At 39.1% G+C, this 71,028-nt stretch overlaps 6 protein-coding genes across 10 annotated transcripts in view; 2 read left to right on the top strand and 4 right to left on the bottom strand.

Moving 5' to 3' along the window:
• The window catches only part of LOC104212376 (E3 ubiquitin ligase BIG BROTHER-related-like), a 1,877-nt gene extending 468 nt beyond the window's left edge, over nt 1–1,409 (top strand). Inside the window, exons 3-7 of the mRNA XM_009761604.2 lie at nt 337–383; nt 469–513; nt 636–757; nt 899–1,007; nt 1,091–1,409. Of these exons, the coding sequence (XP_009759906.1) occupies nt 337–383; nt 469–513; nt 636–757; nt 899–1,007; nt 1,091–1,147 (380 nt within the window). The 3' untranslated portion in view covers nt 1,148–1,409. The remainder of the gene's footprint in view (nt 1–336; nt 384–468; nt 514–635; nt 758–898; nt 1,008–1,090) is intronic.
• A 14,947-nt stretch (nt 1,410–16,356) lies between these two features.
• LOC104230412 (oxysterol-binding protein-related protein 1B-like) lies at nt 16,357–21,848 on the bottom strand. 2 transcript variants are annotated; one of them, XM_009783212.2, is made up of 9 exons: nt 21,427–21,848; nt 20,168–20,384; nt 19,119–19,558; nt 18,881–19,036; nt 18,536–18,703; nt 18,321–18,461; nt 17,898–18,119; nt 17,532–17,648; nt 16,357–17,147 (listed from the first exon to the last, which is right to left on the bottom strand). In XM_009783212.2, the coding sequence occupies exons 1-9, from the start codon at nt 21,805–21,807 to the stop codon at nt 16,989–16,991; spliced, it is 2,001 nt and encodes a 666-aa protein (XP_009781514.1). In that variant the 5' UTR covers nt 21,808–21,848; the 3' UTR covers nt 16,357–16,988. The 2 variants fall into 2 exon arrangements, with proteins under 2 accessions (XP_009781514.1, XP_070005130.1); XM_070149029.1 differs by having other exon boundaries at nt 17,532–17,645.
• Nucleotides 21,849–23,270: 1,422 nt separating this feature from the next.
• On the top strand, nt 23,271–26,504 carry LOC104230411 (eukaryotic peptide chain release factor subunit 1-3). The gene is made up of 3 exons (XM_009783207.2): nt 23,271–23,400; nt 24,562–26,000; nt 26,128–26,504. Exon 2 carries the CDS (start codon nt 24,573–24,575, stop codon nt 25,884–25,886), a length of 1,314 nt encoding a protein of 437 aa, XP_009781509.1. The 5' UTR covers nt 23,271–23,400; nt 24,562–24,572; the 3' UTR covers nt 25,887–26,000; nt 26,128–26,504.
• Nucleotides 26,505–28,582: 2,078 nt separating this feature from the next.
• Nucleotides 28,583–30,225, bottom strand: LOC104230410 (disease resistance protein Roq1-like). Its single transcript, XM_009783206.2, has 2 exons — nt 29,957–30,225; nt 28,583–29,845 (listed from the first exon to the last, which is right to left on the bottom strand). Exons 1-2 carry the CDS (start codon nt 30,149–30,151, stop codon nt 29,261–29,263), a joined length of 780 nt encoding a protein of 259 aa, XP_009781508.2. The 5' UTR covers nt 30,152–30,225; the 3' UTR covers nt 28,583–29,260.
• Nucleotides 30,142–33,622, bottom strand: LOC104241318 (TMV resistance protein N-like). The gene is made up of 3 exons (XM_070147872.1): nt 33,085–33,622; nt 30,307–31,402; nt 30,142–30,231 (listed from the first exon to the last, which is right to left on the bottom strand). Exons 1-3 carry the CDS (start codon nt 33,579–33,581, stop codon nt 30,202–30,204), a joined length of 1,623 nt encoding a protein of 540 aa, XP_070003973.1. The 5' UTR covers nt 33,582–33,622; the 3' UTR covers nt 30,142–30,201.
• Nucleotides 33,623–34,279: 657 nt separating this feature from the next.
• LOC104241319 (disease resistance protein Roq1-like) lies at nt 34,280–41,364 on the bottom strand. 4 transcript variants are annotated; one of them, XM_009796263.2, is made up of 7 exons: nt 40,689–41,364; nt 39,381–39,877; nt 37,219–38,314; nt 37,009–37,089; nt 36,599–36,874; nt 35,455–36,501; nt 34,280–35,328 (listed from the first exon to the last, which is right to left on the bottom strand). In XM_009796263.2, exons 2-7 carry the CDS (start codon nt 39,866–39,868, stop codon nt 34,846–34,848), a joined length of 3,471 nt encoding a protein of 1,156 aa, XP_009794565.1. In that variant the 5' UTR covers nt 39,869–39,877; nt 40,689–41,364; the 3' UTR covers nt 34,280–34,845. The 4 variants fall into 4 exon arrangements, with proteins under 4 accessions (XP_009794565.1, XP_009794567.1, XP_009794566.1 ...); XM_009796265.2 differs by having other exon boundaries at nt 39,381–39,748; XM_009796264.2 differs by lacking the exon at nt 40,689–41,364 and having other exon boundaries at nt 37,219–37,355; nt 37,503–38,314; nt 39,381–40,027.
• Nucleotides 41,365–71,028: the final 29,664 nt, after the last annotated feature.

The raw sequence follows: 71,028 nt of genomic DNA, 5'->3' as shown, positions 1-71,028 counted from the left end.
TTGCTCGTTTTCACGTGAACATAAAAAGTTTTTATTTGTTGTCGTTGAAAATTGGCACAATAAAAACTTTTGAAGGCAAAAGAATAGGCTAAAAACATACAAATAACAAAAGTTTATCAAAATTCAGATGACAGATGAAAAGTCAAAACACTAATATCTTAAAACATAAAAAACTCAAAGTATAAGTCGAAGAAGCACCAGGGATAAAAGTCAAAACTATCTACAAAATCACAGTTTTTGATGATTCAAAATTTCAATCTAATCTTATATATTCCAGTTTCTATACCATAAATATTTATAGTTCTTTGTTTTCCTTTGGTTATTTTCTGTTTGCAGATTTCGAATTAGAGTTTTACGACGAAGAGTACGATGATGACAACGAGGTGTCTCTCTAGCACACACTAAAATTCATATATTTAATTTATATATATATATATTTAAAGCATAGTGAATTTTCTCCTTTTGTAGGATATGGAAGAAGATGATATTGATCCAGATGAATTATCCTACGAGGTATAAAAAATGGAGTACTCGTTATTTATTTATGTATAGCTCAAGAAATACATGACATTTACTAAAAAGTATATATATATATATATATATATATATATATATATATATATATATTGTTACAGGAATTAATTGCTTTAGGAGAATTTGTTGGAGTAGAGAACAGAGGATTATCTGAAGCAGAAATCAGCAAACACTTGCATTCATCTACATTTCAATCTAACAGTTCCAAGACCCTTATTGATCGGTAAGTACGCGAAAATCAGCCACTCATTTGAAGATATGAACTCATGACACCGTGGTTTACATTGTGACATCTTGACCGTTTGATCGCTCTCTTTAGAACAAATTATAACAACTTGAAAATGTGGATTTTTTGGACGAATAGATGTGTGGTGTGTCAACTGGAATACGAAGAAGGAGAGAATCTAGTGGCACTTCCATGTGATCATCCTTACCATTCAGATTGTATACAAAAATGGCTTCAGATAAAGAAGGTAATATAATTTGCTAATTGCTCTCATTTATTCTTCTTGCCTATATATCTAATTGATGTTAATTATTTTATTTTTCTTTGCAGATTTGCCCTATATGTAGTGATGAGGTCTCGTCCACTGATGTACCCACGAATGTATAGCTCTATGTCACTTGTTAGGGCGGAGCTAGGGTTAATGTTACGGGTTCGGTTGAACTCAGTAACTTTGGTCTAAATTCTGTATTTGTTGTAAGAAATTTATTGAATATGTACAAAATATTAATTTAGAATACATTAACTTAAAAGGACTAGAATCCCCGTAAGATTGGCTCTGCCGCTTTCTCTTGTATAAAATCAAAATTCTTGTACTTAAATCAGTCAAGATTCATTGATATTGCTATGGGAAATTGGGAACTGGATTAAACGCGCGACTTTCTCAACATCTATTTTACTAATTACAGAAATTCTATTTGAATTGAGGGATGTGACCTTCATGTTCTTTCTAGAACCCACAGCATGAACATTAAAAATATATAAGCAGTAGCATGAACTTTAGCGACACATTAAAAATATGAACATTTTATGAATACTATTCCTTTTAATATATATATAAAAGAATAACAATTTTTATCCACATTCACAGCAGAATTGGCTGGGCCATTGTTAATAGTGAATGGTTAATCAAGCTGGCACACTTAGAAGCAGTAGCCATGGACCCTTTATTCTCTGATCATATGCCATTGGCTATTGAAATTGAGCGACCCACGGGAAGAGGTACTAGACCCTTCAGATTTTTCAATCACTTAGCCCAACATCAAGATTTCCTAGACCTAGTTGCACAATGCTGGAATACATCAAATAACAAGATTGGAATGCAAGGTATATGGTTAAAGCTCCAACAGGTTAAGCAAGCAATGAAAGGGCTTAATACCAAAGAATTTCCCAAGGTTGATGAAAAGGTAAAGCAAGTTAGGCAACAATTGATGGACCTTCAAACAGAAATGAGAGATCCTATGCATCACCACTCTCTTTTTGAACAAGAAAGAGAGTTGAAACTGCGACTAAAGAAGTGGATATTAGTAGAGGAGAGCATACTCAAGCAAAAGTCTAGAGTCCAATGGCTCAAACTTGGGATGCCAACAATGCTTACTTCTTTGCAAGCATGAAGAACAAAATAATACAGAACAAGATAAGGAGATTAAAAACTGCTGAGGGGCACACTACTACAAATCACAAAGATATTGAGGTAGAAGTCACTCAGTTTTACCACAGGTTAATGTTTAGGATTTAAAGACACCTCTCATTTGCCTTCTCATCTGTTTAAGACATTTGTATCTTCTCTCTTTAGTATTATTTCACTTGTATTTTTGGAGTGAAATAAAATATTGGTTGTGTCCGAGGAGTAGGCAAAATTAGCCGAACCTCGTAAATTCTGGTGTTCCCTTTATTGTTGCTTTATTGTCTTATTTATTATTTGGTGGCTGTCATAATTTTTGGTATAGTAGTTGTGACTTATTCACACTATATACATTTGGCTTCCGCAACAATTGGTATCAGAGCCAAGGTACTGTCTTAGTATGCTCTGTGGTTGCAGCATAGTCTGATCTTCCACATCAGAAAAGATTTATCTTGGTAACTGTGTCAAGATTCTGTCTTAGTATGCTCTGTGGTTGCAGCTTAGTCTGATCTTCCACACCAGAAAGGAAATAATCTTGATTTGTGTCGTCAGCTATTAAATAATATTTGTGTCAAAGATGGGAGACAATAAACAAGAAGAATCTACATCAAGTGTCAACAATACGTCATCATTGGCATCTTCGCTTATGACAAGAATTGTGTCAAATGCGAAATTTGCGGTAGAAATATTTGACGGGTCCGGACATTTTGGGATGTGGCAAGGCGAGGTTCTAGATATCCTTTTTCAACAAGGGCTAGATCTTTCTATTGAAGAAAAGAGACCAGATGCTATTGGAGAAGAAGATTGGAGAATTATCAATCGTGTTGCTTGTGGTACCATTCGATTCTACCTTGCTAGAGAGCAGAAATATCCATACACAAAGGAAACTTCTGCAAGTAAATTATGGAAAGCACTGGAGGATAAATTTTTGAAGAAAAACAGTCAAAATAAATTGTACATGAAGAAGAGACTGTTTCACTTCACCTATGTTCCTGGTACCACGATGAATGAACATATCACCAGTTTCAATAAGTTGGTCACAGATTTGCAAAATATGGATACAACTTATGATGATGGTGACTTGGCCTTGATGTTGTTGGCGTCACTTCCTGATGAGTACGAGCACCTTGAAACTACTCTACTCCATGGAAATGACGAAGTTTCTCTCAGAGAAGTTTGTTCGGCTTTGTACAGCTATGAACAAAGAAAGCGAGAAAAACAGAAGGGCGGAGAAGGAGAAGCACTATTTGTGAGGGGTCGTCCTCAAAGTCAAACGAGGACAAAGAAGGGAAGATCCAAGTCAAGATCCAGACCCAGCAAAGATGAATGTGCCTTTTGTCGAGAAAAAGGGCACTGGAAGAAAGACTGTCCGAAGTTGAAGAATAAGGCCAAACATAACAATGGAAAGGCCATTATGGATTCAAATGTAGCTGATTGTGATGATTCAGACTTCTCATTAGTTACAACAGAGTCATCAACATCATCAGACATATGGTTGATGGACTCGGCTTGTAGCTATCATATGTGTCCCAACAGGGACTGGTTCGTGGAATTTCAAGAAGGAGAATATGGAGTCGTCCACACAGCGGATAACAGCCCTCTTACCTCATATGGCATTGGTTCAATACGATTAAGGAACCATGATGGAATGATCAGAACATTGATAGATGTTCGATATGTACCGGATTTGAAGAAGAATCTCATCTCTGTGGGAGCCCTAGAATCAAAAGGGTTCAAAATCATTGCAGAAAATGGAGTGATGAGAGTATGCTCCGGTGCACTAGTGGTAATGAAGGCTAATCGGAAGAATAATAATATGTACCGCTATCGTGGCAGTACAGTTATTGGGACAGCGACAGTGACATCCAGTGACGACAAAGAGGCAGAAGCAACCAAGCTATGGCACATGCGCTTGGGACATGCTGGAGGAAAATCCTTGAAAACTCTATCAGATCAAGGATTGTTAAAAGGAGTCAAGGCTTGCAACTTGGAGTTTTGTGAGCATTGTGTCAAAGGGAAACAGACAAGGGTTAAATTTGGTACAACGATCCATAATACTAAAGGCATTTTGGATTATGTACACTCTGATGTTTGGGGTCCTTCCAAAACACCTTCATTGGGTGGGAAGCACTATTTTGTAACCTTTGTTGATGATTTTTCCCGAAGAGTATGGGTGTATACAATGAAGAGCAAAGATGAAGTGTTGGGAATTTTTCTCAAATGGAAGACGATGGTGGAGAATCAAACAGGCAAGAGGATCAAGTGTATTCGCACAGACAATGGAGGTGAATACAAAAATGATCATTTCAATAAGGTCTGTGAAAATGATGGCATCGTCCGACACTTCACTGTTAGACATACACCACAACAGAATGGAGTGGCAGAACGTATGAACCGGACCTTGCTGGAGAAGGTACGGTGTATGTTGTCCAATGCTGGCTTGGGCAAAGAATTTTGGGCTGAGGCAGTTACATATGCATGCCACCTCATTAATCGTCTACCATCTGCTACTATTGATGGCAAGACTCCATTTGAAAAATGGTATGGAAAACCTGTTGTAGATTATAACTCTTTGCACGTGTTTAGCTCAACTGCATATTATCATGTGACGGAGTCAAAATTGGATCCAAGGGCAAAGAAGGCTATTTTTATGGGAATTACTTCTGGAGTCAAAGGATATCTCTTAAGGTGTCCTATGACAAAGAAATTAATATTCAGCAGGGATGTTACCTTTGATGAATCTGCTATGGTAAATAAGGTAACAGAAGATACCAAACAAAATAAAGGTGTTTCTAAGCAGGTGGAGTTTGAGGGAAAATTTATTTTTCCTACACAAGAAGCAGAGGAGGAAACAAATGAAGATTACCCTCTGGAAGGAGAGCCAGTAGAGGAGATTCCAACTCAGGAACCTCAACAACAACTTGAATCAATAGCAACCAGCAGGCCAAAAAGAACAATAACGAAACATGTTCGTCTCATAGAGACGGTTGCTTGTGCAACCTCAATTGTAGCTGATGATGTTCCTACTACTTATAAAGACGCTGTCCAAAGTTCAGAAGAAGATAAGTGGAGGATTGCCATGAATGATGAAATACAGTCCCTTCATCAGAATCATACATGGAGATTGGCCAATCTCCCGAAGGGAAAGAAAGCAATTGGGTGCAAATGGGTATTTGCAAAGAAAGAAGGATTTCCTAACCAATTAGATGTTCGCTACAAAGCAAGATTGGTGGCCAAAGGATATGCTCAAAAGGAGGGAATTGATTACAATGAAGTGTTTTCTCCAGTTGTAAAACATTCCTCCATTAGAATTATGTTGGCTTTGGTAGCACAATTGGATTTGGAACTAGTTCAGATGGATGTAAAAACTGCGTTTTTACATGGAAACTTGGAGGAGGAAATCTACATGACTCAGCCAGAAGGATTCAAAGTTGCTGGAAAAGAAAATATGGTGTGCAAACTTGAAAAATCGTTGTACGGATTGAAACAATCTTCTAGACAATGGTACAAGCGATTTGACGAATTTATGTTGCGGCAAAGGTACAAGAGAAGCAAATACGATCATTGTGTGTATTTGCGCAAGCTTAAAGATGGTTCCTTTGTATATCTTCTCCTATACGTTGATGATATGTTGATAGCTTCCAAGAATTCGGAAGAAATTGATAAATTGAAGAATCAACTGAAGAAGGAGTTCGAGATGAAGGATCTGGGTGAGGCAAAGAAAATTCTTGGCATGGAGATAATTAGAGATAGACGTTCAAAGAAACTCTGTTTATCTCAGAAAGAATATTTGAAGAGAGTACTACAACGTTTTGGCATAGATGACAAGACTAAGCCAGTTAGTACTCCACTTGCTTCCCATTTTAAGCTAAGTACTATTATGTCGCCAATGGATGAAGCTGAACGAGAGTATATGTCAAAGGTACCATACGCAAATGCTGTTGGTAGCTTGATGTATGCAATGGTTTGCACAAGGCCTGACATTTCACAAGCTGTTGGAGTTATTAGCAGATATATGCACAATCCAGGGAAGGAGCATTGACAAGCTGTGAAGTGGATTCTACGGTATATTCATAATACTGTAGATGTCGGGTTAGTTTTTGAGCAGGAAGACAATCAGTCTGTAGTTGGATATTGTGACTCAGATTTTGCGGGTGATCTGGACAAACGAAGATCAACTACTGGTTATGTGTTTACTTTTGCAAAGGCACCAGTTAGTTGGAAGTCTACTTTGCAGTCAACAGTTGCTTTGTCTACAACAGAGGCAGAGTACATGGCTATTACAGAGGCTGTGAAAGAGGCAGTTTGGCTTCAAGGATTGCTAAAGGAGCTTGGTGTTGAACAAAAAGGTATCACAATTTTTTGTGATAGTCAAAGTGCTATTCAATTAGCGAAGAACCAAGTTTATCATGCAAGGACGAAGCACATTGATGTTCGGTATCATTTCGTACGAGAAATCATAGAAGAAGGTGGAGTCACAGTGAAGAAAATTCATACTACGGAGAATCCTGCTGATATGCTGACAAAGGTGGTGACTGCGGTCAAGTTTCAACATTGTTTGAATTTGATCAACATTGTTGAAAACTGAAGATTGAAGATGAAGACACAATCAAAATTTGTTATTGAGAGAAAATTGAAGATGTGGAATTTTGCCAAGGTGGAGATTTGTTGAATTTGGCAAAATTTTTTGTCCCACATCGGTGGGAAAACAAAAGTTGGGGGGATTTTCCCCCTATAAAAGAAGGCTTAATGTTTAGGATTTAAACACACCTCTCATTTGCCTTCTCATCTGTTTAAGGCATTTGTATCTTCTCTCTTTAGTATTATTTCACTTGTATTTTTGGAGTGAAATAAAATATTGGTTGTGTCCGAGGAGTAGGCAAAATTAGCCGAACCTCGTAAATTCTGGTGTTTCCTTTATTGTTGCTTTATTGTCTTATTTATTATTTGGTGGCTGTCATAATTTTTGGTATAGTAGTTATGACTTATTCACACTATATACATTTGGCTTCCGCAACACTATCTACTTCTGTGGGGTTAAACATGTTCTAAAGCAACAAATACTCAACTTGCTGGGCTTTTCACATGGGGAATTGCTAGTTAGATATCTTGGTGTGCCCCTGAGTTCTAAAAGGCTGTCCAACACTCAATATGAAGAATAACCAGTTGGACTTCTAAATTTTATCTTATGCAGGGAGAGTGCTACTAATCAAAAGTGTCATTTTCTCTGTCCAAACATTCTAGTCACAGGTGTCCATGCTCCCCAAGAAGATCATAAAACTGATCACCTTGACTTGTAGGGAATTCTTATGGACTGGAGATAAGGAAGTGTCACGACCCTAAACCTAGACCCGGTCGTGATGACGCCTCTCATGAAGACAAGGCCAGCCGACACACACCCAATTCATTTTAAGCAATTAAAATAATACAAATTAAGTCTTTAACATAATAATAATCCCAAGATAAAGGTGAATAATACAATTTGCGGAATAGACATAGCCCGACATCGGGGCGTCACCAGTCATGAGCATCTACTAACCTATTAAAACAAGAAGAGTCTATATAGTCTATTACAGAACTAAGACAAGAGAAAATAAGATAGGGGGAGAAGCACTGGGATACGAACGCCGAGCAGCTACCTAGTGAATCTCCGAAACCGCCTGAGCTGGAAGGAATCAACACTCGCTAGCGGGACCTGAAGCGCCTGAATCTGCACATAGGGTGCAGGGAGTAAAGTGAGTACTCCAACTCAGTGAGTAATAAAAATAAATGAAGACTGGGCGATAAGAAATCACGTAAAAGCACATCAACATGCTATAAGGAAGCAGTGTAAAGACAGTAAAAGCAATGAAATAATGAAAACATATAAAGAAACCTTAGTTTAGAATAAGCTTCTTTAGAACACCTTTTTAACAGTTAAACATTTAAATGAAAAATATTTAAAACAGATAAACACATAAAATCCGCCCCTCGGGTACAACATCAACAGAAATTTTCCCCTCGGGCAATATCATGGAACAACACCAGCCCCTCGGGCTATATCTCATATCACAATGGGTACCCGCGCTCACTGGAGGTGTGCAGACTCCGGGAGGTCCCCCTTACAACCCAAGCGCAATATCAAGCTATCTCGTGGCATAATCAATAGGCTATCGACCTCATATCAAGCTACCTCGTGGCGTACAACTCAGTCCCTCGGCCTCATAATCATAATCAGTGTATTACTGTTGTGGCGTGCAGCCCGACCCAAAGTATCCTCACAACACAGGCCCTGGGCCTTACTCAGTCAGTATCTCATAAGCCACTCGAGCAATGATAAAACATGATGTTCAGCCTAAAATATCATTTAAAGTGTTAAAGCAGAGTAAACATGGCTGAGTTATGAAAACAGTATAATATAACATGACTAAGTACAGGTATAAAATCAAAATAATGAGGAAATATCAGTAAAAGTCCCCTAAGGGTTCAAATAGTTGTCAGGAGGCCTAAATACGGCATTCAGCCCAAAACATGATGATAGAAAACAATTTTCAATCAAATACGAAATAAAATAGTCATTCGGGATGGACTAAGTCTCGATCCCCAACAATGCACGACCCCACGCTCGTCACCTAGCGTGTGCGTCACCTCAACATAGCACAACGATGTGAACTCTGAGGTTTTATACCCTCAGGATAACATTTAAAATCATTACTAAGCTCAATCCGGTCCAAACTCTAGCCCGCGATGCCTTTGCCCCTCAAATCGGCCTCAACTCGCGTTGAAACTATCCAAAATCAGAATCACAACGTCAAAATATGCTAAGGGAACGAAGCCCATGCGAAAATAATCAATTTACAACGTAAATTCCGAAATTAACCAAAACCCGACCCCCAGGCCCACGTCTCGGAATTCGATAAAATTCACATCAATAGATTCCTTATCTCCCCACAAGTCCATACATATCAAAAGTCCCAAAATCCGACCATAAATGGCCCTTCAAATCCTCAAGTTAAGGTGTCCAATACCAAGCCTTAGTTTCTCATTTTTTAACTCTTAATTTCCTTATATTATAGCTCTAATCCATGAGATAATACCATAGAAACGAGTTTTAGGTTCAACAATCTTCCCTCCAGACGTTGTGCCTTGAATTCCTCTTCAAAATCTCCCAAAAAGCTCCAAAACCGACTTGAAATGGTGAAGAATAACTCAAAAATTGTGAAGGAGTGCTTTTATACCTTCTGGCCCAGGCATTTCGCACCTGCGGCCAATTTCTTGCTCCTGCGCAACCGCTTCTGCGGTCATCACTTAAGTGGCCAAAATCCGCATTTGCGATGCATTGCCCGCACCTGCGCTATCACAGGTGCGCTACCCTTACCGCTTCTGAGGTTCCAGCTGAGCCTCCTCTTGGCCGCATTTGCGGCTCCCTCAATGCTTCTGCGAGCCCGCACCTGCGGTCCCCTAGTCACAGGTGCGGTTATGACAGCAATGGAGCATCTTCAGCTGCCAAAACCAACTTCCAAACTTTCCGCCAACCATCCGAAATCACCCTGAGGCCCCCGGGACCTCAACCAATGGCACAAACACATCATATACCACTATCCAAACTTATGTCAATCTTCAAAATACCTCAAACAACATCGAATCAACCAAAACACATCGGATTCAAGCCTAAGGTTCCAAAAATCTTCCGAATTACGCTTTTGATCAAAAAGTCTATCAAACCACTTCCGAATTACCTGAAATTTTGCACACACATCCCAAATGCCACAACGAACCTACTACAATTTCCAGAATTCTATTCTGACCGCTATATCAAAATCTCACCTAACAACCAAAAAATGCAAAAATTTCAATTTCGCCAATTCAAGCCTAAATCCACTCCGGGCCTCCAAAACACATTCCGATCACGCTCCTAAGTCCCAAATCACCTCCCGAAACTATCCGAACCATCGGAACTCACATCCGATCCCTCTAACACATAAGTCAACATCCAGTTGACCTTTTCACTTTAAGCTTATCAAAAGAGACTAAATGTCTCAAACCTTACCAAAATCTTTCCGAACCCGAGCCAACCAACCCGATCACACATAGAACCGATAACCAAAGCAATAAGAAGCAGAAATGGGGGAAACAGATAGCAGAGAGATGTTGCACAACAATCTGCTCTGAGCTATAAGGGCACTTCCGAGAGAATAATATTCTTTCAATTAATCTAGTGAACCAAAATTACCCATGTCCATGAACCATGACCTCACAATTCACATTAATTCCTTTTCAGCTTCAGTACACTTCCATTACTTAGTTAAACTGTACCTTTCGATAAATATACAAGAAGCTTAAAAGAGTAATCTAAACTCTGTAGCTAAAGTCCCACAATTAAGCTTAGTAAAAATAATCCCACAGTTGAAACAAGGTAATTTACTACTCAAAGCTGATACCGGCAAAAGCTCCTCAACAACTAAGAAATCCAAACAATTTTCTCTCTTCTTCTTCAATGTTGGTGTTTGAAGCTTTTATAAATAGGAAAATCGATCATGGAGTCTTAGAATTTTGTCTACTATTATATTTTGCATTTGAAATATTGTATCTACTAGGAGGTGCAAGTTCGCAAATGAACTGAATAGGACTTGAAAACTTTTTTTTGCCTACATGTTGTCGAAGGAAAAAAAATCAGACATGTTTCAACGAGGAGTTTTATGGCATTATATTCTTTAATGTCATGGTGTCTCTGCTTTAAGTTTCATGTTGTGCATGATGAGTATATATTGTAGAATTCACTAATTGTATAAAAAAATATATATATCCTGATAGGTGGACTCCTTTGTAAGATTACTTAGGATTCCTTTTCCTGCCTTTCTTGCCTTTAAATCTGAATGTTACTTCAATACTTGGGATTTCTTCTTTTTCCTCCTCCATTTTTTTATACATGGTGCGACTTAGGATTACTGAGGACATGACCCTTGACAGGGAATTATGGAGGTCGAGCATTAAGGTTGTAGGTTAGGGGAGAGTTGTGAATATTTCTACAGCACAATAGAGTGAGACTAGCCAGTTAGGAGTTAGACTAAGAATGTTATTGGTCGTCTATTGATGCAGGGTTTTACCTTCTAGTTTTACTATATCAGCCATCTATTTCGTATTTCGTATTCTGTATTTCATATCTCTTATATATTGCTGTTATTTTTATTGTGCATTTTTATTGTACTAATATATCAGCTCCTATTGCTTTTTTGAGCCCAGGGTCTCCTGGAAACAGCCTCTCTACCCTTCGGGGTAGGGATAAGGTCTGCGTACATATTACCCTCCCCAGACCCCACTTGTGGGATTATACTGGGTCGTTGTTGTTGTTGTTGTTGTAATTTTGCTACTTCTTTACTGCAGGTGAAGGCATGAAGATTCGAGTTTTTCTTTTTTTGTTTTTTATTTTGAAATCCAAGTATGTAGAAACAGAATGCTCCTAAAGAGCTTCTTTGAACAAACTTTTATTCGTCTTTTGTTCTTCCTTTTGTGGACATTGTTTGGCTTCTACTAGATTTCGTGTCTTTTCCATTCTCATGACTTAAATTAACATTAATTTGAAGTTGCTTTGGATTGAATATACCCCTTACACAAAAAATAAACTCATAATTCTGAGCAAGTTGATTCTCTTCAATTCTTTACATGTGCATAGCGAATGATTTTCTGTGAAATTTCTTCTACGAAAATGTTCTTACTATGTTATCTAGTATTAGATTAATGAAACTTGTTATTACTCCCACCAGATAGCTTTCTGCATTAATTAGCACAAACACAAACTTGAAAACAAGAAGAAAGAACATTATAATCTTGAAAATTGAATGGAAATGCTTTTGAATTTATTTGCTTTGCATGAAAGTTTCTTAGGACTTAAGTTAACCCACAAATTCCTTCATCGTTCTTAATTCGTTTTTGCCTTCCTTTCTTCTCATTATAACACCCCATTTAATCCATTTTTTGGCCATTCAATTGCAAAAATTTATCAAAGATTATGGCTGATGAAGAACAAATGACACAAACGGCCCAAATTATACCTCTTAGCCAAACTGATGAGGTACTTCCTTTTTATTCTTTTTCTTTTCTTAAATACTATTCCCTTCGTTTTAATTTACGTGTCAGACTTTCTTTTTAATCTGTTTAAAAAAAATGCTATAATTAGTACAAACTTTTTAATTTCAACATTCCTTTTACTTTTAATGACACTTATTTGTAGAAATGACATGTTATGTTTAAGCAACCTCCACTTCCAACCAAGAGGTTGTGAGTTCGAGTCTCCCAAGAGCAAGGTGAGAAGTTCTTGGAGGGAAGGATGTCGGGGGTCTATTTGGAAACAGCTTCTCTACCCTAGGGTAGGGGTAAGGTCTACGTGCACACTACCCTCCTCAGACCCCACTAAGTGAGATTATACTGGATTGTTGTTGTTGTTGTACATGTCATGTTTAAAATTATAAGATTCAAAGAACATTTTTGGTATGTTATCATATTTAGTTAAGATTACAAGATTCAAAAGTGTTCTTTATATTTTAAATTTTGGTATATAGTCAAACTAAGATATAAAATGAGACGGGGGAATTACCTTTTTTATTCGCTTCTTAAATTGTTTGATATTTAATTAATATGCATGCATGGGAATGTGTGTATTCAGGATGGGGTTTGTATTATATTTGAAAATGAAAGTGAAAGTGAGAGTGAAGCTAAGGAAATTATTGTTTCTGGTGAAGAATTCCCAGAAAGTCAGATTCAAGGTATTTTTTTCCTTCTTTCATTTGGAGAAATAATTCAAGAAGCCCACCGAAATCCTATACAACTCCTATATTATTTCACAGACAAAAAAAAAATATAAAAAAAAAATCGAAGAAATGCTTGGAATTCCATATTAAGTCTAAACTATACACATTTTGCAGTCGTTGATGATTTACAAATTGAATCAAACCATAAAATGTTTTGCCTTTTAATATTTTCTTTTTTGCAGATTCCGGATTAGAGTTTTTCGACAATGAATATGACTATAACTACGAGGTTCCTCTCCAACGTACTAGAATTCACAAATTTCTATTTCACACATACACACATACACACACAAGTACACAAGTATGTATGTATGTATGTATGTATGTATGTATGTGTGTGTATATATATATATATATATTCAGTTTCAGAATTAGGACTAAAAACTGATATTTTACCTTTGATCATTGTTGAAGTTTGTAACCATCTCATCCAAAAAATTAATGGTTAAATAAATTACACTTTTAATTACTTAATTATGTCGTCAACATGCTCCATTACGTACAACCTTGATTCTTTTTTTTTTTTCATGAGCCAAGCACACTTAGAAATCCTTCTTAATAATAGGTGGTGTAAGACTCGTATATGGATCTCTGCCTGCCTCTGATATCATGTTGAAATGTGAGATCATCTCTTTCAAAAGTTTTGAGCATATATATATATATATATATATATATATATATATATCAACAATCATGCATAATGTAACTTCATTTGTACATAGGTTAAACTATCTAGCTAGATCTTAAAAGCTTACCATGATGTTAACGAGGAGCCCTGATCATTTCTTAACGTTATTAGGCTAAGTGTCATTTTTGACATAGTTCATGTTTTATACAAGGATGAGCTCTTCATCCTTCATGTTGTGTGATATTAAGGAGGTATATAGTCTTTGGCCCCCTCCCTTTCGTGTTAATTTTTTAAATTATCAGATTAAATAAGGTAGGGGTCAATGTTAAACTCGTTGCCACCACAGGTCAGTATAAAAAGGGTGATTTTCTCCTTTTGCAGGACATGGAGGAAGATGAGTACGACTATGACAAATGAGTACGACTATAACACCGAGGTTTCTCTCTAGCACACATACACGCACTAGAATTCATAGATTTCTATATATATATATATATATATATATATATATATATATATATATATAGTTTAATTAGAAGAGAAACAAGATCAAACTCATAAAATATAGGAGTACTATATGGCACTGCGCATTTTCTCCTTTTGTAGGAGATGGAGGGAGATGATGTTGATCCAGATGATCAATTATTCTACGAGGTATAAAGATGGAGCAATTTAATATTTAATATATGTGTATATTCAACAAATTACATGAAAGTTACTAAAAAGAGCATAGTTGTCTACTTGTCTCACAGGAATTATCTGAAGCAGAAATCAGAAAATAGTTGCATTCATTTTCATTTCAATCTAATAATTCCAAGACCCTTATTGATCGGTAAGTAATCGGTCACTCATAATCATTTTCACATTTTAAAAAATACTTTTTCCGTATTAATTTATGTGAGATTGTTTGATTAGGATGGATCGGAGTTATGTTTAAGAATGGAAGAAAGATTTTTATAACTTGTCGTATAAAATAACGTCATAGAAATTTCTGTTGTTATCTATCATCGATCATTATTATTAAAATTAGAAATTTAAAATTAAATTAGTTTTAAATATAGAAATATATTATTTTTTTCGAAATGGACTAAAAGGCCAAAAGAATATCACATATATTAAAATAGAGAAAGTAGTAAACTTGTCAATACTTCCCTTTTTTTTTCCTTTCCTTTTTTCACTTTGATTTGAGGATTTTACTTGGTTAAAAAGAAAAGTTATGACTTTTCACATTTTTTTTATTTATTCCTCTTTTATCTTTTAGTTTTTTCTTTTCTTTATTAGTGTGTTTATATATTTTCTTTCCAAAAGCTCCTTTTGTTCGATTTTATGCGATTAAATTTAATTGGACATCGAGTTTAAATGAATATAGATGTGTGGTGTGTCAAATGGAATATGAAGAAGGAGAGAAGTTAGTCGCACTTCCATGTGACATTCCTTCCATTCAGATTGTATAAATAAATGGCTTCAGATAAAGAAGGTAACTTGCTAAGTCAATATATATGATTTGGTGTAAACATCGGATGAATATATGTTTTTGTTGTTCTTGATGTACATAATGATCTGTTTCTCTTTGTAGATTTGCCCCATATGTTGTGATGAGGTCTCATCCACCAAATTCCTCAGGAATGATTAGCTCTAAACTTGTATCAAACCAAATTCTTGTACACCAATCAAGATTTATTGAATATATTCCAAGGGAAATAAGGAACTTTATATATCCATGGGGTTGTCTTTGTATATTTGTAATGTAGTAGGCCAATTTGTCTCTTTTTTAAGGTTTTAAAAAAATAACTTTATATGTGCACACTTTTCTAGTCTATTTAAAAATAATAATATTTTTTTATTCGGAAATAATTAATTTAAAATTTCTCATTTTACTCTTAATGGCATACGGCTATAGTCACAAAAATACCATAATATATTTAAAATTATAAATTTTAAAATTTTACCAACGTGGTCTAATCAACATCATAACATAAAATAAAACGAAAAATATAGTAATAAATTGTCGATCAATCCTCGTGTCGATCTTTGTTGATGCCATCTCAACTTGATAATATATGGAGGGAATGCGTATGAATTTTTTTACTCATATGTCATCCATTAGAACCAAAAGTGCACTACTTTTGAAAACTATAAGGCTATTAGTGTTCTAGTATATACTTAATGGACGGTTTCGAGTCTAAACCCAAACAGGCCAAACTTAAGGGTTTTGAACTTTTTCTTTACAATTACAAATTGCATTTAACAAAATACAATAGCGATGAATACGTCGCATTTCTTAATTGCGCTTTAAAAGTTGCATTTACCAAATACGCTTTATGAGTTGCGTTCTTCTTATTTAAAAGTCGCGTTCATCAAGTACGATTTATCGCATTCATATGTTAAGATTTATATTTTTTCTCTGAAATATATAAAGTATGTGTCTATATGTATCTGACTTATTTACTAGTCTGACTTTGTTTTTCTTGTGCCAGAAAGTCTATCGAAAATAACATTTCTACCTTCACAAATTAGGGGTAAGGCTGCATAAGCATTACCTTTTCTAGACCTCACTTGTAAAATTATACTGGGTCTATTATTATGGTTGTTACTGTTGTTGTGCTAATCTACTAGTATATGATTGTAGTAGGCTACTAGTATAAGGTTTTCAAAAAATTACTTTAGCAACACATTAGAAATATAAACATTTTATATGCACTCTTTGTTTTATTTTATTTAAAGAACACCATTTTTTTCACAAGATTCATCAAAACATAACCTTTGAGGAACAGTAAAGTTTGTAACACAGAAATAAAACTTGCACGTTCATATATCTTATGATCTAAAGTAAATCTTTTCAAGTTGTAGAACAAAACAATGCTTCCTTGAATTATCAAAGTAGATTTGGGGCATACACAATAGGGTGGACTTAGAAAACCTACAAGAAATATATAAGAAACTTTCTACAAAAGAAAATATAGTACAAGTAAAATAGACCCCGACCCTGGGGTAGAGAGGCTGTTTCCAAATAGACCCCCGACATTCTTCCCTTCAAGAACTTCTCACCTTGCTCTTGGGGAGACTCGAACTCACAACCTCTTAGTGGGATTATACTGGGTTGTTGTTGTTGTAGTACAAGTAAAAGGCAAAACAGCCTCTTTTTTGTCCATCTTTAACCTCCAACTCTATATCCGAGTACATTTTTCACAAGTCTATATTATACAACAACAACAATCTAGTATAATTCCACAAGTGGGGTATAGGGAAGGTAATATGTACGCAGACCTTACCCCTACCTTGAGGATAGAGAGGTTGTTTCCGATAGACCCTCGGCACAAGAAACAAGTCTATCCTATCTATTTATATTTCGTGGTTTTATCTTTCACATCCTATTCCAATTTACTTGGCCATTACTGCCAAAAAAGATGGTCAAATTTCATCTGAAACTTCACCAAAAATATATGGACATGATTCCCATTTACCAGTTTCTCTGGCTTCCCAATATCCTCCTTTATACTGATATGTATCACTACCTTTTGTCTTTGTAAACCACCTTGGTTTCCAGCCTCTTTCCTGCATCTTTGATGCCTGCATCATAATATCTTGTTATACAAACTATATCTGAAGCTTCAATATAATGTAATGGCAAATATACAGCCTCTGCCCTTAGGGTGAGCACACTGTGCGCCCTTGGTAAACCCCCATGTGCAATAGCCTGCAGACCACATAGGAGATATAAACCGCACTAGGCAAATCCTCTACGACAGGCTCAACCCAGAAGGATTTGAGGGGCGATTCGATCACAGGTCATCCGTATAGATAACCATTCTCCAAACCAACTGGGCATCCCCAAAGGGATGATTTTGAAATGTTAAATACCAATAATTTAGAACTGTTTCATGTACCAAGACTTGAAAATGAAACTAATATGTTACTCCAACTAAACTAGAGACATGAAACTAGCTACATTACCTGGCGTTGTCTCTTCTCTAGACGTAGCTTTTCTGAATTAGCAATTTCATACTCTCTATTTTCAAGATATCTTTGATCAGGTCTAAGCCTTGAATCTGTTGGAGGCAACTTTTCCTGCTGATAGAAGTAAAAGTAGCATATATAATCACCATGTGAGAGAAAAGTACAGCCAGATCTCTCTATAACAGTATCGCTATATAACAATCATTCACTATAAAAGTCATGTTTCTTTTGGAACCAGTATATGTTATCTATAACAACCAATAAAATCCCGAGGTTGTTATAGAGAAGTTTGACTGTACTATTTTTTGCATAAAGCAGAAGTATTGGTTACAGAAAAGACTATCAACTATAGTGTTTCAGTACCTCAAGATCAGGAGATAGCTCATTAAGGGTGATTGCAAAACGCGTAAAGTTATACTTTGTTTGGAATTCTGATGATTTGCGCCGCTTCCAAAGCAAATATGCCTTATCTTGTCCTAAATCCATCGATGAGCTATCCCCGTTACAGTAATACAAACTTTCATCCCATTTCCCAAACACAGTCGCCACTGTCTTTGGACTCCTATCTTGTACAACTCCATGTACCTGTAATGCAAATTTTGCATGCCTTAACTATCCTCTTAGAATAACATAATCCACTCAATGAATAGAATTGTCAATGAAAACTAAAGGAGGAATAGGTTTTATCAAAGGGCAGTGTTCGAAACAGGATTTGTTTAAGTGTCTATTACTGATAAACAAAAGAAGTAAAACATTATTGACACTGATAATGTGGAGATACTGCACCTGGTGTGGATTTCTATTCATAATGGACTGCTTCTTAAATTTAAGCTTGCAAGAGTAGTCGCCATTTCCTTCGATATGCATCATACCATAGTGTTCGCAATAGAGTTTCCCTAAAATGAGGTTGTAGATTGAAGTTGTTACCTGATAGTATAAAGTCCACAGTTCAGCAATCATTACGCGAGAAGCTATAGTTCTTGTCACTACGATACACATACCTTGCTCCACCGGAATACTTCTCCATCATCAAACTCTAAGTTAAGGACACCAACTGGATCAAGTTGAATTGATGGACCCCAAAATTTATTTTTTAAAGTAGTATCTCCCCACATTTTCCAACCACGTCCTTCACAATGGCAAGCAAGAGTCAAGGGGTGATGACTTACCTATCTCAACAGGGAAAAAGAGCACTTTATCAAACTTTAATGTCATTTTGTTGAGAAAAGAAAGCATGACATCCATCCAATATGATCATAGGGAGTCAAAATCTATGAGACCAGAAGCACAACATATAACTATCTCGAACACGAGGAAAAGGGACCATTTCCTGCTGCTAAGAGTACCTTCTCTGAGATGAAACGCAGTCCCTTGTCTGGGTAATTGGCTTCATACGTCTCGCCCAACAATGGATTGAATGGCTTGAATCTTCTACCATCCGTACAAGCATATCCAGATACAGCAAATGCTGCTACATTCAGCATCCTCATAAAGCTATTACCCTACAAAAAATTTCGAATCTTTCACTATCTCAAAAGGCCTAGGTGGAAAACATATTGTATTCTCAATGAAATGCATGCTTACTGTTTTTCCCCATTCATAAGCTTGATCAAGAAGGTAAGAATACTCAAAATCTTCAAAACATTTCTGCAGAGAAGAGAGCGGTTCGTTGAAGTACACAGGAAGACAAACTCTAGTTAGATCCTTTCCAATGTTATCTTTGATCATTGACCATAGGCTTACTCCCTTTTCCTCTTCAACTGGATTAGGCAATTTCTCTCTTCGCTTTATATACGGATAGTCACATTCAACAAATCTCATAAAAGAACTAAGACCATCTTCAGATGGATGAACCTCCTCATTCTCAGAATCAGAAGACGAGCTTTCATCATAAGGCTCGGTGCTTCTTAACGAACTAGAGGAAAGAAAATCTTTAGCATCAAAAAACAAGTTATCGGTGTGAACATCATCCTCAGTTTCCGCTTGCCTATACTGCTCTTCATATGATCCACTCGCGTTCCTTCCTGGAGATACTTGAAGAAACCAAATTACTTAGAGAACATACACCCCATATAATACAGGCTACAAGTTACTCTAAGTGAGAATCCAAAACAGAAAATGTGGACATGAAAACAAGGCCTAAATCTACTTTTAGAAAGAAAGTTAGAAAACTTAAGCCTAAGAATCAAAAATTAGACCATAAATTTATGGCTGCAAATTACATACAAAACAATTTCTCGCTTATCATTACTTAAACATCAAAACCAATTCTTAGACATTGCAGTTAAATGTATGAAGTAGCACTTGAACAACAACAACAAACCTAGTGGAATCTGGGGGAAGGTAATGTGTACGCACGACCTTACCCCTACCTTAAAAGGGTAGAGAGGTTGTTTCTGGCGGACTCGACTAAAAAAAATGAAAAAAAGAAGCAGTAGCAACAAGCTGTAACACCAGCTATCAGGTTGTAAGAACATTGAAACGAAAGAAACAACACATAGTAATAGGAATCTACAACTAAGTAGCACTTAAAACCATGAGAAAATCAAGTAAAGAACAGAATAAAGGAACAGAGAAAAAGAAAGAACAATATATTCATGGCTAGAGTTTTCCAAAAGATTCATGTTATTAACCTTTCATCTTGCTCTCTTGAGTTGCAACCTTGCAATTAGTGTTCATTCTTGGCATATGAACAAAATCATTTGTTAAATATGACTTCTTAGCTGCAACCAATCCTTCCAACCATGTTAATCTGTCCTCTTTAGTCTCTGCCCTCAAATGCAGCTTCTTCTTCCCAGCATTTATCAAAAACCGCCGTTCATCTGAACAACTTCCCATTACTGATGACACCTATACAGACAGTAGTATTAACTAAAATATCCCTCCCAAAATAAAAATTCATGTTATCAATAAAAATTTGATCTTAGCAGACAACTTTTCTCTAGTGAAACATGGCTTAAGAACATACAACTCCCTCAATACTATTTTGTATGATTCATTATATTTTATCCTTAATAACATGTTGTTCCTATGTAGTCATGCAAATATTATGACATGTTTAACAGCACAAGCTATGTATAAGTCAAACGTCTTTCATTCTTTTTTAAACTCCATGTCCAGTCAACTACGTACACCCAAAGGCGGACCAAGGATTTGCAGGTGACGGGGACACATGAGCGAACTGCTGACCTAGTGCCCCATAGACTGTTAACCTTAAGGGTTTCGAGCAAAATACATGACCGCTTTCAACATATGTACACTTATATATCCAGAATTTGCTGAAGTTAACGTGGTTCAGTGACTCCTCCTCTCCTAGCATAGGTCCGGCTCTGCGTATACCTCAATCGCAAATAAGTTGGAGCCAGCTATTCCTCAACAACCATGTTACTCTATCTGAACTCATCTCATACCAATATTATGCAAATACAAATAAAAAGTATTTGAAGTTTTCTATATTTTTCTTAGCTTCGTGCCTAGTCAAACATATAAAATGAAACAAAGGGAATGTCATCTTCTATAAAATTTCTAAAAAATAAATTAATATAGGTCAAGATTCGAGCCGTTGAAGCAGCCACTAATATTTGCATTAAGATAGGTTGTCTACATCATACCCCGTGGGGGTGCAACCCTTCCTCGAACCCTACGTGAATACGTAATGCCTTGTGCACGGGGCTGCCCTTCTAAAAATATAAATTAACATTTCAGATAATTAAAAAATTTATATCGGAATTAAGACCCAAATTAGATCTTTTGGCGGAATTAAAAAATTTATATTGTATTCCAAAAACCATCAATTTTCTTTTAGAACAAGGGCAAAAAACACAATCCAGAAAGCATAGTCTGTTTTTGCAAAAGAACATTATCATCTAATTAATCTCTATAAATAAGATACCTGGATTTGACGTAATGGTTTGCGGCCGAGGGATTTGTAAGGGGTTGATTTAGAGCTATTAATAAACCGAAATGATTTCTTCCCTATAACATTGAATCCTTTTACCATTTCTAAATTAATCACAATTTTCTTGTGTCCATGAATTTTGTAATACGAAAGCACACCATCATGTAGAACAAACCAACGGGGCCGCCACCCTTTACCAAAATTTACCCATTTGTATAGTATTCCACAAATTCCATTCCCTAGATTATCACTTTCGTTCATCGGAGCAGCCGCGTGCGGTGGACGACGACGTACTGCCGCCGTGTTTTTGTCAGCCACGGCGGTGACACAGCATAAAAGATGCATGATTTTTTGGTTACAACACAAAAGATGCATGATTTTGATGAGTAAATCTTAATGTGATCGAAATAAGAGAATTCTACGTAATCCAAGAGGAAAAAAATATGATGAATTTATCCGAAGTTATCTGCACGGGAAATTTTGCCGCGGAAATCGGCGATTTTAAATACTTGCGTGTATTTTGGGCGCTGAGAAATTATTTATCCTTTTCTCAATTTTCATTGATCATTGAATTTCTTAAAGTACTGAATACAGATCACACATAATTTTTTCGAGCAAATCACTTTTTGAAAGTGGACCTTTATTCTAATAATCTAAAGAATTGCTAAAAATATAAGGGACAAAGTGCACAAGTAGCCATTTAGGACGATATTTAAAGAATAATCGAAATTTATAAAATCTTAAAATTTAGTCGTCTCATAATTAATTTCAAATATGTTGATCTATAATTGAGAATCACAGGTTAAAGTTAAGTTATAGTCAATGCCTAACTTCAGACTATACATACAAACCTCAGACCTCAAAGTCAAAGGCGGGCTTACGTTGTATAGTGAGGGGCATCGAACCCCATAAACTTTGAGAATAACTTGGTATATACATATAAATATCTACAAGAAAGTAATATTTGACGGCTAACTTTAGAGTATACATACAAACCTCAGACCTCAAAACTAAAGGCGAGCTTATGTTAGTCATGAGGGACACCACAACCCGTAAAATTTGAGAAAAATTAATTATATACATATAAATACCTATAAGAAAATTAATATAGAAACTACGGCATCCTTAGTACTCACTAGTGCATTGGTTGGGAGGAAGTTTTGTAAGCCCTTTCTTGTGTTGTAACCAAGGTTCGAATCTCCCTAAAGCCATTATTTATGTGTATATATAATGCAAAGGCGCACATAAAATGAAAAAAGTATGAAGGCAAACTATTAAATCTAAGAAACAATATCTCAAATTTGAGTTATGCTTTTTCACAAACTTCACTAATTGATAGGATCACCTTTTTAATTTTGTTGATATTTTCATTCGCAATTTTCTTTTAATTTAATTCAATAGAATCGAATGGAAAGAAAAGATTTAATGAACTGATATAATGTCGTTATGTTTATTGGTAATTTTAAAAAATATACAACCTATTCAACTAAATTTAAATTAATCTTGAATCGATCAACTGATCAAATATACTTTCTATTATCGATCTTTATGACCGATAATAGATTTACATTGAACGTAACGGTGTACTAAAATCTTTAAATTCTGTGTTCACCTCTGCTCAAAGGTAGATTTTGTTCAAGCTCGACTTATTAAATGTGTAAAAAGAATTGCATTGTCATCATTATTCTAAGACTTCTGTCCTATATTTCATTTCTGAAAGAGGTTCTGGGGCAATTATCCCAAAATAAAAAAAGTATATAGGACCATAACAACTGAAAAAAAAAACCTAAATCACCTAAATATAATTATAAGACAATTCAGTGGAGGAAATAGAGAAGAAAAAAAATAAAAAATATCGCGTTGCCCTAGTTCTCACGATATACCCCACACCCCACCCCACCCCCTCAAATTTCTCAAAGTTGCGCCACTGTTGCCCTTTCTTTTTTCTCTCTCGCGTTCTTCTCTAAGGTATGTTCCAAAGGTATTAATTTTTTAAAATTTTATTGCGATTCAATCTGAATTTTAATGATTCAAGCTTGCGCTTACTTAAAGTTTTGTTTGTTTTAGTTATTTCATTGTATTTGATTGAATCTACTGGATTAAGCATCATTATATAGCGTTGAAAATATAGATCTATGCAATTTGCTTCTACGTTCAGTTAATTTGACTGATTTGTATTGGATCTAAATAAGAAATTGGATAATTTTTCGCAATTTGCTAAACAATTGCTAAAAGAAGCATGAAATTTTCAAAAGTTTGATCAATAAAAATTACACTTTTTATATGATAAATATTATAAAACGGCGATTTTATGCTTGTAGTATTCGCATAGTGTCTATTTGAAATTTGTAAGTGTTCGAATTTAACAATGGAGTAATATGTTTGCACTTCTGGTATTTAGAGATTGGTGCCTTGGTATATTATTATACACATATACTTGTGTTATTATGATTGGAATGTAAAAAATTGAATTTCAAAACATTTTTCACAATTTATACAACCCTGTTTTGTATTTTCTACAGTTATTATTTTAGTTTTGTGTAGATAAGATACTGTCTTTACAGAACTGTAGTTCCTATGCCTACACCTCTGAACAGAAATTGATTTTCCTGTGTCGCATTTCATAAGCTAGTAATAGCTTGGTGTGCAACTTCCGTAGATTTATTTACACTTAAATCCTTGTAAAAAGTGTACTATTAGATATTGGTGTTGGTAGAACTTGATTTGAGCTTCCACTGAATATGATATTCTTTGCCTTGTGGATTGTTGTTTACAGTCGTGTATTTATCCTTATTTTGAAGTGACATTTGATTTTATAAGACAAATCTGCATTTAACAATGCCTTGTGAGTCCTTAAGTTGATTTGATATCAAGGAGAAATATGTCTGACCCTTTGAATCCCTTTCATTAGGTTCTTTGATATATGGTAATGTAAATGCTCCTGTTTTCCAGCATAAATTATATGGTGCTGAATAGATGTTGCAGGTGTTTGGTTTGTTTTTTAATGCTTGACATTTGTTAGTCTCTAGAAGGTTGAAACTGTTGTATCTTGGTTTTTCATGTATTCTACTTGTTCAGGAGTTTGCTTATGTCTCCTATCAATCTGATGATTTTCTGTTTGAACTGCAGTTCTGTATACAATGTCGGATGGTCAGGAGAGTGATAAGAACATTGAAATATGGAAGATTAAAAAACTTATCAAGGCACTGGAAGCTGCTAGAGGCAATGGCACCAGCATGATTTCACTTATCATGCCTCCACGTGATCAAGTATCTCGTGTTACCAAGATGCTTGGAGATGAATTTGGAACAGCGTCAAACATTAAGAGCAGAGTGAATCGGCAATCTGTGCTTGGTGCAATCACATCTGCTCAGCAGAGGCTTAAACTCTACAACAAGGTTCCACCGAATGGGCTTGTCCTTTACACTGGAACAATTGTGACTGATGATGGGAAAGAGAAGAAGGTTACAATTGATTTTGAGCCCTTCAAGCCCATAAATGCATCACTCTATCTTTGTGATAACAAGTTCCACACAGAAGCTTTGAATGAACTTTTGGAATCTGATGACAAATTTGGATTTATAGTGATGGACGGCAATGGTACTCTTTTTGGGACATTGAGTGGAAACACCCGAGAGGTCCTTCATAAGTTTAGCGTTGATTTGCCCAAAAAGCACGGAAGAGGAGGACAATCAGCCTTGCGTTTCGCTCGTCTCCGAATGGAGAAACGGCACAACTATGTGAGAAAGACAGCAGAGCTTGCAACTCAATTTTATATAAATCCTGCCACCAGCCAGCCCAATGTTTCTGGCCTGATTTTAGCTGGATCTGCTGACTTTAAAACAGAGCTCAGTCAGTCTGATATGTTTGATCCTCGTCTTCAGGCAAAGATTTTAAATGTGGTTGACGTTTCTTATGGAGGGGAAAATGGTTTCAACCAAGCAATTGAGCTGTCTGCTGAGATCTTAGCCAATGTGAAGTTTATACAAGAGAAGAAATTGATAGGCAAGTACTTTGAGGAGATTAGTCAGGACACTGGGAAGTATGTCTTTGGTGTTGATGATACATTGAAAGTTCTGGAAATGGGTGCTATTGAGACGCTTATTGTGTGGGAAAATCTGGATATTACAAGGTATGTGCTGAAAAATAGCAGTTCTGGAGAAACTATCATCAAACACTTGAACAAAGAGCAGGATGCTGATCAGAGTAACTTCCGTGATCCTGCTACAAATGCCGAATTAGAGGTTCAGGACAAGTTGTCGCTGCTTGAGTGGTTTGCTAATGAGTACAGGAGATTTGGTTGCAGTCTGGAATTTGTCACTAACAAGTCACAAGAAGGATCTCAGTTTTGCCGAGGTTTTGGTGGCATTGGAGGAATTCTCCGCTATCAGCTGGATGTTCGGGCTTTTGATGAGCTCTCTGATGATGGGGAAGTTTACGAAGACTCTGACTAGCAATTACCAACCTCTCAAATACCAGTGCAGCTGTGGAGCGGGAAGCCTGCACTGGTGTCGCAAGGGCTGTCGGCCGCTCATGTTCTAAGTGAAATATTTCTAGGAGCCCTTAAGGTCAGTTGGAACAACCCATTTTGTTTGTTCTATCAGTCTCTTTTCTTCGCATGTAATGACTCAAGAAGGTCGTCAGTGGTGTATATTTATTGTTTCTAATCACTTTCTTCCTAATTGCTTTAAACAGATGGATGACCTGCATGGAGAACACAAATTGCCATCAATTTCATCGCTTGTGCAATCGTGTTCAATTCCAGAGTGATTCAGGCTGTTGAATGAAAGGAGAACAAGATCTCGCAGTGGCAGTTAGTTTCCCATTGAAGACGGAGAACCTTATCAGAAAAATTTATGCTATGCGCTTCTTGGAGGAGTGAGATGCATATGAATAAGTTTATTTTTCTTATATTAAGTGTGACTATAACTCTGCGTAAGTTAGTATATTTAATTTCGATTATTTATTCATGTCATGGGATTTTTTATGATTGGTATATGCTGAGACGATATAGACCATATAAGTACTGTATTTTTGGAATTGCTAGCACTTGTACTAGTACGGTTTTGTCATCCCGGTCCCTCTACTCTACAAAGTTTCAACCAGACACTTGAACTCATGCAAAACAGAACTTTTAAATACCTCTTACCTTTGACCGAGTACATGTGGCAACAAAAAATTGAGCTGGACAAAAGGGGTGTAATTTACACCGCCCAAAAAGAAAAAACCAAAGCAATCCCTTATTGAAAGCGTCTGTTTTTGCCATCAAAAACTTTTTTCCCTATGATTTGATTTAATTTTTGAGTTTTTCTTTTTTCAATTTCTGATGAGAAGGCCTGAATTCATGGATTTCCGAGGTTAGTATAAATAATCACTTGCTTGTTTACTTTTTGCTGTTAAGTGGAGTCAAAATAATCAATTGAAATTTATGGCTTAAATCATGAAACAAGCTGCTTCAATTTTAGTTCCCCTTCTAAAATTCGATTTCAACAATGGTGTCAGGGAAGGTGCTACTACTGGTACAAGAATCTCATATTTTCTTATGGTTTTCTTTATTTTACTTTGACTTTTCCAATTCTTTATGAGATGTTTTAAATTGTGGTGGTTGTAGTATTTTGCTAAACAAGTTGTAGACAAAAGGACTACTTGGATTTTGAGAAGTGATACTAAAAGTGAAGAAGAGGAGTGTAGTTATGGTTGTGGAGAGATTCACCGGTAACAGTGATACAATGGGGATAACAAGAACTGATTGAAAATTGTAACCAAATGTGGGTTTGGTTATGTATTTGCAGACGAAGGAGGAAGGGGTGGTGATGTCCGGAAATGGTGGGTAGAAGATTGAGAAATGAAATAGTGGAAGAGAAAGGACTGTTTGGGATTTTATTTTTTGGAAAAAAGGGGATGGGTTTGGAATTTTTATAAAAAAAAATACTATATTTTTTAATAAATAATGATGTGGCATTAATTTAGCTGAGGTAGATATGATGTGTCTTTCCTGTCAAGCGAGTGAGCAGCAGAGGTGTTTAAAATTTATATTTTGATCGATTTCAAGTATCCGGTTGAAACTTTATAGAGTAGAGGGACCGGGATGACAAAACCAAACTAGTACAAGTGTCTCCTAAGCTATTCTGCCTTTCTTCTATTTGTCTCTGGATGCACTGCTTTGAGTAGCACAAAATGACTTGAATTTTTACCTTTTGTTTTTCAGTAAGTGAATGCTCTTTCTAATGTTCACGAAGTGTTTGATGACCGAATCAGCTTAGTTGAGGCAAACTTTAAGTCTGTTTGATGAGTTGCTGCTCTATATAATTTCAGAAACAAACATACAACAACAACAACCCAATGTAATCCCACTAGTGGGGTCTGGGGAGGGTAGTGTGTACGCAGACCTTACCCCTACCCCGAAGGAGTAGAGAGACTGTTTCCGAAAGACCTTCGGCTCAATAAGACAAAAAGACAAAAGAACAAAAGAAAACAATATTAGTAACACCACAGAACAATATGAAAGAAATATATATATATATATATATATATATATATATATATATATATGAACAACATGAAATCAAGAGGCATGATACCAAGCAAAAGCAAAATAGTATCCTTACCAAACTAGTCCCCCTAAGTTATGACATAAGACAATACTCAGCTACCTCCTAGTCAACAACCTTAATACTCGACCTCCACATATTCCTATCAAGTGCCATGTCCTCGGAAATCTGAAGCATCGTCATATCCTGCCTAATCACCTCCCCCCAATACTTCTTAGGCCGCCCTCTACCTCTTCTCGAGCCCTCCACAACCAACCGTTCACACCTCCTTACCGGAGCATCTGAGCTTCTCCTCTGAACGTGCCCGAACCACCTGAGTCTTGCTTCCCGCATCTTGTCATCAATGGGAGCCACACACACCTTCTCTCGAATATCATCATTCCTAATCTTATCCATCCTACTATGCCCGCACATCCACCTCAACATCCTCATTTCTGTTACCTTCATCTTCTGGATATGTGATTTCTTAACCGGCCAACACTCAGCCCCATACATCATGGCCGGCCTAACCACCGCTTTATAGAACTTACCTTTGAGTGTCAGTGACACTCTTTCAGAAACAAACATATACAAGTTATATCAATCATGCTTTCGCAATAAAAGTGAAATTGACTAATTATAATAATCACATAAACCCGGAACTCAATCATCATAAAATATAAATATACAGAAGGGGTCTATGAAGATCTCCAGGGTATTGTTTTTCATTCTTACGGCGTTCATTAAAATCTTCATCACTAGATTGAGAGGTACTATTCTAGATCATTGATGTTATTCTCGTACACAAGACGAACCCCTAAACCTTTGATCACTGGATTCTCATTGAGGCACCAAACTCAAACTGAATCCAGTTATTAGGACTGTAAACCATCAATCCAGATATCCTAGAAAAGTATGGCTTAACTCCAGATACTTTTCTCTTCCTATTAACCCAAAAGAACCACTAATTTTGCTCAACGGACCATCAATGGCTTGTGAACCTACACCGTGTCACGGGTCCTTGGAACTTTTGGGTAAACAACAGTACGTAAAATAGGAGGAGTTATCGTATCAAAACCAGCACAAAGAGCGAACCCCATGATTTGTGTGTGTACCAATTTTTGTTCAGGGCCACTGTGATTGAAGTCCCCGAGTTCTTGTACGTAAACCACTCTGGAATATACACACCAGGGGCGTAAATACTAAATCTGCCACCAGACACCAGTCATGGATAGTTCCTGCACCATGAAAGGAATGTTATTTGCAGCTATTCACAATGCCAAGGGAAGAAGCTTGAACTACTTAAGGTTCTTTAGAAGAGAAATGGAGAACGGAATTGTTTCAACGGCTGTGTTAGTGCAGTGGAGCTCCTCTATACCAACTAAAAGTCCCAAGTCCTCTGGTAAATTTTTAAGTTTCGAACATCCGGACACACGAAGTGTTTTCAGACATTTCAACCTTAAAATACTGCTAGGAAGACTCTCAAGATGCTTGCAGTAACTTAGATTTATTGCAGTAACTCCTGATAGTTTCTCAACTGATGTTGGTAGTTCACTCAAACCAGTGGCTTCCAAATACAGTTCTGATAAACGATTCATTTTATCTTCTATTTCTGGGAATATTTTTAGCTTTGAGCAACCTGAAAGAATAAGAACCTCAAGCTTTTCCAATAAAATACTTTTTGGCAAGCTCTTCAAATTCTTGCAGTTCCTCAGATTGAGCAGGACTAGGCTTTTGAGATCTCCAACAGAAAAATTGATTTCTACCAAACTTGTGCAATCCTCAAGAATCAACCTTTCAAGATTAGGGGTACGTGAAAAATCTGGGGTCCTTATTAGCTTATGTGAATGGCTAAGGTTGATGTACTTCAATTTTTCAAGAACCTGTCACAAAGACCCAAGAAGAAAGCCTTAAATTAGTAATATTCGAATAAATACCATAATTTAATGGATCCAACCAACCATTGGAAGAGCAAAAGGTAACCTAATATGAACCTTAGAGGTATTCCAAAGTTGTATGATGCAACTATTTTTCAATTTCAAAGCAACAAGTTGTTCTCCCTGAAAGCTAATTGGCAGACTTTTTGAAGGATATTCGTGCCAATCGAGCCACCTCAATTCATCAGAAAGAAAATCAGGACCCTGGCAAACATATATATTCCGAAATTTGAGAAACCTTAGTCTTGTCATTTGCGTGAAGGCCTTGTGACTAACATTCACTTCTTCTTCACTAGTCAAGTTCAAGGATATGCCTTTGATCTTTTCAGTGCCTGATAAGGAAGGATATTAAAGGAGGATGAAAAAAGGGAAAGAGTATAAGAAGTCATATGTATGCAAATGCTTACGATGTTTCTTTCAAGTACAGGAGAAATATCTTCGTGCGTCCACAACCTACTATATATTCTTGGGTCATCAGAAGCTTCTCGACGAACAATGTGCCAGCCCATTTCTTGTATCAATCGGTGCATGAAAATGCGACCTTTTGAAATGATAATCAAAGATTTCTCCATGAGAACTTTTATGCCAATGGTAGGTCTGAAATTAAAACTCTCGAGTATTCTGGTCACTGAATCTTTCTTCTTCCCTGTAAAGAAACACGCTATGTCTAAGAATATCTTTTGCTCGATACTGTTGAGTCCAGTAAAACTTCGTTCGAGTTTCTTCAAAATTTCATTTCCTGGGATTGTTTTCAACCATTCCACTTCACTTGTCCATTCAACCAAATCTCTTCCATACAAGAAACTGCCCAGGACTTTCAGAGCCAAGGGGAGTCCTGCAGTATGCTTTATCACTTGAGCTGAAAGATCGTCAAATTCCTTAGTTGGGTGTCTCTTCTTAAAAGCATGTCGTTTAAAGAGCTGTAAACTTTCATATTCACTTAATGTTCTCATTCTGTATATCTTCTCCACCCTATGCTTAACAAGCAAGTGTTTGTCTTTGGTTGTTATTATGACTCTACTTCCGGGACCAAACCAATCACGTTCCCCAGCTAATGCATCTAACTGATCTATGCGATCAACATCATCAAGAACAAGAAGAACCTTTTTGCACGGTAGTCTTTGTTTTTGCATATTAGCTCCTTCAAATGAATCACTGATCCTTACATCTTTTATGACAAGGATCTCAGAAAGAAGTATCTCTTGCAATCGCTCTAAGCCTTGTTTTGCTGAACGCTCTCCAACTTCATGAAGAAAACATGCACCTTCAAATTGACTCCGAATATTGTCATAAATAACTCTTGCTAGAGTTGTCTTCCCCAGTCCGCTCATTCCCAATATTCCAAGGAAGCGAACTTCACCAGACCCGACCTGAAGCATTTTATACACTTTTTGCATGTGTGACTCCATTCCAACAAGATTTTCAGCATTGCTGGATTGTCTCTGCCCACCCAATTTGGCCATTATATCTTCCACAATTTGCTCTATAACTCTAGCTTCATGCCTGAATACCACAAAGAACGTCTCAAGATTCTGTTTTATCGCATAGTGAAGCTTCATTTATCAAAAAATACAATGCAGTGGTTTAAAAAAAGTTCTCTAAATAGTATTACCAAAACTCATCCTTTTAATGAACTCCTAATTTACTGGAAGCTGTTAAGACTGTACTGATGTGGCCGGGTTCTTTACTTTATATACTTTATGTGTTGCGAATCAAGCTTAACAGTGATGGAAGTTCATACATAGCCATTATATCTTCCACAATTTGCTTTATAACTTTAGCTTCATGCCTGCATACCACATGTCTCAAAATTCTATTTTGTGGCATAGCAAATACTTCATTTATAAAAAGTGGTTTTTCTTTTGACCTACAAGGATAAGTAACTCTCAGACAACTATTTTCTTAAATTTCAATCAAATTGGATTTTCTCTCTCCCAACTAGATTTAACAACAACAACAACCCAGTAAAATCCCACAAGTGGGGTCTGAGGAAGGTAGTGTGTACGCAGACCTTACCCCTACCCTGAAGGGGTAGAGCGGCTGTTTCTGAAAGACCCTCGGCTCAAGATAATTAAAAGACAAAAGGAGAGAATATCAGATTCACCACGGAGATCATAGGAAAAATAAGAACATAAAATGCAGAAGAAAAATGCAAAGCAAAAACGGTGGCTAATAAATTGATCCAACATCGAAAAAGAAAATAGTAAGACACGACATTGCCCCTAGCTCTCTTAGACAAAACCCTATCGGACTAGGCTCACAAAGGTACAAAGTAACGCAAGACTCAACTACCTCCTAGCCTACAACCGTAATACTCGACCTCCACAACTTCCTATCAAGTGTCATGTCCTCGGAAATCTGAAGTCACGCCATATCCTGCCTGATCACCTCTCCCCAATACTTCTTAGGTCGCCCTCTACCTCTTCTCGTGCCTTCCATAACCAGCCGCTCACACCTCTTTACTGGAGCATCTGGGCTTCTCCTCTGTACATGCCCGAACTATCTGATCCTCGCTTCTCGCATCCTGTCATCAATAGGAGCCACGTGCACCTTCTCCCGAATATCATCATTCCTAATCTTATCCATCCTAGTGTGCCCGCACATCCACCTCAACATCCTCATTTCTGCTACTTTCATTTTTTGAATATGTGAGTTCTTAACAAGCCAACACTCAGCCCCATACATCATAGCCGGTCTAACCACCGCTTTGTAGAACTTACCTTTGAGTATCGTTGGCACTCTCTTGTCACACAAGACTCCAGATGCTAACCTCCACTTCATCCATCCTACCCAATACGGTATGTGACATCCTCGTCGATCTCCCCTCCCCTATGGATAACCGAACAAAGGTACTTGAAGCTGCCTCTACTTGGGATAACCTGTGACTCAAGCCTCACATCAACGTCCACTTACCCCGGCTCAGCGTTGAACTTACACTCAAGATATTCGGTGTTCGTTCTGCTTAGCTTGAAACCCTTAGACTCAAGAGTCTGTCTCCAAACTTCCAATCTCTCATTAACACCTGCTCGTGACTCATCAATCAGAACAAAGAATTCAACTAGATCTAAATGAAGTATAATTTCAAGCCCAACAAAATGTACAACATAGTGCAAAGTAGAAACAGACAAAGAATTTAGAGAGTAAATGAACAATTATTGCGATGAGATTGATTTCGTGATACTCACGCATTGGCAGTATTTGGCAAATCCCAGCCAGATAAATTAGCAGCTTCCACCAATGCTGCCCTCCATTTTTGCAACTTGAAACAACCACGGGCTTCATGACTGCTAAATGCTTCTCCAAAGCTTGACTTTTGTTTCCTCACTGTTGATGGATCTACATCGTAGAAGACCGGAAGGACAATTTGTCCTTTTTGTTTGTTGCATTCCATGATCTTCATTAGTTCATCTAAACACCATGTTGAATTAGCATAGTTTTTGGAAAAGATGATCAAAGCTATACGCGACTCTTCAATTGCTCTCGTAAGATCAGGTGAAATGGACTTGCCTCTCTCCAGTTTTTCATCATCTTTGAATGTATGAATACCCTTTTGCTGCAGAGCAACGTAGAGATGGTCAACAAAAGTTTTACGTACATCTTCACCTCTAAAACTTAAGAAAACATCATAACTCCACCGAAACGTCTGAGCAGAGGAGAAACAAGAAGAACTCTTCTGCATCATTTTGTTCCTGGGCTCAGAAAGTAAATGACAAACTAACCCCTTGAATATCAAAATGCTACTTACTACTACTTAGCACTCTGATTAATATCCAATTAATTAACAACAACTTGTATTTATATATAGTTATTGATAATGACAAAACGCGTGCATAAAGCTCAATATTATCCTAATAAGTAAACGTTTAAACTATTGTAGATAGTGATCATCCTCCAGGAAATTAAGTTTATTAAAGAAAAAAACTGAGAAAGCCAGTCAACCCAACCAGCAATAAATCAATTTTTAAAACAAGCTGCTGCAATTTAAGTGCATGAATATTCTACTAACAGCTAACCATTTGGCAGTGGTTGAGCAGAGCAACCAATGAAAGTCTTGCTTTCATACAATATTCTTTTATACTTCTTCATTTTGTAATAATTGAGCCCCCAATTTTCCATTAATGTTGCTATGGAACATAGGATTATTACTGCAAGTCTTTTAAGAATGTGTCAAATTTTGTTTGGTGTTCTCTATTTCGTCAAACAATTAAGTCACTCAAGTCTTGATTTGGTAGTTACCAAGTCAAGACAGATGGTGAGATCAAGATTATTTTACTAACTAAATCAATAAAGATAAAGTTTAAGCAGAAACCACCCTTTTGATACGTGTTTGTCCAAATCTTGTTATCATATTTTGTCTTTCTATTTATTGAAGGAAAGGACAACATGTTTACAATAATTGGGTTTTCACTCTTTTAGAACAAAATTATAAATCTCTCATATTTCGCTAGTCCCTTTTCTTGGAGAAAAAGGTTTGGACTTCTATAAATTGATCATCATTCCTTCTCATTCAACAACATCCACAATGTAGCCATAAGGAGTTTGAGAATCTTGTTTAGGAGGAGAACTTTTCGAGACAAGTGTTAGTGTGTCACTTGTGTTTGCCTCTTCGTGAGGTTGTTCTCTTGATATTTTGTATTCTCTTTTATATAGTAGATTGCTCATCTCTGCCGCGAACATAGGTCAATTGACCGAATCACGTTATATGTTTTTGGCTCTTTTGGTATATTTCTCTTTTGTTGTCTGATTTATCGTCATTCAAGGTTTGCATTACTAGATTCTGCATGATACCTGGTTATTTCGATCCTAACAAAGGTCACTTATTTATAAAATACACAGAAGGGGCTAACGCCTGAGGAGGCCTCAAAAGTATGATATATACAATTCCTTCATAAAGTTCTCTTGAAAATATTCATTACTTGTTTCTCCAAGTGAATCTCTCTACTTGCTCATGCTTCAATAATATCGTCCAAGTACACAAGACGCGTTCCCCAAGCTTTGCTGTCGAATTGTACTGTAGAATAAGCCACAATTTCTATCCAGTCGTTGGGACTGTAAACCTCGTTATTGTAAGGTTGCAGAAAACGACGAGATGGTACGTAGGCAAGGAGAGTGTGCTCTGAGTTCCGAATTGACATATCACCTCCTTTTATGCCAATAATGCTACGTATATCGCCTTCCTTACCATCATATGTTTTGAATTTAAGGTTAACTGGAAATCCAAGTGATGGTTGTAGGTAACCATCATATAGACCGCACCATTCCATACGTTCAAAAACAATACAGAAAGCAAAACCCCAGAGGTTATCAGTGTACCAATTATTGGCAAGAGTCAGTGTAACATTTTCCCCAAAGTTCTTGTATGTAAACCACATAGGAATCTGCGATCCAGGGATGCAAATGCTGAGATCATTTCGTAGCACGTATAGTCCCTGCTCGATCAAAGGAATGACGTTATTAGCCAGCCAATCAACACACACAAATCCTTCTTTATATTGGGGACAAAATAAAGAAAAGTGACTTTGTTACACAATTTCAGTTCGTAAAAAGTTACTTACCTTGAGCATGTTGCTCCATAATGCATCAACCATGTCAGTATCATGAAGCTGATGACATTGGCTAAGTGAAAGTCGGCGCAATGTTGGATATTTTGCTAATTGATGGATACTCTTCAAAGATATACACTCATCAGCATGCACCTCTTCTATAGCTCGAGGAAGCTCTGGGAAATGTTCAAGCCTACTACAGCCAACCAATTGAAGAACCTTTAGTCGAGTCAGACCACTGATGCTTGAAGCTGAGATATTAGTAAATGTGTTACCACCAAGATTCAATTCCGCCAAAGATGGTAAGAACCCAAGATTACATAGGATGCCTCCATCTGAAATGCTGCAGCCACCTATATCCAGCATTGTCAATGAACAAAGACCTGATAAATTAGAGAAAACTAGTCCCATAGATTCTCTTGAGATTGAACTCCTTACGTGCAAACCTAAAGCATTACATTGACGGAGAGATAAGTGCTTAAGGTTCTTTAGAAGGGAAATGGTGGAGGGTATCATTTGGATCGGTGTGTCATCACAATGGAGCCCCTCCAAACTGACTAAAGAACCCAAGTCATCTGGTAAACTTTTAAGTTTTGAGCATTTGGACACATTAAGTTCTTTAAGATATTTCAACCTAACAATACTATTTGGAAGACTCTCAAGATTCTTGCATGAGCTTAGATTTATCACTTTAACTCCTGATAGTTTCTCAACTGATGCGGGTAGTTCACTAAAAGCAGTCGCTTCCAAATATAGTTCTGATAAACGATTCATTTCCTCTTCTATTTCTGGGAATACTTTTAGCTTTGAGCAGCCTGATAGAATAAGAACGTCAAGATTTTCCAATTGAATACTCTTTGGCAGGGTCTTTAAATTGATGCAGTTCTTCAACTTGAGCAAGACTAGCTTTTTGAGATCTCCAACAGAAAAATTGATTTCTACCAAACTTGTGCACTCTTCAAGAACCAACCTTTCAAGATTAGGGGTACCCGAAAAATCTGGAGTCCTTATTAGCTTATGTGAATGGCTAAGGTTGATGTACTTCAGTTGTCCTAGAACCTGTCACCACGAGAAAAAAAGCCTTTAGTAATTTGAACAAACATTTTAATCGATCCAACCAACCTATAAGAAAAGCAATGGGTAAGTTAATATAAACCTTGGAGCCTTTCCAAAGTTGTATGATGCGACTATTTTTTAACTTCAAACTAACGAGTCGTTCTCCCTGAAAGCTAATTGGAAGACTTTTTGAAGGATATCCGTGCCAAGAAAGCCAGCTCAACTCACTAGGAAGAATATCAGGACTCTGAGAAACATATGCATTCTTGATTTTGAGAAACCTCAGTCTGGTCATCGGCATGAAGGCTGTTGCACTAACATTCACTTCTTTGACATTGGTCAAGTTTAATGGTATCCCTTTGATCTTCTCTGTGCCCTAATTAGCGAGCATAAATTGGATTAAAAAAGGAGAAAAAGTAAGGCAATTAGTTGATATTTATAAAGTTACAGGCCATATTTATTGCTTGCACTAATTAGGTTGAAGCCATGTATATTTTTGCAAATACTTACCAAATTTCTTTCAAGTGCATGAGAAATATCTGTGAGCATCTTTCTCAAGTTCAGAGATATGCCTTCGATCTTTTCTGTGCCCTAATTAGCGACAGCGAAGATGGATAAAAAGGAGAAGAACAAAATGAGAAAAAAGTAATATGAAGGCTATATATTAAGCTACACTATTACATATAAACAATAGTAACAGATATTTCTGCACGTACATACCATATTTCTTGCAAGTACATGAGAAATATCTTCAGACTTCCATAACCTACTATATCTTCTTGGATAATCGAAAGCTTCTCGACGAACAATGTGCCATCCCATTTCTTGTATCAATTGGTGCATTAAAATCCTACCTTCTGAAATAGTAATCAAAGATTTCTCCATAAGAACTTTTATGCCAATAATAGGGCTAAAATTAAAACTCTCAAGAACTCTAGTCACTGAATCTTTCTTTTTCCCTGTAAAGAAACACGCAATGTCTAAGAATATCTTTTGATCGATACTTTTGAGTCCAGTGAAACTTGGTTCGAGTTTCCTCAAAATTTCATCTTCCGGGATTTGTTTCAATCGTTCCACTTCACTTCTCCATTCAGCCAAATCTCTTCCATACAAGAAACTGCCCAGGACCTTCAGAGCCAAGGGGAGTCCAGCAGTATACTTTATCACTTGAGCTGAGAGATCCTCAAATTTCTTGGTAGGATGGTTCTTCTTGAAAGCATATTGTTTAAATAGTTCTAGACTTTCATCGTCACTTAATGTTCTCATTTTGTATATCTTTTCCACATCATGCTTAACAAGCAAGTGTTTGTCTTTAGTTGTTATGATGATTCTACTTCCAGAACCAAACCATTCACGCTTCTGAGCTAAAACCTCTAACTGATCTATGTGATCAACATCATCAAGAACAAGAAGAACCTTTTTGTACCGTAATCTATGTCTATGCATATTAACTCCTTCAAATAAATTGTTGATCCTTAGATCTTTTATGACAAGGATCTTGGAAAGAAGTATCTCTTGCAATCGCGCTAGGCCTTGTTTTTCTGAACGGTCTCTAACCTCATGAAGAAAACAAGCACCCTCAAATTGACTTGAAATGTTATCATAAATGACTCTCGCTAAAGTTGTCTTTCCCACTCCGCTCATTCCAAATATTCCAACGAAGTGAACTCCTCCAAAACCGATGCCAAGCATTTTATACACTTTCTGCATTTGTGACTCCATTCCAACAAGATTTTCAGCATTGATTGCATGCCTCTGACCACCCAATTTAGCCAGTATATCTTCCACAATTTGCTTTATGACTTTAGCTTCATGCCTAAACACCACAAAGAACGTTAAAAACTCTGTTTTGTGGCGTAGTAAAAACTTCATGTATCAAAAATACTTTTGTTTGTGCAATATAGTGGTTTAAGAATAGTTCTCAAATTATTACTAAAACCAGTCCTTTTTAATGAACTTCTGATTTCCTGGAAGCTGTTAAGACAGTACTGGCTATTATTTGATATTACTTATCCTTTATCTCTCCATTTTCTCTCTTCCATCTTTCTTCCTTCCTTGCTTCCCTCTTCTTCTTCTTGCCCTTCCTGAGCCGTGGGTCTATTGAAAAGAGCCTCTCTACCTGCATTAAGTAGGGGTAAGGTCTGCGTACAGACTACCCTCCCCAGACCCCACATGTTGGGATCAAAATGGGTTTGTTGTTGTTGTTAAGACAGTACTGCAGTTGGTTGTTTATGTAGTATACTTTATGTGTTGCGAGTCAAGCTTAACAGTGATGAAAGTTGGATACATGGGCAATGTGGAGGAGGAGAATTAATCAGGGACACCCAGGAAATCACTATCTTTGCCTAATCTATTCCACTGGAAACTAGTAATATGGCAGAAGCTGCAGCTATGCTTTTTGGCCCTAACTGGTGTGCCAACAGCGGAATAGAATCACTTGGGCAGAAACTGAATCTATACTCCTCAACAAATACGAGTAGTCTCTTCTCAATGAACATGTACAAAGCTTGAAATGCCAAACTCAAATTGTAACTTTTTGCACATAGTTTATTTTTAAAATATGGTATACTTTATTTCCTGTAATTTTTTCGGAATGAGATGAGGCATAAATATAGAGATCATTATGAATTGTGAAATTCAACATGGAGGGAGGGTAATAGCCAAAAAAATCTTCTGAGGTCCACATAAAAGTTATGGTGCCTAATGTGTATTTTTGTTATTTTATCATAAACAAAATGAAGAAAGAAAATTAACATATATAATGGAGTCCAAAAGCAAATTTTCCTAGTGTTGTGGCCCCTGCGATGCAAAATAGAAACGAACCAAGAATTTAGAGTGTAGATGAACAGTTATCGCGATGAGATTGGTTTCATGATACTTACGCATTAGCAGTATTTGGCAAATCGCAGCCAGATAAATTAGCAGCTTCCTCCAATGCCGCCCTCCATTTTTGCAACTTGAAACAGCCATGGGCTTCATGACTGCTAAATGCTTCTCCAAAGCTTGACTTTTGTTTCCTCACTGTTGATGGATCTACATCGTAGAAGACCGGAAACACAATTTGTCCATTCAAGTTCTTGCATTCCATGATCTTCACTAATTCATCTAAGCACCATATCGAATTAGCATAGTTTCTGGAGAATATAATCAAAGCTATGCGCGACTCTTCAATTGCTCTCATAAGATCAGGTGAAATGGACTTGCCTTTCTCTAGATTCTCATCATCTTTGAAGGTATGAATACCCTTTTGCTGTAGAGCAACATAGAGATGGTCAACAAATGTTTTGCGTACGTCCTCACCTCTAAAACTTAAGAAAACATCATAACTCCACCGAAAAGTATGGGCAGAGGAAGAGCTCTTCTGCGTCATTTTGGTGGGCTGAGAAAGTAAATGATCAAATTAAACACTTGGCTATATATGAATGTTTTTGCTTCAAAGAAGAAGCTGGAGATCGAAGAGGATAAACAAAGCTAGCTAGCTCTATCAGAATGCTTACTTAATTGTACTATGCTTAATATATATATATAGTACAATTAAAAGGGTGTGGCATAAAGCTTAATATACTAATTGAAAGTCCAGCAAATTATTGTAGATCGTCAGCTTCCAGGAAATTAAGAAAAAAAGTCACTTTTTTAAAGCAAGCTCTACATGAATTTAGCACATGACGACAATCTGCGATTATGAAGTTTAGGAATTTATTAAAGGGTGTTCAAGGTTTAATATATATATTTACAAAAAGTAATTTTTACCTAGTATATAATTTTTTGATAAAAGATATTCAACACCCTTCACCCTGTGTGGCTGCGCTAGTGCATTAGAGTATTAAACATATTACACGTATCCCTTGAAGTAATAAAGGATTCAGATTTATTTGCAAAATCAACCATTTTAACTACGGTCAACAATTAATTATTAATCTCTTCTCCACCACAATCCCCTTTCTCCTCCTGACCTTGAGTAATTTCAGAAGAGCAACTGTTTATGCGCTCAGGTTATATAGGAAACTTTGCAGATCCAAAAATGCAGAAAAACAAGATTTTCTCCTTTTTAATTAATAGGCTAGAATGAGTGAAAGAAGACGAGTTAGAACCTATTTACCATTAGAGACTGATATTGCTTAGCCATAACCACTACAAGTAGTATAAAATTTGTATAAGAAACACCATTGAATAAGCTTCAATTTGTGCACCTGCTACATGGAACGGTTTTAGTTCTGTAAAGGCTACGGGAGGTTGCCATTGACGATATAGAGCCGCCATGGAAGCAGACTTCAGCATAAAATTTGATCAAACACTTCAAATTTTTCATCTTGATATACCTCTTCATCGAGGAACCCTCTACCTCTGGTTTGAGTTCACTTGGTGTTGTTTTTTTTTTTGTTTTTTTTTTTTGGGGGGGTGTTGGAGTTCTCAATGTTTTTGATAGATCCTGTTTGGCCAAGAAAATCACCTTATTTGAAAAATAATTTTTTCCATGCTTTGTGTTTGGCTATTTGTAATTAATTTAAAAAATATTTTTGAACACTAATTATTGTTTGGCCAATCTTATAAAACATAATTCTCAGTGTATCTTTTTCTTTCTTAATAGTGTTTTCAAAATAAAAAGCTACTTTTTTCTTTTCAAAAACTGATTTTACTTCTCTGCTCAAAAATATTTTTTTCCTTCCAAAAAATTGATTAAACGCCTTAATTTGAAGAAAAAAAATAGTTTGGACTTAAAAAAGCACTTTTAGGGAAGAAGAGCGGAGCCAAACTAGTTTGTAGAAGGGATGGTAAAAAGGAGTTAATTGTTGACCATGGTTAAAATTGTTGGATTAACAAACAAATCTGTACCCTCTCCATTATATTATTGGGGCATTGATGCCCAACTGGAGAAACTGGATGCCTACGTTAGTGATATAGCAACAATGGAGTATTTAATAAACGACTGATTAGCACATGAATAACCAATAAAACAAAAAAGAAAATGAAAAAAAATTAGTGTTCTTTAGTAAATTTGTATTTAGATTTACTTAATCTGAATTATTGGTCCCTCCTTTTGACTGTTGTCTTCTCACCTTTTGTTTTCTAATGATAAATTAAACAAAAGGATTGGCATTATTACGTTATGCGAATGTTTCTTCTCCGTGTCAACAAGAAGATTTGTCGGGCGAAGATGCCCATATATTATACTCCGCCGCTCATTTTTAATTGTCCATTTTGGCTTTTCACGCCCTTTAAAAAATAATAAATAAAATATATATTTTATAATTTTATCCATAATAATAATAGCATTTTCAAAAGTCTTAATAAATGATTTGAAGAATAAGTAATTAATGATAAGGGTAAAACAGGAAAAAAAAGATTGTCTTCTCTTGATTTAATATAGTGGACAAGTACAAATAAAAATATATTTTTAATATAGTGGACAAGTAAAAGTGAACGGAAAGAGTGTCAACATTAGTTCAACCTGTTGCGGAAGCCAAATGTATATAGTGTGAATGAGTCACAACTATTATACCAAAAATTATGATAGCCACCAAATCATAAATAAGACAATAAAGCAACAATAAAAGGAACACCAGAATTTACGAGGTTCAGCCAATTTTGCCTATTTCCTTGGACACAATCAATATTTTATTCCACTCCAAAAATACAAGTGAAGTAATACTAAAGAGAGAAGATGCAAATACCATAAGAAGATAAGAAGGCAAATGAGAGGTGTGTATAAATCCCAAACATTAGGCCTCCTTTTACAGAGAAATATTCCCTACCAAAAGGCTAAACCACCGATGTGGGATTTGATAAATTCAACAAATCTCCACCTTGGCAAAATTCCACATCTTCAATTTTCTCTCTATAACAAATTTTGGTTGTATCTTCATCTTCAATCTTCAGTGTTCAACAATGTTGATCAAATCCAAACAATGTTGAAACTTGACCGTAGTCACCACCTTTGTCAGCATATCAGCAGGATTCTCCGTAGAAGAATTTTCTTCACCATGACTCCACCTTCTTCTATGCTTTCTCGTACAAAATGATACCGAACATCAATGTGCTTTGTTCTTGCATGATAAACTTGGTTCTTCGCTAATTGAATAGTACTTTGACTATCACAAAAAATTGTGATACTTTTTTGTCCAATGCCAAGCTCTTTTAGCAACCCCTAAAGCCAAATTGCCTCATTCACATCCTTTGTAATAGCCATGTACTCTGCCTCTGTTGTAGACAAAGCAACTGTTGACTGCAAAGTAGACTTCCAACTAACTGGTGCCTTTGCAAAAGTAAACATATAACCAGTAGTTGATCTTCGTTTGTCAAGATCACCCGCAAAATCTGAGTCACAATATCCAACTACATATTGATTGTCTTCCTGCTCAAAAACTAACCCAACATCTATAGTATTATGAATATAACGTAGAATCCACTTCACAGCTTGCCAATGCTCCTTTCCTGGATTATGCATATATCTGCTAATAACTCCAACAACTTGTGAAAATATCAGGTCTCGTACAGACCATTGCATACATCAAGCTACCAACAACATTTGTGTATGATACCCTTGACATATACTCTTGTTCAGCTTCATCTTTTGGCGACATAGTAGTACTTAGCTTAAAATAGGGAGCAAGTGGAGTACTAACTGGCTTAGTCTTCTCATCTATGCCAAAACGTTGTAGCACTCTCTTCAAATATTCCTTTTGAGATAAATAGAGTTTCTTTGAACGTCTATCTCTTATTATCTCCATGCCAAGAATTTTCTTTGCCTCATCCAGATCCTTCATCTCGAACTCCTTCTTTAGTTGAATCTTCAACTTATCAATTTCTTCCGAATTCTTGGAAGCTATCAACATATCATCAACATATAGGAGAAGTTATACAAAGGAACCATCTTCAAGCTTGCGCAAATACACACAATGGTCGTATTTGCTTCTCTTATACCCTTGCCGCAACATAAACTTGTCAAATCGCTTGTACCATTATCTAGAAGATTGTTTCAATCCATACAATGATTTTTCAAGTTTGCATACCATATTTTCTTTTCCAGCAACTTTGAATCCTTCTGGCTGAGTCATGTAAATTTCCTCCTCCAAGTTTCCATGTAAAAATGCAGTTTTTACATCCATCTGAACTAGTTCCAAATTCAACTGTGCTACCAAAGCCAACATATTTCTAATGGAGGAATGTTTTACAACTGGAGAAAATACTTCATTGTAATCAATTCCCTCCTTTTGAACATATCCGTTGGCCACCAATCTTGCTTTGTAGCGAATATCTTCTTGGTTAGGAAATCCTTCTTTCTTTGTAAATACTCATTTGCACCCAATTGCTTTCTTTCCCTTCGGGAGATTGACCAATCTACATGTATGATTCTGATGAAGGGACTGTATTTCATCATTCATGGCAATCCTCCACTTATCTTCTTCTGAACTTTGGATTGCATCTTTATAAGTGGTAGGAACATCATTAGCTACAATTGAGGTGATTGTCTCTATTAGACTAACAAGTTTTGCTATTGTCCTTTTTGGCCTGCTAGTTGCAATTGATTCAAGTTGTTGTTGAGGTTCCTGAGTTGGAATCTCCCTCTCCACTGCCTCTTCTTCCAGAGGATAATCTTCATTTGTTTCCTCATCTGCTTCTTGTGTAGGAAAAATAAATTTTCCCTCAAACTTCACCTGCTTAGAAACACCCTCATTTTGTTTGGTATCTTCTGTTACCTTATTTACTATAGCAGATTCATCAAAGGTAACATCCCTGCTGAATATTACTTTCTTTGTCATAGGACACCATAAGCGATATCCTTTGACTCCAGAAGTAATCCCCATAAAAATAGCTTTCTTTGCCCTTGGATCCAATTTTGACTATGGCACATGATAATATGCAGTTGAGCTAAACACGTGCAAAGAGTCATAATCTACAGCAGGCTTTCCATACCATTTTTCAAATGGTGTCTTTCCACTAATAGCAGCAGATGGTAAGCGATTAATGAGGTGGCATGCATATGTAATTGCCTTAGCCCAAAATTCTTTGTCCAAGTCAGCATTGAACAACATACACCGTACCTTCTTCAACAAGGTCCGGTTCATACGTTCTGCCACTCCATTCTGTTGTGGTGTATATCTGATAGTGAAGTGTCAGACGATGCCATCATTTTTACAGACCTTATTGAAATGATCATTTTTGTATTCACCTCCATTGTCTGTGTGAATATACTTGATCCTCCTACTTGTTTGATTCTCCACCATCATTTTCTATTTGAGAAAAATTCCCAACTCTTTATCTTTGATCTTCATTGTATACACCCACACTTTTCGGGAAAAATCATCAACAAATGTTACAAAATAGTGCTTCCCATCCAATGAAGGTATTTTGGAAGGACCCCAACATCAGAGTGTACAAAATCCAAAATGCCTTTAGTATTATGAATTGTTGTACCAAATTTAACCCTTGTGTGTTTCCCTTTGACACAATGCTCACAAAACTCCAAGTTGCAAGCCTTTACTCCTTTTAACAATCCTTGATCTGATAAAGTTTTCAAGGTCATGTCCCAAGCGCATGTGTCATAGTCTGGTTGCTTCTGCCTCTTTTTCGTTACTGGATGTTACTGTTGTTGTCCCAATAACTGTACTACCGCGATAACGGTACATGTTATTGTTCTTCCGATTGGCCTTCATTACCACTAATGCATTGGAGCATACTCTCATCACTCCATTTTCTGCAATAATTTCGAACCCTTTTGATTCTAGGGCTCCCACAGAGATGAGATTTTTTTTCAAACCCGGTACATATCAAACATCTGTTAATATTCTGATCATTCCATCATGGTTCCTTAATCGTATTGAACCAATTCCATATGAGGTAAGAGGGTTGTTATCCGCTGTGTGGACGACTCCATATTCTCCTTCTTGAAAATCCACGAACCAATCCCTGTTGGGACACATATGATAGCTACAAGCCGAGTTCATCAACCATATGTCTGGTGATGTTGAATGGCTCTGTTGTAACTAATGAGAAGTCTGAATCATCACCAACAGCTATATTTGAATCCATAATGGCCTTTCTATTGTTATGTTTGACCTTATTTTTCAACTTCGGACAGTCTTTCTTCTAGTGCCCCTTTTCTCGACAAAAGGCACATTCATCTTTGCTGGGTCTAGATCTTAACTTGGATCTTCCTTTCTTTGTCCTCGTTTGATTTTGAGGATGACCCCTCACAACCAGTGCTTCTCCTTCTCCGACCTTCCGTTTTTCTCCCTTTCTTTGTTCATAGTTGTACAAAGCCGAACAAACTTCTCTGAGAGAAATTTTGTCATTCCCATGGAGTAGAGTAGTTTCAAGGTGATCGTTGTCACACCTCCTTTTTACATACCCGAGAGGGTACAAGGGAGTTTTTTCCAATTAAAGGACAATCGAAACGGGATTTATTTGTTTATTTTAGAGTCGCCACTTGGGAGATTTAGGGTGTCCCAACTCACCAATTTTAATCCCGAATCGAGGAAAAGAATGACTCCATATTACAGTCTGCGTACCAGAAATCCGGATAAGGAATTCTGTTAACCCGGGAGAAGGTGTTAGGCATTCCCGAGTTCCGTGGTTCTAGCACGGTCGCTCAACTGTTATATTCGGCTTGATTATCTGATTTTATACAAATATGAACTTATGTGCAAAATTTTATCTTTTTACCGCTTTCTTAATTATTGTTATTATTTTACGAGAATTGCAACGTCGTGGAAACATATCTCGAACCACGTTACATCAATGCACCCGTAGTTGTTTGATATATCTCGACTCGGTTGATATTTGGATTTGGGTCACATAAATGTGCACCCGAGTTAAGGAAAATAAATTATTAAAGGCGCGCCTAAAGCGACTAGCGTCTTGTTATTTTGGGGAAGGCCGTAAAATTCGCTAAATGGCCTGTCCTCGAATTCTAAGTATTTTAATATATACATTTAGAGGGTCCCGCAGCTTGTGCATTTTTTGTTTGTCGAGGCTCGTCTCATTCATTATTAAAAGGAAAGAATTTGCAACGTCATGGAAATGCATCTCAGACCACGTCACAATCAATGTACCCGTGATTAGAGACACATTTCGATTTCGTTGAGATTTGGATTTGGGTCACATAAATGTGCACCCGAGTTTAAGGAGATAACATTATTAAATACGCGCCTAAAGCGACTAGCGCAGGGTTATTTTGAGAAAAGGCCGTGAAGTTCGCTAAGCGGCCGATCCCGAGTTCTAAGTAATTAACACATACATTTGTGAGGGCCCCGCAATTTGTCCCTTTTATTTGGCGAGGCTCGTCTCATTTTTATTTATTTTTTTATTTTATTTTATTTTATTTTTTTTTAAAAAAAGGATAAGGTTAAAATAACCACATTTTTGCTACTTTGCGAGGTCATGAGTTGTAGATTGAACTTATTTGATGAAACGAGTATTTTTCCGCGGAATTAAAATTACCCCTATAATTTTAACATTACTACTACATGTATAAACGATTATTAAGACAAACTAAAATAATTAACACCTTTCAGAATGTGTACGAACACCTATTGTGACAAATATTTGGATAACAATAATCTAAACATGAAGAAACAAAATGCCGAACAAACACTTAAAGTAACGAAACAAAGGAAAAGACATTCACGGCCACATTTCAATACCATACGGATTTAATTAACAAGAAATAGCAATTTACAAACATCATATGTATATGTCTCGCTTACTTGCATACTATCCGCATGAACTAGGACTGTATTTCAACAAACACATTACATATTACTAACAGCAAATATGAAGGACACGGGCAGAGATGACCTACTTGAGATTAACGTCCGGTGCGTTGGACCTACGACGAAACCTTGGACAACACCCTCGACGTACCGGACCTCGACGAACAACGATGACCTCGATGGAAGCAGAAAGCTCGGACCAAGTCTGTCAACGACCTGAGATTGTTGGTTGCTGCTGTATATTTTTCGACGGAGCAACTGGTACGTGAATATGAAGCAAAGGGGTCGTTTGGATGTGAGGAAGGATCAGGTATGGAAGGAGCTGGTGGCGCGACGGACAGTGACGACGCAGCACTGGTTTGCAAGGATTACGAGGGGTCGTTTGGGCAGTGGTTAATACGGCTACTGGTTTGCAAGGATTACGAGAGGTCGTTTGGGCAGTGGTTAATGGCTGGAGCTCGGACGTGAGAGAGTGGGTGGTTTTGGGTTATGGTCGCTGGACGTGATGGAGAGTTTGACAACGCAGCAACAGTTGCTCGAGTTCCGACGAGGGGGCAGTGACGACGCGATGGAAGGAGCTGGGTTGGGTGGTTGTCGACCGGAAAATGACGACGAGGGGGCTGGTGTCGTCGGGGCTGGTGGTCGACAGTAGGGTCGACGGGTCTGTTTGGTGGTCTGTCTGGTGGTGCTTGGACGTGGGGGAGTAGGGTTATGGGGTAGGGTTTCATTAGGTTCTTTAGGTTCTTCTTTGAGGAAGAAGAAACTCCACAGTGCTTCCTCCTCCAATTTTTCAAAGCCCCCCTTCAAAGTCCAACTTCCGTGTATTTGTGTAGCTTTGCCAAGAAAAATGAGCCCCACGCGTGGTGGGGTTCAAGACTTGTGTCCCCCACGCGTGGTGGGGTTCCCCGTGTGTCGTGCTCCGTCCGTGTTCCCCACGCGTGTCCCCCACGTGTGGTGGACTCGGATTATTATGGGCTAGGTCCGAAAATTAGGCATGAAACCGGGTAGTTTGAACCCGAATATTATTCTTTTGCCCGGACCCGAGAATAAGAACACGATGTTGCTCAACTAATCCTATGTAAGCAAAATAACTACCAAAAATAAGACTAATATTTAAAACAACTATATCTTTTTTTTTAAAATATTTTTCAAGATTAAAATAGCTACAAAATATTAATAAAACTATTTTTGTAATTTTCATTTTTATATAAAGATAAAATATAAAGTAATATTTTTTGTATTAAAATGACTACAAAACATTAATAGAACTATATATTTTTTTGGTAATTTTCAAAATTATGTAAAGTACAAAATAAGGTACTATTTTTTGTATTTTTCAGGTTTATGAGAAATACATAAACTAAAAATTTATATATATATTTTTTGTAATTTTTCTTTTTGCAACGAAATAAAGCAAAAATAGTCAAAATAGGTATATTAGACCTAAATTACATATTTATGCTAAAAATGTGAAAATTCTCGGGGAGGGTCAAAAATCACGTGTCTACAGCTGCCCCTCTTTGACTGGAAACACGAAGAGTTTTCCGACAAAGAACGACTAGACATGTTTTTGACCCGACCATTATTTGGAGGGACTACACTAAGGAAAGGAAGGGAATGTGACCGAGCCCTGGTATCTGAGCTGCCTACATATCCTTGGTTATACAGGAATCAGGCCACGTGTAGTTCGGAGCTGAGAGAAATGGTAGAGTGTACCGAGGTGAAGAGCCGATCGAGGTGCCGTTCCGTTGAGGTTCCGGTCCGCGGTCCTGTCATTACAACAAAAATGAAAACTGAAAAAGACTAACTAAGCCTATCAGCTACTAGTTACAAGGATTCCTATCTTTAAGTCTTCTGAAACTTGGTCTTGAGTCTTGAATGGTGCTTCATACAGACTTTGGATTTGAACCTTGATACTTGCTAGTTGTAGGTGCTAGTTCTTGAGCAGACCATATCTTTAGGTGCTAGTTCTTTTTTTTCTTTTCTTGTTCTTTTTTTTTGTCCAACTTTTGTTGACCATCTCAGACTGTTGACTCGCATTCTTGAGGCGAGCTTCTGCTATTTATAACTTGGTTGAATGCTGGGGATTTTAGCTGTAGCCTTCTGCTTCCCGGTGCTGGGGATTTTTATTGTTTCCTGCGGGGGATTCATGTTGTAACCTTCTACCTTCCGGTGGGGTTACTGATTTCAAAAATCTGCAGTATAAGACTAAAAAGTGTTCCTCTTATTATACAGGTGGGCGCCTGAAACATGAAATGTAAAGACTGAAAAGTATTCCTCTCGTTATACAGGTGGGCGCCTGGCATGAAATGTAAAGACTGAAAAGTATTCCTCTCGTTATACAGGTGGGCGCCTGGTTTCTTCTTTCCTTAGTCCTTGTTCTCCAGGTGGACACCTGATTGCCTCCTTTCTTTGTCCTTGTTCTCCAGGTGGACGCCTGATTTCTTTTTTTCTTTGTCCTTGTTCTCCAGGTGGACGCTTGATTTCTTCCTTTCTTTGTCCTTGTTCTTTAGGTGGACGCCTGATTGCTTCTTTTCTTTGTCCTTGTTATCCAGGTGGACGCCTGATTTCTTCCTTTCTTTGTCCTTTTTCTCCAGGTGGACGCCTGATTTTTTCCTTTCTTTGTCCTTGTTTTCCAGGTGGACGCCTGATTGCTTCTTTTCTTTGTCCTTGTTCTCCAGGTGGACGCCTGATTTCTTCCTTTCTTTGTCCTTGTTCTCCAGGTGGACGCCTGATTTCTTCCTTTCTTTGTCCTTGTTTTCCAGGTGGACGCCTGATTGCTTCTTTCCTTTGTCCTTGTTGTAAGCACGTGATTTTTGCTTCACGGGCAATCACTCCAAAAGAAAACAAAAATAGTGACCAGTGACCTCGCTGTACAAATTCCCAATTTTTTTCATGACATGCGCTGCTAGTCATTTGTGGTTCGGCCCGTGTTGCAATTAATCTTACAAAAAACAAAAAAAATAAGAACGCCGTGGGTAATCAGGCCGTAGTCCGGTTTTAAAAGAAAATTCACAAAAAATATGCAGCTTTTACTCTAGGCTGTGATTTAACCATTTTTAAAATTCTAATATGTGTGTTTATTGTTGTAGGTGTTACACAATATGTGTGTAAGTTTATTTTAATTATTTGCATTGTTTTTAGGAATTTTTGGTTAATTTGTTGAAATTAAAAAGGAAAGGAAAATCTGATTGGGCCCCAAAACGAGGCCCAAAACCAAAGCACTGATCCAGTCCAAGACGAGCCTGCCCAAGCACGGACTCAAACGACGCCGTATCGGCGTCCCTATTGAAGCCGTTGATCTGATTCAAACGAACGGTCCAGATCAGGCTGTTCAACTCACCTCAACGACGCCGTTTCAGGCAAGTTGATCTGAGCCGTCCAACCCCATTGATCCAACGGTCCCTGGCTTCCCTCATGACCCGACCTATTTAGCCGGTTCAACCCAACCCCTCACCTAAACCAAAACGACCCCGTTCCCATACCAAACGACCCCGTCCTGTTACCCACCAATAGATCTAAGCCGTTCAGATCACTTGATCTAACGGCTCCAATCTCTCTTCCCCTTCTGTATATAAACTTGGCCCTTCACCCCACGCCCCTATCCGAACCCCCCTTCAGTCATCTCCTTCCCCAAGCCCTGAAACCCCCAAACCCTAGCGCCGCCCTAGTTTCCCTTTCACCAGAACCCGGCGGCATGAACGCCGGTGACCACCCCCTTCACACCCCTGAAACATCCAACCACCCCGAACACGAATCTACTAATCCTGTACCTCGAATCACCTTCCATCGTCTCGAATCTGGATTTGAAGATTCGAGATGAAACTCGATCTATACCAAACCACCCCATCTTCATACCAGACACTCCCCGGACCCTCCTCGTGACCAAACCAGACTTGGTTTGGTCCGAATCTACCCACAACTCCTAAAAAACCAGATCTGAAAATCCAAAACCTAGAACACGGATAGCCTTGGAATCCAGCCGGCCTTAACAAGGGTTTGAGGTTTAATGGACCTTAACCAAGGTGTTCTCATGTGAGAACACCCTGGTTAAAATTTGTTCGGCCTCAAATGGTCAAAGTTGAGTCAGATTTGGGTCAGTTTGGTTTAAACATTTTTCGGTAAGTTTTCCTTTCCCTTTGTTTAGTTCTAATTAAGTTGTCAGCATGTTTCGTTGTGTTTGTTTGTTCTTTTTGTTATTTTTTCTGATTTCTTCCATCTCTGTCAAAGACCTTTTATTTGGTCGATTGTTTTCTGTGTGTGATTTGAATATATCCTATGATAAACATGTTCGATTAGGATAGTCGTCGCATAAATAATTCATATAGGTTCCCAGTAATTGAACAAAAGTTGTCTGATGCCTTTTGGGTCCCTGTACGTATTGTTTATGTGAATGATTGATTATTACCTGTTGCATTTAGTATAGTCGACTCGATAAACCTCGTCGATTAGTTTTCTATAACTAATGGATCAAATGAGCTAATAGTTTCACGTGACTAATTGAACCTTGTCACTGACTGAATGCCCGACATCGTCTGAAATGAGTTTGTTTGCATTGCAAAAATGACTGAAAAGGTTCAGTCCAGGGCAGTCCTGAATTTGAACTTTCATGAGTTCAGAATGCCCTGATGCTGCAATAGGCAGGGTAGTAATAAGCAAGGTTTAACAAGGGTAGTCTGGGGTTTGAAAAGAACAAAAATGATTAGTTTAAATGAGCTGACAAGTAGGGTACTAATTTGGGATTAAACTAATACCAATGGGGAACAAGACACAAGAGTATGGGGTTTAAAATGAATACTTAAATGAACCCATAACTCTTGATTAAAGAAAAAGCCAGGCGTGGGGAACAAAATGGCTGGCATCAAAAGATGCTTAAGCATGGGTTTAAAGAGTATGGGCAGTCTGCAAGTGGGAGGATCCAGGCAGCTTAGCTGCACTGGGTCGTTTGGCTTATAAATAGGCCATTTCAGAACTTAAACAGGGGGAAAATTTTTGAGTCTTAAGAGAGGTCTTGTGAGCTTAAAGAAAAAACTGAAAACATAAGGAAATTTCTAGTAAACACTGTAACCAAAACACTGTCTGAAAGCTACATAAGAGTTTGTATTTGGTCAAGTTGTCTCGGCCAAAGTTCTGTTGTTTGCATTGATTGAGCTGTTCGTGATTGTTGGACTGCTGGTGTTGCTGCATAGAACACTCTGTTACTTCTGTTTGTTTCATTACTCTTTCTGGGATTACTTGTTTGGTGCTCGACCATCTGCTGGTTTTCTTTGTTCTGGGAATTGTTGCTGGTTGTCTGTGGACTGTGGAAAACACTTGTGATTGTTGGTTTGTTGCTGTGTTGTTGCTGTGTATCTACTGTTGCTGTGTTTACTGCATACTGCCCAGCTGATCATTCCTTTCTTTTTTTGTCCTCTATACCAGGTACACAACCCATACACTGTCAAATGTAATTGGAAAATTGAGCATGAATACGAAAAGAAAAGACTTGAAGTCGACTCTCATACATAGATTATTACATTAGATATCATGTACTGTGTAATAATTTTCCTTCCTGTGTTGACAATAGAAGTAGCCTGTATGCCCAGTGTATATCAATGTAGATTAAGCTGAACGATATAGTTTATATACGTATGTTGATAGGTAAAAATATTCCCAATGTAATAAGTTGTATCTCAGACTTAGTTTAACTTTGTAGTGTGTCCTTTAATGTAGGCCAAGCATGAAAATCGTACTCTACTAGTTAAGTTCTTTCCTTTCCGATAAACTGTTTCATATAACTGGTAAACCATGTTTTAAGCCAAAGAACACATAGCTTGCAATCTCAACCTCGCGAAGGTCGAGCCCAGGTTGAAACGGACCAAGCAGGCCCGCATCGAACAAACCATGGCCCAGGTCTGGTCCATCACGCATGGGCTGGATTTGGGCCCGTGATTACTTGTTCGGCTGACTGTGCACGCAGCCTCGTTTCTGATTTTTTAAGCATTCTGAATTCTGTTATAGATAACTTGCAAGCATGTAATTAATTAGGACTATCTACTGTTTTCAATTAGTAGAGACAAACGCGACAAGAAACGTAGTTGCTATAGGATATCCTTTTAAAATGAGAACGAGACGAGCCTCGACAAAAATAAATAAAAACGCACAAGCTGCGGGGCCCTCGTTAAATGTATATTATCGAAGCATTCAATTTCCAGGATGGGTCGTTTAGCAAATCTCACGGCCCTCCCAGAATAATAACGCGATAGTCTCCTTAAGCGCGTCCTTAATAATGTTATCTCCATAAACTCGGGTGCACATTTATGTGACCCAAATCCAAATCTCAACGGAATCGAAATGTGTCTCTAACCACGGGTACATTGATTGTGGCGTGGTCTGAGATGCATTTCCATGACGTTGCAAATTCTTTTCATAAGGAATGAGACGAGCCTCGACAAACAAAGATGTACAAAGTGCGGGGCCCTCTAAATGTATATATATAAAAATACTTAGAATTCGGGACATGCCGTTTAGCGAATTTCATGGCTTTTCCCCAAAATAACAATACGCTAGTTGCTTTAAGCGCGCCTTTAATAATTTATTTTCCTTAACTCGGGTGCACATTTATGTGACCCAAATCCAAATCTCAACCGAGTCGAGATATGTCAACAATCACGTGTACATTGATGTAACGTGATTCGAGGTATGTTTTCACGACGTTGCAATTCCTTGTAAAAAATAATAATAATTATGAAAGCGGTTAAAAGATAAAATTGGCACATAAGTTCATATTTGTATAAAATCAGATAATCAAGCCAAATATAACAGTTGAGCGACCGTGCTAGAACCACGGAACTCGGGAATGCCTAACACCTTCTCCCGGGTTAACAGAATTCCTTATCCAGATTTCTGGTACGCAGACTGTAATATGGAGTCATTATTTTCCTCGATTCGGGATTAAAATTGGTGACTTGGGACACCCTAAATCTCCCAAGTGGCGACTCTGAAATAAATAAACAAATCCCGTTTCGATTGTCCTTTAATTGGAAAAACTCCCTTGTACCCTCACGGGTGCGGAAAAAGGAGGTGTGACAGCTCTGGCGACTCTGCTGGGGATCGGACCCAGAATCTCTGGTTCAGGGTTCAAGAATTCGAGCTTAGGATAATTGTTATATTTGGCTTTATTATCTGATCTTTATTACATGTTTTTGCATAACGTGCTAAATGTTGTCTTTTACCGCTTTGATATTATCTGAACTGTATATAAACTGTGCCGAAACCCTTCTCTTCTTACCTCCGGGGAGAAGCTCGCTGGTCGAGACTCCCTATTCTGTTAGTGTCAATACCTGAAATAAGAAAGAGGTCGGACAAGTTACAAAGCCGGACGATCTCGCGGGTCCCCGGTACGTAGCCCCCTCCTCGACTCGAGTTGTCCGCTCGGGTACACAGTCTAGAACAAATACCCAGGTTACGAACCTAGAATAACTTGACTTCATGCCGGATCCCTAGTAGGAACGCTTATTTGCATCATGTTGCATTTGACTTAGGGGACTCAACACAGGGGTTGGGTCCGTCTAGGACAGGCAACCTGAAACGAAAAGACCATCCTGCTGCATCCTATTTGTTTTGCGCATTTATTTGCTTCAGTTCCGCATGCTGACCGTTTTTTTTTAAAAAAAAAAAAAATTAAAAAGGAAAAATAGCAGCGTAGGGAGATAATTACTTCTTTTGGAAAAACCAATGTCCAAGTAGTGTCAAAACCGCGCCGGAATTTCTTCTAAAATATATAAAAAAATAAAAAAAAATATAAATAAATAATAATAAATATTTTCTTTAGTCTTTATCTCTTTTCAAAAATAGTATAAAAATATATATTCTTGTTTTCTAGGTTTATTTGATTTTCTCTATTCACGATAGCCCGAACTACGCCGGTTTGATTCTCACCGGATGTGAGATACGTAGGCAACCCTCGTCGGGTTCAACCCCATTTTGCTAAAATAGCCAAAAAAAAAAAAAAAAAGAAGTTGTGTCAATTTTTAAAAGAGTCGTAAATAAGTCAGGTGATGTTGTTTTGTCATAAATAGCCGAATGTTCCCGAAAAGGGACGCCGGAAGGTTGACTTTGCATGAACAGCCACCTTTGGGTCTTGTTTAGCATTTTTGTCCAGTTGACCCACACAGCCTTAAAATCTTCGTCCCCAAAGTGTTTAAAGGCCATGTTCAAAACTTGATCCCCTTTGTAAAATATTTTGGAGTCAAGTCATTTTTTGTTAAAATCACCTTAATAAATGTGCAGTATGAGCACGATGCAAAATGAACATTTTTCAATAATGACCAAAATCCCTGTCAAGTTACGGCTATGGTGGAATGATCTAGGTGTTGAAGGACAGAATGAGGTCAAGAAATATTTGAAAGGTCTTGTGGGTTTGTTGGAAATCCAGCCTCAGGGAGATATCATAAGAGCTTTGGTTACCTATTGGGACCCGGCGCACAATGTTTTTCATTTCTCTGATTTTGAACTCACCCCAACTTTGGAAGAAATGGCCGGGTACATCGGGAATGCGGAACTTCCGTTGAGGCAAAAATACTTGGTCGCCCCAAGAGTTGTCACGGTACATCGATTCCTAGATTCATTGAAGATACCCAGAACGGTCCACAACCCAGATCTGGCAGCCGGATTTTGCACTCCATGCTTCATATATGATAGGTACGGTCATGAGGGGGGATTCAATAATCCAATCAACAAACTATGCAGCAAAGGTGTTCGTCAGAAGTGGGACAAACACAGACGGGTAGCTTTCATGATGATGTTCCTGGGCCTTCTGGTATTTCCAAGGAAAGACAGAAACATTGATTTGAAGATATCCGGGGTCGTCAGCACTTTACTCACGCAAAGTGACAGTACTCTCGCGCCAATGGTGGTATCTGACATCTTTCGAGCTCTTACAGCTTGTAAAGCTGGGGGACATTTCTTCGAAGGTTGTAACTTGCTCCTACAGATATGGATGACTGAGCACCTTTGCTATCATTCCGAGATTTTGAGCCATGGTTCCCCGAAAAAACTTGCATAGAAGAATCTTACACGAGAACCAAAGAGATCAGTTTGCCCAAAGGAGTCCTGGCATGGACCTCGTTCTTTCAAGCTCTTACTGCCGGCCAAATACAATGGACACTAGGATGGCTGCCTGTTGATGAGATCCTATATATGTCGGCAGCTAAAACTCATTTCTTACTGATGGGGCTTAAGAGCATTCAACCTTACGCACCCTGCCGAGTTTTGAGACAGTTCGGAAGATGCCAGACAGTACCTCATGAGGAAGATCTTAGCACTCAAGCAGTTGAGATAAGTCCTGACGGACAGTTTCCAGAAGCGAAAATTCGCCAAATCTGGAGTGAGTGTCAATATTTGAAATCAGATACTTGCGTACGGGATCGAGCCAAAGGTGAGACAGCACCAGGTTACCTCGCGTGGTATAGAAGGGAACTTGAGCATGAAAGGCCGGCTAAGAGACCCCACATCCTGAATTTCGCTGAAACATCGCAAAAACAATGGGATTGGCTAGCAAAAGAAAGAGGCTATTGCGCCGAAATCAGCAGGTTGAAACAACAAGTGGAAATCTTGAAATATGAGCACAATGTGCAGGTTGCTGCCAATCTGGGAGAGCGGAACAAGTTAATTCAGGAAAACGAAATGCTCAGAGCCTAGATCAAACAGATAAGGATGGATGCGGATGAACAGCCAAGGCGTCGATCAGACGAGCAGCTGATAAAAAGGCTAAAAAGTGAAATCAGGGAATGGCAAGATGGTTTGGAGAAATCCGAAAACGTCATAGCAGAGCTCAGGGCACAGTGGGATACAAGAGTAGATAAGCATCGCCGACGCTTGAACCAATTGAAACGTGACCACGAGAAGACTGTTGCCAAAATAAAGAGAGAGATGACTACACTTGAGTTTAAAGCAGTTAAGCGGGCCAGGGATTTCCAATTGGAGAGTAGATGTTGTTACGACCTGTTGGCCCAAATGAAGACAGAAGTGCGGCAGCTGAAGAATCAGCATATACAAGACTCACAGGTATTCAAGACGTGCAGTGATCATATAAGACACCTACTCATAGAGAAGAAACAAACCAGAGATAAGATCAGGGCCATTGCCCATGCCATCATCAGACGGTGTCGGCGGTGCGAAAACATGACCTGCGTTACCGTTCTCCCAGCAGTGATGGGTTATGTCAAACAGACCATGCACGAGTTGGAGCAGCTCGAAAGGGATCTCGCACCTAGAACCGCGAAAAGGCCGAATGATGCCTCGCGGGTCCCTAAGTTGGAAAATTAACCTCTGGTCGAGTCTTGTTTTATTTGAGCTTTGATGTTTTCCCATATGTTGTTTTCTATTTTTCCTTCAATCAAATAGGGTCAAAGAACTGTGGAGTCTGTATTGTTGCTATTCCTTGTTTGAAGTAATTTGTAATAGCAAAATTTTGAGAATGAATTTATGGCTTCACAAGAATTTTGTATTTCTTTACTTTGAGGCAGAACTACGCCTGGTCTGATTCGCGCGGGGACGTGATACATAGGCAATCCCCATAAGATTCGACCGCTTTAATAAATAAAGAAAAGAAAATACAAATAAAATAAAACACAGGGTTTCCCAAAATACTTTAAAGGGACGAATGAGCAAACCGGGATGACGCATGTTGTTTGAAGCAAAGCATGTAGAAACGGTTAACTGCCTAGGTGCATTGCATCCTCTATGTGTTATGATCAAATCTGTTAAACTCTAACGCTAACAAAGTTTGTTGTTGTCTATACCAGACAAGTTAGTTGTTAAAGAACTCTGGCAACACACTCCTATCAAACCAGATCCAAGGGACCGATAGCAACAAGCATGACTACTTCAGAGAATAGTAATGAGGAAGAGAGGCCGATGAGCCAGTTGCTGAAAGAAGCGATGGAAAAGATTGAAAGGATGGGACTAGAGATGAATGCAATGCAGCTAGCCATGGCCAAAACACAAAAGAGCCCTGAAACACTGGGACACATGCCAGAATACCCTCACTCCGGCCCTTCCACAAGCCGCCCAAATCCCCTTTATCATCAAGAAAGAAGCCCTCATGATTCCCAGGCTCCACCACCCCATCAACCTCTCCCAACACCCAATATTCCCATTTTTGTGGGACCAACATCAGCCCCTTTGCAAAGAACGACCAGTGAGCCATTGTTTCAGGCTCACGATACACAATACTACCCCCCCGAGCCTACGTTTCATGCCCCCGAACCACAGGCTTACAATCCACATTTGGAAGTGCCGGCAGAGATTGAGAAGCCGGCTAAGGCCCCTGAACAGGATGAAGTATTGAGAAAGTTCAAAAGCCTGGAGCAGTCCTTCAGGAACTTGCACGGGCTGGGCAATCAAGTCAGCGTAGCATACAAAGATCTGTGCCCTTTCCCAGACGTCCAACTCCCGGCTGGGTTCAAGATGCCTAAGTTTGATTTATATGAAGGGCACGGTGATCCCATGGCACATTTGCGGGGATTCTGTAGCAAAATGAGAGGGGCAGGCGGCAAGGATGAGCTGCTGATAGCTTATTTCGGCCAAAGTCTGAGCGGATCTGCACTAGAATGGTATACCAGGCAGGATTCCAGCAGGTGGTACACGTGGGATGATCTGGCGCAGGCTTTTGCAGGTCATTTCCAGTACAATCTCGAGATAGTCCCTGACCGTCTCACATTATTGAGAACTGGGAAGAAACCCGGGGAAAGTTTTCGCGAGTTCGGGTTCCGCTGGAGAGAACAAGCAGCTAGAGTCGATCCTCCCATGAGAGAGGGAGAGATGGTGGACTATTTCTTGCAGACACTAGATCCAACCTACTTTGGTCACTTGGTGACAACAGTTGGAAAATCTTTCAACGAGGTGGTCAAGATAGGGGTCATGATAGAAGAGGGTCTGAGATCTGACAAAATTTTGAACTATTCAGCACTCAAAGCCACAACCCAGGCTATTCAAAGTGGCACGGGAGGTGCGCTGAGAAGAAAGAAAGAAGAGGTTGCCACGATCGAGGAAGGCAGTTGGTCCAGGGCTGGCAGGCCGCACTACAACCAACCCAGACCTCACAGGTCAGAATACCCATACAACCCACCACAAAATTTCTATCCACCTCGAGAACCACATTGTTCCGTACACCAAGCCCAGGCATACACTCAGCCTCCGGTTCGCCCACAATGGCGCGCACCGGCTCCCCAGAACATATATGCACCACCACAAAACACCTACCCTCCACCAAGGGCGTATAGAAACCCTTCAGGGGCAGGTTTTCGGGGAAATCCAGATGCTAGGAATGACAGGTTGCAGAAGCAGAGAACTTTCATGGAGCTGGGAGAAACCTACACCGCTTTGTTCCACAAGCTGAGGCAATTGGGTTTGGTTAGTCCTGTCCAGACTCGAGAACCAAATCCCCCACCTCAGAACTTGGATCGATCAATCAGTTGTGAATACTGTTCAGGGATGCTCGGGCATGATACCGAGAAGTGCTGGAAATTAAGGCATGCCATACAGGATCTTATTGACACCAATAAGATCGAGGTCCAGACACCAGAGGCTCCTAACATCAACCAAAACCCACTGCCAGCGCACCACGAAACTCACATGATTGAGTTGGTGTGTGAGGGAGGAGAATTAAGAAAACCCTCACAAACAGTGATGATGATCCAAGCCGCCCCGAAAGAAGTCTTAACCAGTGGAGGAACGAGTGTACAGTCGCAGGGAGAAGGCGTCAAGCCGGTAGTGATATTGGGAAAGAGCCCGTCCGCCATAACAAGCAAACCCGAGCCAAGCAAGTTGGTAATACCAGGGATCCCGCCCACACCGGCGGTCGTGTTGAAAGGGGTATGTAGAGAACGGGTGACCATAAAGCCTGTGGTCCAGCTGCCGATGATTGACAGCAGGGCTGTGCCTTGGAAATATGAAAAGGCGGTGGTGATGTACAAAGGAAAACAGGTGGAAGAAGTCAGTTGTGAAGCGCAAGGGCTGACTCGATCAGGTCGATGTTTTGCTCCGGTGGAGCTAAGAAGAACCAACCCAGTTGCAACCAAGAAACCTGTGTCCGAAGAAGAGGCTGAAGAGTTCCTGAGGAAGATGAAAGTACAAGACTATTCTGTGGTCGAACAGCTAAGAAAAACACCGGCCCAGATCTCACTATTGTCGTTACTGATCCATTCTGAGGAGCATCGTCGGGCCCTGTTGAAGATATTGAACGAAGCTCATGTACCCAGTGAGATTTCTGTAAACCACCTGGAAACCATTGCCAGCAAGATTTTCGAGGTGAACAGGGTAACATTCTCAGATGATGACCTGCCGGTGGAAGGTACGGAGCATAATAAAGCTCTATACCTAGCTGTCAAATGTGAAGACTCGGTGGTAACTCGAGTATTGGTGGATAACGGCTCAAGCGCCAATATTTGCCCACTATCTACCTTGAACCAGTTAAAGATCGACCACGGAAGGATCCACAAGAACAGTATCTGTGTCCGAGGGTTTGACAGAAACGGAACGGCCACTATGGGGGATGTTGTACTTGAACTGACCATTGGTCCGGTCCTGTTTACCATGGAATTCCAGGTGTTGGACGCCACAGTATCTTATAACCTGCTGTTGGGACGACCCTGGATTCATGCAGCCAAAGCGGTGCCTTCCACCCTACATCAGATGGTGAAGTTCGAGTGGGAAAGACAAGAGGTCGTGTTACACGGCGAGGATACAACGTGCACCATGGGCGGAACCATTGTACCTTTCATAGAGACCGCTGATGACAAAGGTCCTTGGGTCTACCAGATTTTCGATACAGGGTCGGCCAACAAAATTTCTGAAGGAGAAATCATCCCGCACCCTAGGGTAGCTGCCGCAACAGTCATGATGGTCTCAGAAATGCTGGGTAATGGATTTGTGCCGGGAAAAGGCCTGGGAGTCGAGCTTCAAGGGATTGTCCAACCTGTCTCCCTTCCTAAAAATCTGGAAACTTTCGGATTGGGGTTCAAACCAACCGCAGCAGATAGGAAGCAAGCGCGAAAAATGAAGAAGAGGGTCTGGTTTCTGCCTAAACCAGTGCCACGTCTCTCAAGGTCTTTTGTCAAAGCAAGTGCCAAGGGGTCGCCGGTCCCAAAGATTCTAGGACCTTTGATCGGTATAAATGAAGACCTGAATCAGAGTTTTGAGAAGCTATTCGTGGATGTCAGTATGGTGGAAGCTGGAGAAGGTTCCAGCAGAGCAGAGATACAGTTTGTGGGGCCTGAGGCCAAGACCAACAATTGGACGGTTACTCCTCTTCCTGTCCGAGGGGAGTCTTGGTAGTAGGCTTTGATTTATGTTTTGTGTGTTTTGTTTTGTCCGGATTATTCAAGGGTGTAATCCAAATTTTACTTTCGTTTTTGTAAAAGTGTGAACCCTTTTATCCCGCAAGTTTAATAAAGTTCTTTTCTTTTGTCCCATTTTAATTTTGTTTTGTTCTTTTTCTTTCTGAACAGTTCTCTTTTTACTGGTTCTAATGACATGGCATGCACAGCGGATCTTCGACCTAGTCTAATAAATCAATCTGAATCCGACTCAATGATGCAAGAGGTCGTTTGTGATGATGAATCTGAATGTGACGAAGGTGAAGCCTTCGAAGAGATAAACCGAGAACTGTGCCAATTTGAAGAGAAACCCAAGCCTAACCTAAATGACACTGAGGCTGTGAATCTAGGAGACGCTGATAACGTCCAAGAGACCAAAATTAGCATCCACATTGAGCCGAATGTCAGAGAAGAATTGATCAAAACCCTCATGGAATTCAAAGATGTTTTTGCATGGTCATATGACGATATGCCTGGATTAAGCACCAATTTAGTGGTTCACAAATTGCCCACTGACCCGGCATACCCTCCGGTCAAGCAAAAACTAAGGAAATTTAAAACAGAAATGAGTGTAAAGATCAAAGAAGAAGTGATTAAGCAGTTGCAAGCGAAGGTCATTCGGGTCACTCGATATCCCGAGTGGTTGGCCAATGTGGTACCAGTCCCAAAGAAGGATGGAAAAATCAGGGTGTGCGTCGACTACCGCAACCTCAACAAAGCAAGTCCCAAGGACAATTTTCCATTGCCCAACATCCATATCTTGATCGATAATTGCGCGGGGCGCGAGGTCGGATCCTTTGTAGATTGCTATGCGGGATATCATCAGATCCTAATAGACGAGGAAGATGCGGAAAAGACAGTGTTTATTATGCCATGGGGAACTTACTGCTATCGGGTAATGCCGTTCGGATTGAAGAACGCCGGGGCAACATACATGCGAGCAATGACTGCTGTGTTTCATGACATGATGCACAAAGAAATCGAGGTGTACGTCGATGATGTGATCATCAAATCTTGGCGTCAGGAAGACCATGTAGCGGACCTAAGGAGATTTTTCCAAAGACTCCGAAGGTATGATATCAAGCTCAACCCGGCCAAATGCGCATTCGGGGTTCCATCAGGAAAGCTACTAGGATTCATCGTCAGTCGACGAGGGATTGAGTTAGACCCATCCAAAATTGAGTCCATCCGAAATTTGCCACCGCCAAGGAACAAAACAGAGGTAATGAGTTTGCTGGGTAGACTCAATTACATCAGCAGGTTCATCGCCCAACTCACAGCAACTTGTGAGCCCATATTTCGGTTGCTGAGAAAGGATGCTGCGGTAGGTTGGACGGCAGAGTGTCAGGAGGCCTTCGACCAAATCAAAGGGTATTCTGTCTAATCCACCCGTATTGGTCCCGCCGAAGCCTGGGAAGCCCTTAATTCTTTACCTAACGGTCTTGGAAAATTCATTTGGTTGTGTATTGGGGCAACATGATGACACAGGAAGGAAGGAGCAGGCCATCTACTATCTTAGCAAGAAATTCACAGTACATGAGGTCAAGTACACTCAACTCGAGAAAACATGTTGTGCCCTAACTTGGGTAGCTCAGAAGTTGAAGCACTACCTGTCTTCGTATACTACTTATCTCATATCCCGTTTGGACCCATTGAAGTATATCTTTCAGAAACCTATGCCCACGGGAAGGTTGGCAAAATGGCAAATTCTGCTCACAGAGTTTGATATCGTCTATGTGACGAGGACGGCCATGAAAGCCCAGGCGCTGGCAGACCATTTGGCGGAGAATCCCGTTGATGAAAAATACGAGCCTTTAAGAACGTATTTTCCTGACGAAGAGGTAATGCATACAAATGAGTTGGAATTACCTGAGGAACCGGGTTGGAAGCTTTTCTTCGATGGAGCTGCAAACGCAAAAGGGGTTGGAATAGGAGCAATACTCATTTCTGAAACAGGACGCCATTATCCTGTTACGGCTCAACTACGCTTCTATTGCACCAACAATATGGCCGAGTATGAGGCTTGCATTCTGGGTCTGCGCTTGGCTGCTGACATGGATGTCCGAGACGTCTTGGTCTTGGGAGACTCGGACCTCTTGGTACACCAGATTCAGGGTGAATGGGAAACGCGAGATCTAAAACTCATACCATACCGACAATGCTTGCATGATCTGAGCAAGCAATTTCGATCGGTGAAATTCAAACACATCCCGAGAGTTCACAATGAGGTTGCGGATGCCTTGGCCACCTTAGCATCAATGTTGCACCACCCTGACAAAATGTATGTTGATCCTCTGCACATCCAGGTCCGTGATCAGCACGCCTACTGCAATGCCATAGAAGAAGAAGCATATGGCGAACCCTGGTTTCATGATATCAAGGAATACCTCAGAATGGGGATATATCCAGAACATGCCTCTGGAGACCAAAAAGAGCCCTTCGGCGTTTGTCGAATGGTTTCTTCCTCAGCGGAGGAGTATTGTACAAAAGAACCCCGGATTTGGGATTGTTGAGATGCATAGATGCCAGTCAAGCAACGACGGTTATGGCAGAGGTACATGCTGGAGTTTGTGGGCCACACATGAGCGGATATGTATTGGCAAGAAAGATCCTTCGAACAGGGTGTTATTGGCTCACCATGGAACACGACTGTATCACTTTCGTGAGGAAATGCCATCAGTGCCAGATACATGGAGATTTGATTCATTCTCCGCCAACAGAGTTACATACGATGTCAGCACCCTGGCCGTTTGTGGCATGGGGCATGGATGTCATTGGGCCCATCGAGCCGGCAGCATCCAACGGTCATAGGTTCATTCTAGTGACCATTGATTACTTCACCAAATGGGTTGAGGCTAAAACCTTCAAATCAGTAACCAAGAAGGCAGTGGTGGACTTTGTTCACTCCCATATCATCTGCAGATTTGGGATCCCAAAAGTGATCATCACGGATAACGGTGCGAATCTTAATAGCAGCTTGATGAGAGAGGTATGCCAACAATTCAAGATTACACACCGCAATTCCACCCCATATCGTCCCAAGGCGAATGGAGCAGTCGAAGCAGCCAATAAGAATATCAAGAAGATACTGCGAAAAATGGTGGAAGGATCCAGACAATGGCACGAGAGATTACCCTTTGCTTTGTTGGGTTACCGCACTACCGTCCGAACTTCCATAGGCACAACTCCTTATTTGTTGGTGTACGGAACTGAGGCCGTAATACCAGCGGAAGTCGAAATTCCGTCCCTCCGAATTGTCGCTGAAGCCGGGATTAATGATGATGAATGGGTCAAAGCTCGATTGGAACAGTTGAGCCTGATAGATGAGAAAAGATTGGCAGCAGTGTGCCATGGTCAGCTGTACCAGAAGAGAATGGCAAGAACATATAATAAGAAGGTGCGCCCCAGGAAGTTTGAAGTAGGGCAGCAGGTATTGAAGAAGATCCTCCCACATCAGGCCGAGGCAAAAGGCAAATTCGCCCCAAATTGGCAAGGGCCTTATATCGTGACCAGAGTATTGTCCAACGGTGCTTTGTGTTTGACAGATGTCGAAGGTAGATGTGTCGACAAGGCTATCAATTCAGATGCGGTCAAGAGATATTATGCGTAATTTCTTTAATTATGGAAATTTTTGGTTTATTTGTTTGTATTTGGCATTTATTGGATAATGAGATGACGGAGGCGATTCTTTCTTCTATCCAAACACTTTTAACCCTTGCTTCCCCCTTTGAGCCTTAAGTTATTCTTTCATACCCCACTTTTAGATACGAAAAAAAGAAAAGAAAAGAAAGGAAAAGAAAAGAAAAAGAAAAAGAAAAGGAAAAGAAAATGAAAAGAAAGAAAAGAAAAATCAAGGAATATAAAACCGTGGGAACTACGTTTGACCTGATTCCTCAAAGAGGATACGTAGGCGCCTCACGGCTCGGTCATAGTATGCATCATAGTGAATATAGGATGCATAATGTACATAGTGTGCATAATAGGCACAGTGTGCGTAACGCACATAGCGCAACATAAGTGTAAAAAATAAATTCCCCAAGCAAGAAAACTGGGGCAGAGGTTATGTTTTAAGTTCCAACAAAGGTTTGATTCCAAAAGTTGTAGCACATCACCCATCAAATTATTTTCATTTTTATAGCCTTTCTTTAACCCCACACCAAAACCAACATCAACGTCCAAAAGACCTCCCGATCAATGTCCAAGAGATGCCAAGTCAGGCAAATAAGACCGAGAATAATACACCGATCCCCAGCAAAGAAGAGGATCGTAAGATTGGGAATGAATCGATGATCAAAGGAATCTCCAGAAGAGAGGGTCGTATCTACAACACCCCGATTCCTCGAAAGAAATAAAAGGAGAGAGTCTTATCGGTGAAAACCTTCACAGGCACCGAGAGGCGATGTAAGATGAGGAATATGAAATGAGAGAGTCTTATTGGTGAAAACCTTCACAGGCACCATAAGGCGCCGGGAGATGAGAGAAAAGAGAGAGTCTCATCAGTGAAAACACCTCGAAGGGCACTATGAGGCGACAAGACAAATCAACAAAAGCTACCACATTCACAACGAAATGGACACTCATCCCCAGCAAGTCAGACCATCAGGCAAATCGATTGATACAAATAGACTGGGTCGGGAATCTATGGTGCACGACATGATCACGAGGACCAGTCATGTCCTCCAGATAAGTTCTTCTGAGTTTCTTCTCCCACCGAATATTGGTTCAGAAAGATTTTCTCCTTTTCTATCTTTTATTTTCTATTCCTAAAAATTTGTCTTGAAAAGGATTTTTCAAAGCTTACTACCAGAGACCGAAGGGGAATTCATCCAATGCAAGATAACACAAACAGTATTAAAAGCCGACCCTAGGCAATACAATAATCGTGCCTCGCAGTTTTGGAGGAAGTAAGCTCCAAAGGGAATGGTTTCGGGAGTAAAGCAGATTCCCACAACATGTGCTTAAAGAAAAAGCAGAAAAGGGAACAAATTGAAAACCAGCCCCAGCAGGCTAGAGACCCCCAGCAGGCAATTTTGTCCACTAACCAATTATGGGGACATAGAGCAAGAAAAGGATAAGAAAGGAAAAATCATCCACCGGAAAGGCACCCTCTACCACCACGATTAAAACTAATTAAATCCTTTTGTTTGCTGCAGGAAAACAAAGGATTGATGATGGCAGCGAGATGCAACGCCAGGGAAGTCACCAAAAACCGGGGCAGAAAATTTTCTGCCAATTGTCAAAAAAATTTCTTGGAAGAACGGGGAAACAATTTCAAATACTTTTAAGTTCTAGGTCGCCCACCAGTATAATGCGGGAATACTTTTAAGTTCTAGGTTGCCCACCAGTATAATGCGGGAATACTTTTAAGTTCTAGGTCGCCCACCAGTATAATGCGGGAATACATTTAAGTTCTAGGTCTCCCACCAGTATAATGCGGGAATACATTTAAGTTCTAGGTCGCCCACCAGTATAATGCGGGAATACATTTAAGTTCTAGGTCGCCCACCAGTATAATGCGGGAATACATTTAAGTTCTAGGTCGCCCACCAGTATAATGCGGGAATACATTTAAGTTCTAGGTCGCCCACCAGTATAATGCGGGAATACATTTGAGTTCTAGGTCGCCCACGAGTATAATGCGGGAATACATTTGAGTTCTAGGTCGCCCACCAGTATAATGCGGGAATACATTTGAGTTCTAGGTCGCCCACCAGTATAATGCGGGAATACATTTGAGTTCTAGGTCGCCCACCAGTATAATGCGGGAATACATTTGAGTTCTAGGTCGCCCACCAGTATAATGCGGGAATACATTTGAGTTCTAGGTCGCCCACCAGTATAATGCGGGAATACATTTGAGTTCTAGGTCACCCACCAGTATAATGCGGGAATACATTTGAGTTCTAGGTCGCCCACCAGTATAATGCGGGAATACATTTGAGTTCTAGGTCGCCCACCAGTATAATGCGGGAATACATTTAAGTTCTAGGTCGCCCACCAGTATAATGCGGGAATACATTTAAGTTCTAGGTCGCCCACCAGTATAATGCGGGAATACATTTAAGTTCTAGGTCGCCCACCAGTATAATGCGGGAATACATTTAAGTTCTAGGTCGCCCACCAGTATAATGCGGGAATACATTTAAGTTCTAGGTCGCCCACCAGTATAATGCGGGAATACATTTAAGTTCTAGGTCGCCCACCAGTATAATGCGGGAATACATTTGAGTTCTAGGTCGCCCACCAGTATAATGCGGGAATACATTTGAGTTCTAGGTCGCCCACCAGTATAATGCGGGAATACATTTGAGTTCTAGGTCGCCCACCAGTATAATGCGGGAATACATTTGAGTTCTAGGTCGCCCACCAGTATAATGCGGGAATACATTTGAGTTCTAGGTCGCCCACCAGTATAATGCGGGAATACATTTAAGTTCTAGGTCGCCCACCAGTATAATGCGGGAATACATTTAAGTTCTAGGTCGCCCACCAGTATAATGCGGGAATACATTTAAGTTCTAGGTCGCCCACCAGTATAATGCGGGAATACATTTAAGTTCTAGGTCGCCCACCAGTATAATGCGGGAATACATTTAAGTTCTAGGTCGCCCACCAGTATAATGCGGGAATACATTTAAGTTCTAGGTCGCCCACCAGTATAATGCGGGAATACATTTAAGTTCCAGGTCGCCCACCAGTATAATGCGGGAATACATTTAAGTTCCAGGTCGCCCACCAGTATAATGCGGGAATACATTTAAGTTCCAGGTCGCCCACCAGTATAATGCGGGAATACATTTAAGTTCCAGGTCGCCTACCAGTATAATGCGGAAATACATTTAAGTTCTAGGTCGCCCACCAGTATAATGCGGGAATACATTTAAGTTCTAGGTCTCCCACCAGTATAATGCGGGAATACATTTAAGTTCCAGGTCGCCCACCAGTATAATGCGGGAATACATTTAAGTTCTAGGTCGCCCACCAGTAAAATGCGGGAATACATTTCAGCTCTAGATTTTGGAATCAGTAACCCCCACCTGAAGACGGAAGGTTGCAACAGAGATCCCCCAAGCAGTATACAATAAAATCCCCAGCACCAAGAAGCAGAAAGCTGCAAAGGCAAGCGCGCAATTCAAAAGGAAGAAGGAACGCGTCTCAAAAGAAGCAGTTTGAGAACGTTGTAGCATGCCCAACATAACAAATTTGATAAAGGAAGCCAGACCACTGAAGAAACCATTGAAAGATTTAAAGAAGAAAGCCATGTTCCCAGCAAATCAAGCAAAGTGATGAAAACTAGCATCCAGAAAAGGCGAAGGACCAGCATCATCTCCCAAGTTCACAAAATAAGGGCATCAGAGGAAAGCGTTAGCCGACAAGAAAGCAAGGCAACAAGAACAAGTTGAAGATAGATAAGATCTCATACCCTAACTTAGCTTCTTGTTTTTCCTTTCAAGAACAATGTAACAACGAGATCGGTTGAGCGGTAGCATCCTACAGCGGCAGGCAACATCGCACAACAACAGCAAGCACTACAGTGACACGGTAGTCCCAGCTACCAAAGTTTCCCGAACTACATTGACTTGATTCCTGTTCAGCCCAGGATATGTAGGAAACCTTTGAAGCAAATGTTCGGTCAAATCTTTTTCAAAAAATGCTTCACATGGAGTACTTGGACGAGCAAAAATCGCCCGCTTTATCTTTGCGCAAAAACCCTTCGTGTCCTCGTCCAAAGAGGGGCAGCTGTAAGCACGTGATTTTTGCTTCACGGGCAATCACTCCAAAAGAAAACAAAAATAGTGACCAGTGACCTCGCTGTACAAATTCCCAATTTTTTTCATGACATGCGCTGCTAGTCATTTGTGGTTCGGCCCGTGTTGCAATTAATCTTACAAAAAACAAAAAAAAAATAAGAACGCCGTGGGTAATCAGGCCGTAGTCCGGTTTTAAGAGAAAATTCACAAAAAATATGCAGCTTTTACTCTAGGCTGTGATTTAACCATTTTTAAAATTCTAATATGTGTGTTTATTGTTGTAGGTGTTACCACAATATGTGTGTAAGTTTATTTTAATTATTTGCATTGTTTTTAGGAATTTTTGGTTAATTTGTTGAAATTAAAAAGGAAAGGAAAATCTGATTGGGCCCCAAAACGAGGCCCAAAACCAAAGCACTGATCCAGTCCAAGACGAGCCTGCCCAAGCACGGACTCAAACGACGCCGTATCGGCGTCCCTATTGAAGCCGTTGATCTGATTCAAATGAACGGTCCAGATTAGGCTGTTCAACTCACCTCAACGACGCCGTTTCAGGCAAGTTGATCTGAGCCGTCCAACCCCATTGATCCAACGGTCCCTGGCTTCCCTCATGACCCGACCTATTTAGCCGGTTCAACCCAACCCCTCACCTAAACCAAAACGACCCCGTTCCCATACCAAACGACCCCGTCCTGTTACCCACCAATAGATCTAAGCCGTTCAGATCACTTGATCTAACGACTCCAATCTCTCTTCCCCTTCCGTATATAAACTTGGCCCTTCACCCCACGCCCCCTATCCGAACCCCCCTTCAGTCATCTCCTTCCCCAAGCCCTGAAACCCCCAAACCCTAGCGCCGCCCTAGTTTCCCTTTCACCAGAACCCGGCGGCATGAACGCCGGTGACCACCCCCTTCACACCCCTGAAACATCCAACCACCCCGAACACGAATCTACTAATCCTGTACCTCGAATCACCTTCCATCGTCTCGAATCTGGATTTGAAGATTCGAGATGAAACTCGATCTATACCAAACCACTCCATCTTCATACCAGACACTCCCCGGACCCTCTTCGTGACCAAACCAGACTTGGTTTGGTCCGAATCTACCCACAACTCCTAAAAACCAGATCTGAAAATCCAAAACCTAGAACACGGATAGCCTTGGAATCCAGCTGGCCTTAACAAGGGTTTGAGGTTTAATGGACCTAAACCAAGGTGTTCTCATGTGAGAACACCCTGGTTAAAATTTGTTCGGCCTCAAATGGTCAAAGTTGAGTCAGATTTGGGTCAGTTTGGTTTAAACATTTTTCGGTAAGTTTTCCTTTCCCTTTGTTTAGTTCTAATTAAGTTGTCAGCATGTTTCGTTGTGTTTGTTTGTTCTTTTTGTTATTTTTTCTGATTTCTTCCATCTCTGTCAAAGACCTTTTATTTGGTCGATTGTTTTCTGTGTGTGATTTGAATGTATCCTATGATAAACATGTTCGATTAGGATAGTCGTCGCATAAATAATTCATATAGGTTCCCAGTAATTGAACAAAAGTTGTCTGATGCCTTTTGGGTCCCTGTACGTATTGTTTATGTGAACGATTGATTATTACCTGTTGCATTTAGTATAGTCGACTCGATAAACCTCGTCGATTAGTTTTCTATAACTAATGGATCAAATGAGCTAATAGTTTCACGTGACTAATTGAACCTTGTCAC

The sequence above is a fragment of the Nicotiana sylvestris genome, chromosome 6 (genome assembly GCF_000393655.2).
Source record: "Nicotiana sylvestris chromosome 6, ASM39365v2, whole genome shotgun sequence".
Taxonomy (NCBI): Eukaryota; Viridiplantae; Streptophyta; class Magnoliopsida; order Solanales; family Solanaceae; genus Nicotiana; species Nicotiana sylvestris.
This window is presented reverse-complemented; position numbering and strand designations above follow the sequence as displayed.

Excerpts from the sequence above, each read along its gene's own strand:
- LOC104230411 (XM_009783207.2), top strand. The coding sequence starts at position 24,573 with ATGTCGGATGGTCAGGAGAGTGATAAGAACATTGAAATATGGAAGATT.
- LOC104241318 (XM_070147872.1), bottom strand. The coding sequence starts at position 33,581 with ATGATGCAGAAGAGTTCTTCTTGTTTCTCCTCTGCTCAGACGTTTCGG. Across the intron at positions 31,403-33,084 it reads TTGCCAAATACTGCCAATGC|GCATGAAGCTAGAGTTATAG; the intron begins GTGAGTATCACG and ends TGTGGTATTCAG. Across the intron at positions 30,232-30,306 it reads CTGTACTTGAAAGAAACATC|GCACTGAAAAGATCAAAGGC; the intron begins GTAAGCATTTGC and ends CTTCCTTATCAG.
- LOC104241319 (XM_009796263.2), bottom strand. The coding sequence starts at position 39,868 with ATGACGCAGAAGAGCTCTTCCTCTGCCCATACTTTTCGGTGGAGTTAT. Across the intron at positions 36,875-37,008 it reads ATGCACTTGAAAGAAATTTG|GGCACAGAGAAGATCAAAGG; the intron begins GTAAGTATTTGC and ends CTCGCTAATTAG. Across the intron at positions 36,502-36,598 it reads AACTTTGGAAAGGCTCCAAG|GTTCTAGGACAACTGAAGTA; the intron begins GTTTATATTAAC and ends TCGTGGTGACAG.
- LOC104230410 (XM_009783206.2), bottom strand. The coding sequence starts at position 30,151 with ATGACAAGACTAAGGTTTCTCAAATTTCGGAATATATATGTTTGCCAG. Across the intron at positions 29,846-29,956 it reads AACTTTGGAATACCTCTAAG|GTTCTTGAAAAATTGAAGTA; the intron begins GTTCATATTAGG and ends TCTTTGTGACAG.
- LOC104230412 (XM_009783212.2), bottom strand. The coding sequence starts at position 21,807 with ATGCATCTTTTGTGTTGTAACCAAAAAATCATGCATCTTTTATGCTGT. Across the intron at positions 20,385-21,426 it reads AACCATTACGTCAAATCCAG|GTGTCATCAGTAATGGGAAG; the intron begins GTATCTTATTTA and ends CTGTCTGTATAG. Across the intron at positions 17,649-17,897 it reads AGCTATCTCCTGATCTTGAG|CAGGAAAAGTTGCCTCCAAC; the intron begins GTACTGAAACAC and ends TACTTCTATCAG.